This window comes from Schistocerca piceifrons, chromosome X, assembly GCF_021461385.2.
Source record: "Schistocerca piceifrons isolate TAMUIC-IGC-003096 chromosome X, iqSchPice1.1, whole genome shotgun sequence".
NCBI classification, from domain to species: domain Eukaryota; kingdom Metazoa; phylum Arthropoda; class Insecta; order Orthoptera; family Acrididae; genus Schistocerca; species Schistocerca piceifrons.
The window spans coordinates 418968665-419040753 of record NC_060149.1 but is presented as its reverse complement, the minus strand read 5'-3'; the positions used below and the strand labels follow the sequence as shown (position 1 = coordinate 419040753).

General features: G+C 41.2%; 1 protein-coding gene across 1 annotated transcript; it reads right to left on the bottom strand.

Annotated features, from left to right (window-relative positions):
- Window positions 1–12609: 12609 nt before the first annotated feature.
- LOC124722393 lies at window positions 12610–42261 on the bottom strand. Its single transcript, XM_047247564.1, has 3 exons — window positions 42249–42261; window positions 13129–13401; window positions 12610–12980 (listed from the first exon to the last, which is right to left on the bottom strand). Exons 1-3 carry the CDS (start codon window positions 42259–42261, stop codon window positions 12610–12612), a joined length of 657 nt encoding a protein of 218 aa, XP_047103520.1.
- Window positions 42262–72089: the final 29828 nt, after the last annotated feature.

Genomic DNA, 72089 nt, shown 5'->3' with positions numbered 1-72089 from the left:
GTTCATTCTTCTTTCAAAACAAGCTCCAGGAACAGCTGAAGACACAAATGAACACTAAAGCACAATAAACAGCGGAAGACACTGTTAAGCAACTGTGGAAAGTCACTCCATTATGATGAAGACACATGCACTAACTGCTTCAGTTGTGGGCTGTGGCCTTTCATTTTGGGTCAGTTTCTGTATTTCCATCAAAGTCTGACTCACATTTGAGGTGGTTCTACCACCAGTGCAAATGTGCCTATTACTAGTGACATTTCTCCTTCCCCCCTGCTGAAGGAACACCAATAAGCTTACTCACGAAGATTCAGAAGAGCAACTGAGCCTCACCAATGCCTGAACAATGCTTTGGCATGTATGCATGCTATCTGAACAACTTAACAGTTTTTTTTAAATGGTAGAAATACTCTGAATATGAAGATAAAAGATAAAATGATCTGATATGAGAAAGAAAAGAAGAATGAGTTTTTATACATATACATTCAACAAATATTATTAGGACCTTTTTCCTGTATGGATTATGTTTCTAGTGTATGGTGTTGTGCAATGAACAATGTGAAATAATATAAGTATGAAGTATGAAACGATTACAATTCTCCTCCCAGTTGTGTACAAGAACATGTGGATCACTCACATGACAGTTCTGTGTTATGCTCCTCAGATCTTACGGACTTCTTTATGGAAGATGAGCTAAACAGACTAATACAAACAGGTATTCGGCCTGCATCAGATTTTCGTACAAGTACATCATAGTGACCAGTAGGCAAGAACTTAAAATCCAAGACAAGTGTCTCAGTGTTCTTAGAGATGATTAAGTTATTAAATGTCTGCTATTTCCTTTTAACAAAATATTCATTAACATAAATTTAATGATCAGTTGTCCTATTAGATTACACCACAAATTTAAAAATTTATAGTTCAAGAGAGATTTGTGGCCAATGTATCAATCAACTTTGTATACAATAATGATTGTATTTAGAATTCTTCCTAATTTTTGAGTATCCATACACAATTTATTAGTGGCAGGAGTGGAATATAAAATGATATGCTTAGAGCAATCAGTGAATGTCATAGTAACAGGATATTTAAGCCATAATTTTTATTTGAAAGCACAAAACATAAATTTTAGAAAAGACAGTGATGCGGCATCACTAAGGAAATGTTCACTTTACTGAAAGGTACAAGATAATGAACAAACAGCCCCATGCTTCACATAATTTTACAAACTGAAATCATGATGACAGCACTGCCAGCCAAAATGTTGCATGATTTCATTAGTTAAATTGATTTACAAACTGAATTACAAAGATTTTTTTGTATTCAAAGGTTTTTAACCTATGTTTGTTGACAGTTTTACTAGCAGTTGGTTCTGTCAATTTAATTTCTATTAGAGTCCTCTGTGCAATGCTAAGCTCTTGAACTTTTAACAACAGTTACCTGAGGGAGGGCTGCTTCATTACCCTTTCGCATTTCAGAACAACCAGGGTGTCCCACAGTGAAGACTGGGGTAAGCCACTCGCAAGCTGTCATATACACTGCATAAGATTATTCTAGATGATCCTCTCAAACTTGCATATGTGGAAAAAATGGTTTAACTTACAATTCCAACAATATGACACACCTAGAAAATATTCACAGTTGTGAGTGACAACATGAGACATAAATATAACAGTTATTACAATAGTGTTGGAACAATTAAGGGGGGGGGGAGGAGGGAGGTCAACGAAACATAAACCACCTGCTTCATCTAAGTGTGTCATATCCCTCATGTATTTATAAGACTCCACAAAAATAAAATATTTCAATATTTTTGTTACATTTAGGTTTATCAACTAGTTAAAGCCTGGGACAATGGCTGGTATAAATGAATAGATAATTAGAGTGTGAATATGTAAACTTTATGCATCTGGAAGAAGTAGACCAAATAAAAGTACAATTTTTTCTTGTATATAACCTTTATGAATCATTAGAATTTTGAATTTCATACTCTTAAGTACTTGAAAGGCAAATTTAGAAACTTCTCATAACCTTTTTTCTCATACAACTGAAAATTGGAAAGAAGATAAAAGAGTAATGGGAATGAGAACAAATAAAAAACACACTAATTTCTGAACATTTTCACTGTATCAACTTTTCATCACTAACATTTCCAATAATTTTCAGTATATAATTTACGTCAACTGGTTCCCTCTGTGAAATCAAGTCATCCACTCTATGTTAGTTCCAGTTTCCATATGAACTTTTAATCATCCATATTTCACAAATAGTTCAATATTTACGTATTTCTGTGAAGTCATTAGCACTTAAGCTTTCCAATACTTGCCATGAAGCATTGGGAATCCTAGATTTCAATTCCTGGACAGGGTAAATGGTTTGCATTTGCTTTATACTTTTTTTATTTATGATAGGAATGTATTTACAGTTTAGTTAAGTTTCCATGCTCTTATGTATGTTATACAAAGAAAATAAGAGAGAGTATGAAATTTGATGTCAGTTTATGACTTGTTACTTTCAAATATCAAAAATGGAGGGCTGTGAAGCTTGTTGTGCCTATCCAACAATAATGTCACATGGCCTCCCTCCATGACTTTCTGATGCAATGCTTGTAATCAATAATTCTACCCTCAATAAGATTTAACCAGTTAGCACTCCACTAGCATATGTTAATGTATGGATTTTGGGGCTGGGAACCCTCAAAGTGTTTATAAAGTGTGAAACATGTTTGGTTTAACACACATGAAATTATTGACAAATATTTGATTTTTGTTAATAATGTCACAACAGCACCTCAAACACACACCATGTGGGGTAGCCATATGGTCTGAGGTGCCTTGTCACGGTTCATGCGGCTCCCCCCAGTCAGAGGTTCGAGTCCTCACTCGGGCATGGATGTGTGCGTTCTTTGTGTAAGTTAGCTTAAGTTATGTTAAGTAGCGTGTAAGTAGGGACCAATGACCTCAGCAGTTTGGTCCCATAGTCCTTACCACAAATTTCCTCAAACATTTGGTTAGTGCTGTGTGAAAATATATAACAAAGATCACCATGTTCAGAACACATTAAATCAACGTACAGAAAGAAAAACTGTGCACTTCCAATATATTAGGAAGTAAAACTTCCTGGCAGATTAAAACTTTGTGCCAGAGTGAGACTCAAACTTGGGACCTTTGCCTTTCGTGCACACAACTCATGACCCATCCTCACATCTTTACTTCTGCCAGTACTTCATCTCCTTCCTTCTAAACTTCACAGAAACTCTCCTGCAAAACTCGCAAGACTAGCATTTGTGCAAGTTTGACAGGAGAGTTGCTGTGAAGTTTGCAAGGTAGGAGAAAAGATACTGACAGAAGTGAAGCTGCAAGGAAGGGTCTGCATCATGCTGGGGTAGCTCACTCAGTAGAGCAATCACCCACAAAAGGCAAAAGTCCTGAGCCTGAGTCTTAGGCCTGTATACAGCTTTAATCAGCCCGGAAGTTTCATATCAACACTTGCTCCAATGCAGAGGGAGAATTTCGTTCTGCAGAGATCCCTCAGGCTGTGGCTAAGACATGTCTCCACAGTATCCTTTCTTCCATGAGTGCTAGTCTTACGAGTTTCCCAGGAGACATTCTGTGAAGTTTGGAAGTAAAGCTGTGAGGACAGGTTGTAAGTCATGCTTGGGTAGCTCACTTGGTAGAGCACTTGCCTGCAATAGGCAAAGGTGCCGAGTTCAAGTCTCGGTCTGACACACAGTTTTAATCTTCCAGAAAGTTTAATTTCATTTCAGTTCACATTCCACTACAGAGAATATTTCATTTTATTAGGAAGTATATACTATGCACAGTTGCAATATGTGTCAAAGAATAGTGAAGCAATTCAAGCAATAACTGAGGAAGAATGGTAACACATCATCAGGAATAGAAGTGGGCCCACCGTCTACAATGAGTGGCAGATCAAACTACTCAGTTGTTGATTTTCTATTTGCTGTATGGCTGCCATTTAATTTTCCACCGACGCCTCCCTCAATGCCCTTTTCCCAGTTATATCCATCAAAGAGCTTCACCACATCATCATATTGGACAATAGGCCCCAATCCATAGCGATGGCTTCAAACAGTTGTGCACCATCAGTGGTATCAAGTACCTGTTTAGTCTGTCATTTCACCAGTCATCCCATGATGAAGTGGAGCATATGGAGTGAATGTTTAAGGAACAAATACTAAACGCAGTGAGCATGCCCACCACCACTGCTGCACTCACAATGTCTCTGAGCACCTACTCAACCACTCCTGTCAATGACCATAGCCTTGCAGAGATCTCCATGGCAGCATCTGTGTACTCTCCTCGATCTCCTGACCCCATAGCCCAAGGAGGCCCAGACCCAGCATGCTGGGTGCTGCCTGTCAGAATCAGCTGTATGAGCACACTTGTATGGGGCAAAACCCTCATGGATGCTGGTTACAGTGGTTACCACCCATGGGCAACACCTTATGATGGTTGACACTCCAAGGGTCTTAGATTATCGTTCTAACAATCAACTTCATCTCCACTTGGCAACAGGAACATCATCAGTGACTCCTCACTGCAACCTCCTCCCCCGTAGCCATTGTTGCCTTTGCTGTCATGCTCCAGTGTGTTGGCAGACACCCAGGATTCTTCACTTCCAGCTAGTGGGCTTCAGTGCCAGGTTTCCTCCCGTGCCACCAATTCACCTTCCCAAGTACCATTCTAGGCACGTATGACCCTATGTGCCCATTTCGTGGTGAAGGGATCTGGTATTCCAGACCAGCAAGTTTGAAAGCGTGATGGAAGCTATGGACCTTGATGGCGGCCACTAGATGACACTGCTGAATCTGCGAGTGCTGCTGTCACCACTGCAGAGCTGACTATGGAGACATGCCCAATGTGCTTGCCTATCAATGCCTCCAGCTGCCCTTTAAAGCCAGCAGTGCAGCAGATCTGCATTCCTTTCACGATTTCTCTGCACTACTGTACTGATCTCTCTACACATTGTTGTCTTGGTTCTGAATTCTCTACGTCTCGATCTCAGTTTACTTGCTGGACATTTTATCCTGCAATGCTGTCTCTAATGTTTGTCATTCTCTCGTTATTATTGTCCATTTGTTTTCTCTCAGGCGACTTGCTGTGATGCCCTTGGCCGGTCAGCATGTCCTACTGGTTCTCGAGTTATTCCCAATCTTCTCCAATTCCGGTCACTATACCGAGGACTACGAAGTTGGATAGTGTGAATCTCGAATGCCTGCCACTTTATAAGTGCGCTACATGGTCAGCGTGGTTAGCATACAGCAGTATTACAACTCTTATGTTAGATGTAAACATTCCACCTCACAATTCGTCGTCGCCGGCGATTGCTTGTTTACAAAACACTTGTAAATGTGGACGGCACTCTTGGTGCTTCGACATCTTCCGCGAAGGGTAAAAAGAACGAAGTAAGGGGAGTAGGTAAAACTGCTCAATTTGTTCTTATAACATTACAACTGCACTGGCGCAAAGATTAAAGACAGCGTTTGTGTCACCTTTTTTGGAGCTAAAACTAAGTGTTAGATGTAGAAACATCTTCACACATTTTCATGCCCTTCTTGGAAGAATGGTTCCATAAATATTCTGATTTTGACAAATTATAGTAAATAATAAACGTTACAAAATTTCTATAATGTCATAAAGATATACCAGAATACAGAGCATTTAATTATACTAGAATTGGTTTCGCTTAAATCGCAATTTTAAATTAGTTGTAATTTACTTACACAATGATATATTACCATAAAACAATTGGTTTTAGTTTACTTATATATTAACATTGCACATTTGGATAGTATCCTCACATTGTTGAGCATAGGATGTAACGACGTGTTACAAAAAATTAGTCAACTGTAAGGCTGTACGGGTTGCACGCAGCTGTGCGGTACGTTAACAAGCGCTCGCCAGCCGACCTGTCTGGAATGTTGACGATTCACTTGGTCAGTAGACGCTTGTCCGGCCGCACTGCGACGGGGAGTTAAACCGACATCCCGGGGGTGTCGGTTAAACGCGACTGGCCGCTGTCCGCAGCGGACAGTATTAACTAGCGCGGCCTCGGGCGCGAGTATGTCTCTCTTTCTTAGCTCACCAAGGAGCCTTTCGATACGACCGTAATTAGCCAGTGTTAGGATGTCAGACACAATGATGATGGGTGCGCGTAGCGTGCGTATTTTATAACCCGACATTGTTAATAAAACTGTTTAAACTTACTTCTCGTGTTCGCGTATTGCCGTACCTCAAGAACCCACCGTTCACAAATCCTGACAGAATGTTTGTGTAATCATCACCCGGCGCAACAACACAGACTAACCCCCTTCAAGAAGTGGTGTCAGCATGGGGATAATTGTGGAAAATCTAGTCCTGAAGAGGCGCAGTACAACGTGAACTTCGAGCAGCAGCAGAAGCAGCGTGAATATCTTCCGACTATGCGGGGACATCCAACGCCGGAATCCAGGTTGGTCTACTCCAATTTGGCAAGAATAAGAAAGGCAGTGATGGATTTTTATTTTACATTTGAGTGACACATTGGCGTTAAATTAGATGAAATGTCGCGATCCAGTCAGAGTAACGTTGTCCATCTACAAATTGTAATTAATGAATTGCAAGAAGAGGTTCGGCAGTTAAAAGCAGAAAGAAGCGAGCGTAGCATTCCGAGAGACTTGTCAAATGATAGTTCATGCAGTACAACTACAATAAATAATTTTTCATTATTGCCATCAGTACCAGTGTTTATCGGAAAACCCGAAGATGATGTGAAAGTGTTTTTTCGTAAACTTGAAGATGCCGCCCTCTTAGGATCATGGACAGATTCCGATAAGCTAGTGGTCGCCAAATTAAGAATTCAGGGACCAGCACAAGATTTCGTTAGCGCGGAGCCTATTTGAGTGAAAACAGAAGATTACAATGAGTTTAGAACGAGTGTTGTTCAGAGATTTAAACGTAAAAACGCGATCAGATTTTACAAAGAGCAGCTTCACAGTTTGGGAATGCGACGAGACGAATCTATCGATCAGTTTGCCGACAGAATTCGAAACATCAACGCTCAAACGTACGAGCTAGTAGAAGATGAAAATCGAATTCAGTTGTTCGAAGCCGACCAGAGAGCCTTGGACACATTCATTCATGGGTTGCACGGAGAGAAACTAAGCAAAGCTATTAGATTGGCGCGATGTAAAACGTTTCAGGAAGCAGTAGAATCAGCTGTTGGTTTCGTTGAAGCACTAAGACGACCGAATGGGATGCAGAAACAAGAACGCAGTTTTCAACACTACATTACAATGCTACAGATGCAATAAGCTGGGTCACAAGCGTAAGGACTGTAAAGAGAATCGAATCTGCTATCATTGCAGGATGCAGGGTCATGTTTCGAGAGATTGTCGCAACAAGAAGAAAGGTAATGCGAACAACAGGCAATCTGCCAGATCTTTAAACGAGTACGGGGACATACGGGTCACCACTCCGTCCGCCCCCTGCCAGAGACAGTGATTCCTGTTAGTTCCAGCGAAAATCAGACCGAAAATGACTTCGTGATAGGTGCTGTTCCTCGTGGGAGAAACATCAAGCTACTTATTGACAACGGAGCACAGACCTCATTATTGTGGTGTTGCATAGATAAACGGGATAAATTGAAACCGCCACTATTAAAAGTGCGAGGGTTAAAAGGAGGAAAGCTACGTAACTATGGAGAAGTTGACGTAGAATTAATTCTTGGCCAAGGCCAAGATGAAGGTGAAAATAAAGATAAATACACAGCAAGAGTGCAAGTAGTTTCGAATAACGAAACACGTTATGACAGTGTACTTGGATTTGATTTCTTGTCCAATAATGAGGCAGAGATATTTGTCGCAGAAAGAAAGATCATACTAGGCCGTAGTAACTAAAACCTAGGAAATCGTTCTTCAGATCGTACTCAAAGGAGCAGCAGTACTGATCTCGTGGGAATGGACCGCCCAAACGATGCATCAGTTCAAACCGTCCGAGTCGATGTTCAAATTGACCAGCCTCAGCAAATTCCCAAGGGAGCAGGAAAGACAATCTACGTTGAAGTTAAGTCACCCTGATGCAAGGAGGGAACTTTGTTATTAATTGAGCGATGCGAGAAAAGTGAATTATTGGATACAATGCATTGTTATGTTGCTAGAAGTGTAGGTGTCGCTACAATGGTGAGACAGAATATCGCAAAAGTCCCGGTTACAATAATGAATATGTTTTGCCACGAGGAACGAAAGTTCCTGAAGTGTCGAGCGTAAGTAAAAGTGACGTAATACAGATTCCAGATGAGGTAACAAACGCTGCAGTTATAAACACAGATTTTTGTAACAGTACCACAAAATTGCAAAGAGGAGACGAAGTTAATAATGAACTGAAGCGCAAGATTTGGAAGAAGATAGAACATTTGACAGCTGATGAACAGAAGATTTTAGCGTCTGTTTTGTTGGAGTATGCAGATTTATTCCGAGGACGTGTAAATTTACCTGTCACTCATTTAGTTCAGCATCGTATTCATACAGGGAATGAAGCCCCAATTACACAGAAACCTTACCGAATACCATTTAGTCAAAGAGAGTTGGTAGAAGACATGGTTAAAGAACAATTACAAGCCGGAATTATACAACCACGAGATCCTTCAGACCCACCGTGGTGTTCGCCTGTTGTGATTGTAAAGAAGAAATCAATTTCAGGAGAACCACAGTTCCGTTTTTGTGTTGATTACCGAATCTTTGAATGCTGTGACCACACCCGACATTTACCCCTTACCAAGTTTAGTGGAAACCTTGGATTATTTGGGCAGATGTCGAATTTTTTCAGTATGTGATTTAACAAGTGGTTATCATCAGTTAACAGTGCATCCAGATGATCAAGCAAAATCTTCATTTGTAACAGCAACAGGAGTATACAAGTATCTTCGTATGCCGTTTGGACTTCATATTGTTCCAGCTATATTTCAACGCCTGTTGGATTCAGTTTTACAAGGGCTCACCCCAATACGAGCACTTGTTTACCTTGATGATGTAATAATTTTTCGTGAAAACATGAAGCAGGATACTGAGAGACTACAAGCTGCTTTTGAGTGTATAAGAAGTGCAAACATGTCTTTATCAATAGATAAATGTCATTTTGCACGAAGTAAAGTTAACTACATTGGTCATGTTATAACCAGTGAAGGTGTTAGACCTGATCCAAAATTAATTGAAGATGTAAAGAATTTTCCTTAGCCACAGAATTTGAAAGAACTACAATAATTCTTGGGATTGTCAAATTTCTACAGACGATTTATAGTCGGTTATGCGAATATAGAACGTCCAATGACACAGCTACTGAAGAAAGGAGACACATTTAATCGGTCAACAGAATGCAAAAAGGCAATGGAAGAGCTTAAAACTGCTCTAACCACAGCCCCAGTGTTAGCCTATCTGGATTTCAGTAAACCTTTTATTCTTTCAGCCGATGCATCCAATTTTTCCATAGGTGCAATCTTGTTTCAAGAAGTTGATGGTCATGAACATCCAATCTCATTTGCTTCCAGACAATTAAACAAAGCAGAATGTAGTTATACTACTACTGAGAAGGAGCTTTGTGCTTTGGTTTTTTGTATAACACGTAACAGATGTTTCTTAACAGGAAGAGAATTTACAGTTATTACAGATCATGCCGCACTTAAATGGTTATTGAGCTTAAAAGGATCCAACTTCCAGATTAACAAGATGGGCATTAAGACTGAGTGATTACTAATTTAAGGTTATTCACCGACCTGGTGAACAACATGTGAATGCTGATGCAATGAGTCGAAAAGTCAATGTTTGTGTTACAATAAGTCGAGAGAAAGAGTTAAAGGCAGCTCAAGAGGAAGATCCACAATGCAAATTATGGAAAAACGATCAACATTTTGTCGAAATACATGGATTATTGTGCAAAATCACTAGTAATGGAAACCGCCTAGTTATTCCAGGAAGCATGAAAGAGCAAATCATGAGAGAGCAACACGATTCTTTATTATCAGGACATTGTGGTAAAAAAGCAACAAACATTAAAATAGCTCAAATATTTTGGTGGCCGAGTCGCAAAGGTGACGTTTTCGAGTTTGTTTCACAATGTGATTCCTGTAACAGACAGAACAATGTAGGAGAAAGTAGAGCGCCATTGCAAGAATTGACAGAAACAACTGAACGATTTGAACGAGTAGGACTAGATGTCGTAGGACCATTGCCTAAGACTAAAGAGGGAAACAAATACATATTGACAATGTTAGATGATTTCTCTAGACACCTTCTCATGATACCAATACCTGATCAGAGCACTGAGACTATAGCTAAAGTTTTTGTAAAAGAATGGATTCTTAAGTTTGGATCACCATTAAGAATAATTAGTGAACAAGGAACGAATTTTATGAGAGAATTACTTAAACAGACTTATAAGCTCATGCAAATAACTCAGTTAAGGACTACACCAGCACACCCTGAAGCAAATGGTAAAGTTGAGCGAGTCCACAGAACAATTATTAAAATGGATAGCCATTATGTGAGCAGCAAACACAGCAATAGGGATGTCTGTTTACCATACGTGGTAAGTTGTTACAATGCCAATATGCACAGCTCAACTGGCCTAAGTCCATATGAGATCGTCTATGGAAGAAGAAAGCATTCACCCTTGGACTTTGCACGATCGACTACCGGAATCAGCAATGAACACGTAAGGGATCTAGCTCACAAGCTAAAGGAAGCATGGAGGGGAGTGAAACAGTGGAATCATCAATCCTTTCTTCAGCAAGCAAGATAGCATGACCGCCAAGCAGCAGTGTCACAGTATCGAGTTGGAGATCTTGTGTATCTGAGCAACGTGGTGTTAAAGAAGAGTCAATTCAAAAAGTTTAAGAAGTTTTGGAATGGACCATATCCAATCTTGGAGGTGTTGTCGCCAATCACTCTTAAGCTCCAACTGCCCTTTCGTTCGATTGTCTTTCATGTCAATCGTGTAAAGCCATTTCTGGTTAGATTTCCTGTAGTATCGCAAGACAACGAGGACCGACCGAGAGGCAGACCTGCTGTCCTCAAAGCTAGGAAGCAAGAATCGCGAGGTCGCAGTCCAGACTTCGAGGCTGAGGCAGCGTCACGTTCCAAGTGATCCTGTTCCAGACTCCCATACAATCTGCATAAACGGTTGTAGTGCATGAGAGTGTAATGCGTGTGTTTATTTCAGCCATGTGCTTATGTGAATGTGTTGTGAAAATTTAGTATTGAAGCTATTGCACTAGTGCACAAGTGAAACTAAATCTTTTATTCCACAGGTTACCCCAAGAAACTCATTAATTTTATGTTCATTGTTAACTCTACTATTTAGAACTAATTAACCATGTTCATTTTTATTCTAATGCTTGCTATGATAGCGTATTCTACTAATGCTGTAATAATAGTACTGAAGCGGGAATGTGTGGTATCTCCGTTTACAGTCACTCATGTGCAGTTAACCGGCTTTATCGCCGCGCCCACACACTATGCTCAAGGGAGAGGCTTGGTGACAAAAAACGACTAAAGCAGTTTCGGGACAGGACACATTTATTCTTCCTACCGTTACAATAAATGACAAATACCATTCGTCGCTAATGTCCGTCCATACAGGTGCGTTGCACTGGCGGCACGGCTCGATCACCGATCCCGGAGGGTATACACTCCGCTGATGAGACATGGCACGACCGGGTGGACCGAGCGAGACAAAAGTCCATGTCACTAAATGTTCCGCTCCTGGCGCAACCGGGGGCGCCATAACGTCCGCAAAGGAGTGAAGGACACTTTAACAGTACGGTGCATGCTGCAGAATGGCGACTGCGTTTACGACCGAGAGTATGCATTTACGGCGAAGTCACATTGACTCAACACACGTGGTCCGCGGCGGGAGAACTGAGAGACGTGTGTCGTGTCGCGTCGACTAGCTCGCACTGTCTGCCTGCTTTTGTCCCTGTGCGGTCCAGCGTGCCGAGCACCGTTGCCGAAATTCGGCGTAACGGTACAGCTGCCCCTACTTGTGTCGGCAGTGCCGTAGTTCAGCCCTTGATGCGTTGGACAGTGCTGCCGCCATACAGATCCCCTCCTGGAGAGCGGAGCTCCATAGCTGCAAAAACGCAGTGATCGTTCGGTGGCACGCGTGTGTTTAAAGTTGGCGCGCTGCGTGATGGCAGCGTTGGTGGGGGTCGGTCTGCATTGGAAGGGCGGCGGCCCGTGACGTCAGCACGCCGGAGCGGCGAGCGTGTGGTGGGCGTGTCCTCGTGCTGTCAGCTAGTGACAGCAGCAGCAGGCACTGGCTGCAACTGTCCGTAGGAATGCGCGTGAAGGCACGTGTTGCAGGTTACTGGTGGTGACATCTCGAAGGCACTTGTGTGAGTGCAGTACCGTCAGAACTCGAATGCAGGTCCAGGAGCTGCTACGGACAAGCCGGGCGGTGTGGAGCGCAATGTCCGGAGCTCGACGGCGAAGCGAATGCGGTAAACTGGCGTGGATGCCGATCTGGCCTGAACGCCCGACGCGGCGGAGGCAAAGTGATGCGAACGTGGGTCCAGGACCTGTGACGAACGCAGGAGACGGTGTCCGGGGCTCGACTGGAGTCACCGGCCGAAGGCACTTGCAGCTGGAGGCCGGGTCTCTACAGCAGACGGCGGCTCGTGGGCGCCGGATTCTGACGGCGTTCGGCGGCTCGGGCACGTGATTGCCGGTTTGAGTGTCATGGTGCGCTGGCAATGCAGCACGGCCATTTGAATCAGATGCGGCGGCTGGCGCGCATGACGTAGTCCGCTGGTGGCTGCAGTGGGGGTGACCGGTGCGCCTGTGGTGGTGGTGGGACATGCACATGGCGGCGCGATGACACCAGGCTGCAGCTGTGCGTCACCGGCGGCTCCGGGTGCGGGTTCCGTCTGACCGCTGGCAGAGGGAGTGTCGTCCGTGATCAGATCTTCTGCCGGGTCGAAGAAATGCGTGGCTGATGGAGTGGGCAAGACATAGGCTGGTTTGAAGCGGTCGACTGACACTGTCGACCGCTTCCCGTTGTACTCAATGACCAGCGTTTTGTCTCCTCGGGCGATCACGCGGTGCGGTCCACTGTAGGGCAGTCAGAGAGGTGGCTGTACTGCGTCGGTGCGTGCAGCGCTGCAGGTCGGTGTGGACGAAAATTTTCCCAGTGCCGTGGCACATCGGTGCGTGCGCTTGGAGGCTGGCCATGTGAGTGCGCAGACGTTCTGCCAGAGTGGGTGCCACGGTGTCACGTGGGAGTCTTACATCTTCGACAAAATCGCCCAGGATTGTCAGAGATTGCCCGTAAACGAGGTCGGCAGGTGACGCGCCGATCTCCTCCTTCGGCGTGACTCGCAGGCCGAGCAGCACCAGTGGAAGCACCTCTGGCCCTGAGGTGTTGTGGCAGGTTAGAGCGGCTTTGAGAGTCCTGTGGAACCATTTGACCATGCCATTCGACGCCGGATGGTAGCTGGTTGTCCTGTGTAACCGGGTGCCACACAGTGTGGCGACGTGCGTAAGCAATGCACAGTCAAACTGGCGGCCGCGGTCAGCTGTCACGTGACTGGGACATCCAAAGTGTGCCACCCAGGTGTTGACAAATGCGGTGGCGACGGTCTCGGCTGTGATGTCCGCGACGGGCGTTGCTTCCAGCCAGTGAGTGAAGCAGTCCACCATAGCTAGGAGGTACCGCTTGCCTTGTGAGAGAGGAAGCGGGCCGACAAGGTCCACGTGAACGTGCGCAAATCGGCGTGTCGCGTCCGGGAAGGTGCCCACGGGTGCATGGGTGTGCCGCCCGACTTTGGCGTGCTGACATGCGGTGCATGTGTGCGCCCATTCGCGACAGTCCTTCTGAAGCCCGGGCCAGACGAAACGCGCAGCCACAAGTGTCGCAGTGGCGTTGGTGCCGGGGAGTGACAGTCCGTGGACACGGTCGAAGGCAGTGCGCCGGAATTTCTCCGGGAGGAACGGTCGGTGCATGCCGGTTGAGATGTCACACCAAATCTTCCGTGCGGAGCTGGGGACAGGCACCAGCTCCAGTTGCAGGCCGCTGGAAGTGTTGTGACGGAAGCGGTGCAGTTCTTCGTCACTCTCCTGTACTTGGGCCACCTCCTCAAAGTTCACAGGGGGTGAAATAAAGGCACACGCTTGGGACAAACAATCGGCGACGATATTGTCTATCCCCAAAATGTGTCAGATGTCTGTCGTGAATTGTGACACGTACTCTTACTGCTGGAGTTGGCGCGGTGAACACTTAGTGTGGTTATACTCGAACACGTGGGTAATGGGTTTGTGGTCGGTGAAAATGACGAGTTGTCGGGCTTCTATGGACGGTCAGCAGTATTTCACCGCTGCGTACACCACAAGCAACTCTCGGTCATAAGCGCTCCAAGCACATTGCGAATCGGAAAGCTTTTTAGAGAAAAAACCGAGAGGCTGCCAACTCCCGCCAATGCACTGTTGTAACGCCGCACCGATGGCGGCCTGGCTGGCGTCCATGAATACAGCTAAGCCCACATCATGTACCAGGTGCACAAGCAGTGTAGCTTCCACGAGATTCCTTTTTGAGTCCGTGAAGCTCTGCTCCATTGCGTCTGTCCAATTCATGAAGGTCTTTCCTTTTGATGTAGGACCTTGTAATGCCTTAGTCAGTGGCTCTTGCACAGCTGCGGCGTTGGGCAGGTGTCGACGATAAAAGTTCAACATGCCGAGGTAACGTCGTAATTCTTTGTGCGTCTGCGGACGCGGCATGTTCAGTATTGCTTTCACATTCTCCGGTAGCGGTGTCGATCTGGTGGGCGTAATTAAATGGCCAAGGAACTCGATTTCCGTCACACCAAACTCGCATTTAGCGTGGTTAATAACAATGTCGGCTTCACTCAGGCGCTGAAAGACGGTCGTTAAGTGGCGGAGGTGGAGTTCGGGCGACTTGGAATACATCAGGATGTCGTCGTGGTACGCGAAACAAAATGGCAAGCCTCGCAAGACGCCGTCCGGGAACTGCTGCCATGTCTGGGCAGCATTCCAAAGACCGAAAGTCATAAACAGGCTTTCGAAAAGCCCAAAGGGCGTTACGATGGCTGTTTTTTCAATTTCTTTGGGCGCCACCTGAATTTGGGTGTACGCCTTTGTGCAGTCTATCTTGCTGAACACCGCGCAGCCCACCAAGACGTAGCTGAAGTCTTGAAGGTGTGGGACTGGGTTTTGGTCCAGCACTGTTCGCGAATTAAGGGCGCGATAGTCCCCACATGGGTGCCACGAATTGTCATTTTTGGGCACTAAATGCAACGCTGATGACCATGGGCTGCTCGATGGTCGCACGATGCCTTGCCACAGCGTGGCCTCGAACTCTGCATTTGCTGCTGCAAGTCTGTCAGGCGCAAGTCGACGTGGGCGACATGATGTGGGGGGTCCAGATGTGGTTATTATGTGGTGCACCGTCGAATGTTTGATGTCTCCCGGTGCACCGGCTGGGCGGGGGAGGTCGGGGAATTGTTCAAGGATGTCAGCATATGGTTCGGGGCACTTCACGGGTTTAACCCTGTAGTATGCAGCCTGCCGGCGCTGTCCCGCTATCTTTAAATTCGTTGTCGCATCGATGAGCTGGCCGTTTGCGATGTCGGCTAGCAGCCCGTAGTGGCCGAGAAAGTCTGTGCCCAGAATCGGCTCATTGACATCGGCCTCAATAAAAGTCCACGAGAACGTGTGATGTAGGCCTAGTTTTTGCGGCTGTGTGTGCTGTATGTTTTAATAGCGGAATTGTTTGCCGTTGTAAGGCAGAGTGCCTCGGCCCGCCAGTGGTCTCGTAACACAGAACGGGGGAATATCGAGAGGTCCGAACCCGTGTCGACGAGATACCTCACACCTGCCCCCCGTTCCGCAACAAACAGATGCTTCGATATCACGCTGCAGCCGGGTGCGCCTAGGTCCGGTCGCAGCTGGCGTTTGGGTGCGAGCAAGGAGCGCGGCACCTGGTTGCTTCGTTGCCGAAGAGGGCGTGGTACCAGCAGTAGCCGCTTTGTGCGTGCTCTGGAGCAGCTGTTGCTGCGTTGCCGGCTGCGTGAGCCGTGCCACCTGTCGCCCGGTCTGCTGCCGCTGCGGTGCGTGCTGCCCTCTTGCTGCGAGCGTGCTAACCAGTCGACTTGCGTGGAGAGAGCTGCCACCTGTGCGGTCAAGTTTTGCACTAGCTGGTGCAGGTCGTGATCCGATGCGGGTGCGGGAGGTGCGTGCCGCCATGGAGATGGGGGGATGGAGTCGTAAGCTGCCGCAGCTACGGTGCTAGGCGCCGTTGTCAGCGCATCGTGCACCTTGTCGGCCAAGTTAGCGACGGCGTCCAGCTGCATCTCCGTCTGTGCAGCTATCACGGCCTGCACCTGAGCTCGGAGGCTGCACACCCAGATAGTGCGTAACAGTGAATCTGGCACCATATTGGACTGCGCGAGGCTCCACAAGTGGCGCAGGAACTGCGAGGGCCTCCGATCGCCGCATTCCTCTTGCCGTGGTAGTTGGTGCACTCGTTGTTCCTCGGAAGACGAAATCCGCCGGATCAGCTCTTCCTTGAGCCGTTTGTAGCTTGACTGCGTCGGCGGGGCGGTGAGTATATCCTGCACTTCGGCCGCATAGTTCTGGTCCAGCTGGCTCACTATGTTCCCAAATTTCGCCAGGTCGCAGGTCACGTGGTTGCTCATAAATACCGCCTCAACTTGGCTGAACCACATTACAGGGTCTCGCAGCCAAAACGGAGGCAGCCTGATCAATGCCCGTCCAGCGCTTGTCGGCGTTCCAGCGGCCGTAAGAGGCGTCGGTGTGGCGGGGAGTTACGCGCCAACATTTTCTTGAGCTGTATGTGGCTGCGCGGCGTCCGTGCATGTAGTCCGTGCTTGTAGCTCACTCTCTAGCCTCGTGTTGTGTGCGAGCAGTTCTTCAATGGTCTTTTGCAACTCCTCTAATGTCGCCATCTTAGTTCAGAATCGAATCCTCATACAAGAGGAAAGTACACAGTGAAAATAACACGACAAGGGAAACACACGAAAAAAAGAATAACACTAAGCAGTCCACGATCAAAACATACGTGCACAAAAACAATACAAAAAAAGAGTTAGTTAAAAAAAATTTTTACTGCGGAGCACTGTTCGGCGCGGGCGTATACGCGCAAGCCTACTCGCGGTTCCACGTCTCTCGTACCGACGAACGTTCGTCACCACGTGTTTTTTTTTAGCCTCAGGTCACGTCGGGGTCACCAGTGAAGCGGGAACGTGTGGTATCTCCGCTTACAGTCACTCACGTGCAGTGAACCGGCTTTATCGCCGCGCCCACGCACTATGCTCAAGGGAGAGGCTTGATGACAAAAAACGACTAAAGCAGTTTCGGGACAGGACACATTTATTCTTCCTACCGTTACAATAAACGACAAATACCATTCGTCGCTAATGTCTGTCCATACAGGTGCGTTGCACTGGCGGCACGGCTCGATCACCGAGCCCGGAGGGTATACACTCCAGTGATGAGCCGTGGCGCGACCGCGTGGACCGAGCGAGACAAAAGGCCGCGTCACTGAATGTTCTGCTCCTGGCGCGACCGGGGCCGCCGTAACGGCCGCGAAGGAGCGAAGGACACTGTAACAGTACGGTGCACGCTGCGGAACGGCGACTGCGTTTACGACCGCGCGTACGCATTTACGGCGGAGTCACGTTGACTCGACACACGTGGTCCGCGGGGGGAGAACTGAGAGACGTGTGTCGCGTCGCGTCGACTAGCTCGCACTGTCCGCCTGCTTTTGTCCCCGTGCGGTCCGGCGTGCCACGCACCGTTGCCGAAATTCGGCGTAACGGTACAGCTGCCCCTACTTGTGTCGGCAGTGCCGTAGTTCAGCCCTTCGTGCGTTGGACGGTGCTGCCGCCACAGTACCACAGAGTACAGGTGTTTTGTTTGAACCACGATCAGACACGGTAGTTTCAACAAGTTCAAAAAATGGTTCAAATGGCTCTGAGCACTATGGGACTCAACTGCTGAGGTCATTAGTCCCCTAGAACTTAGAACTAGGTAAACCTAACTAACCTAAGGACATCACAAACATCCATGCCCGAGGCAGGATTCGAACCTGCGACCGTAGCGGTCTTGCGTTTCCAGACTGCAGCGCCTTTAACCGCACGGCCACTTCGGCTGGCTTTTCAACAAGTGTTCTCAAGTACAATCTGAGTGAAATCCAGTAGCGGTTCAATTCTGTAAAGAAGCAAATTGACCTAATTCGTTCTGTTAAGGGTAATGATACAATTTTGGAAATGGGTACATCTTGGTATAATAACTGGATCACAGCCAAAATGCAGGTACAGTCTACATTTGCTAATTATGAACAAGAGATTTACTGTTTTTAAAGCTTTTGCCACATAAAAATTTCATTAGGCATAAACGAGCCTGGTATGATTTTGGAGGGAGTATCCTTCGTACTGTATTTGGTACTTTAATGTATAAGATTTATACTTGCCCTGTGAAATGGAGACAGGCAGGCATTCATGTAAAGTATGTACTGAATGATTATCTACTGATAAACAAGGATCGAAGATATTTTGTGCCGTAAATGAAAATGATTTGCATATGTCTATACGTAGTCATAAGTTAATTTGTCCTGAATCGGCAGTATTCTTAGACAGTAGAGTGTACAGCTGTGAGAAAGAACTGTTTATGAATCATCCCCCAAGAGATGATTGCCCTAGAATTTTAAGGCATCTTTATCATCCATTTCTTAAACGATGTTCTGATAGTATAATTTTCTCATTTAACTCCACCCTTGATGTCGTATTTACATGTACAAACTATGATACACTGAGCTACCCTTTACACTAAAATTGAACAATAGTGGATTAATCTTGAATGCCACACATTGTGATTTATCATGTGAACCACTTGATATGCCTAGTCTGTTGCCAACTACATTTCATGCAACTGGACATTTGCCATTAACTAGAATGTTATCTGTTTGTTACAATGATTCATATATGTTAACATATGGAAAGCATTCCTTATCACGTTTTTATGAAGACAATAATTTAATTAAGGTCATCCATGAACATGTAATCTCTTCAAATAATGAGTTTAACTTCAGAGAAGCAGCAAATAGAATTAAGTCCTTCGATTCCTCCAGTAATGTTAATGCTTACTTGATTGTCAGTATTGTGTTTTTATTGCTTTTATTAATTTGTCTTTTGTCAACAGCATTTGTCATGTATGAAACTGTCATCTTGAAGGTACGCTTCTCTGTACCGAACGTTACTGTGTCTGCAAATGAAATACATGTTGCAATGCCTTCTGATGCCACAAATGGCGAAATAGATTCATAAAGCCCTGGAGGTTGTTTTGTGCCACCTATGGTTGCTCTTTTGCTCTGGGGAGAGTGATGTAAGGGTCTACGGGTTGCACGCAGCTGTGCGGTACGTTAACAAGCGCTCGCCAACCGACCTGTCTGGAATGTTGACGATTCACTTGATCAGTGGACGCGCGTCCGGCCGCACTGCGATGGGGAGTACGCGACTGGCCGCCGTCCGCAGCGGACAGTATTAACTAGCGCGGCAACGGGCGCAAATATGTCTGTTTTCTTAGCTCACCGTGGAGCCTTTCGATACGACAGTAATTAGCCAGTGTTAGGATGTCAGACACAGTGATGATGGGTGCGCGTAGCGTGCGTGTTTTATAATTCGACTTTGTTAATAAAAGTGTTTAAACTTACTTCTCGTGTTCGCGTATTGCCGTACCTCAAGGACTCACCGCTTACAAATCCTGACAAAATATTCGTGTACTCATCATCCGGGGCAACAACACAGACTAATCCCCTTATACAACCCTTATGATACATCACCATAACGCCATGTAACACCACCTATAGCTTTGATAATGGCCTCAATTCGATGAGAAAACGAGTCCATAAGTTTCTTCAGGTATGCTGAAGTCACTCATTCATAATTAGATCGCTTAAAGCTACTAAATTGCGCACATGTTCATTGCTAGAATCACCCATTTTTAGAAAGAGCCCCTCACATTTTCCAGGAGATTAAGAGTGTGTCGTTTACCTAGCCAGTTGAGATGCAATAGCTTACCTGAGTTTTTGCCAAATCAAGAAAGTATGTGATGCAAGATGCATCCCTACAGATGCAGTGCTGTCATCTTGGAAAACATGAGTGTCCCCAACACGTCCACGAAGAAAATGTAGAAGAAAGAACAACACTTGGCCATGACGAGTGCTTAAATAAACATTCTGGACAATATTCACTATAACCTGAATGAATTGGTCCAAGTCATGGTAGCAAAAAATTCCAAAAATATCACAGAATCACGTCTGGCCTCCACTAATCCACCCACAAACAGCGCAGGTTAAAACCGTCTTTGTGCCAGTAGTACACTCGAAGCATTATCTCATTTGAAAAGACGCAAAACAACGACTAGTCAGACCACACTGCATTTTTGTGTTATTTGGCTCATGGAAATGAACAATGATCTCTTGCAGTGTGGTCGACTCAAAATGTCCACTGCATGCACAGAGCAACATTTGGGATCGATAGACCTCTTGGCTGACCCTATGGTGTGGGCTCAGCAAGAAGAATGTTTATGATAAGTAATCCACAGACACAGCACTTCAGAGCAATTTTCGAATCAAAAGCCTGTAATTGAGCATTTAAGTTTTATTATTTAATTGTGTAGCATTTTACGATACAATTTAGGATTCAGTGAATGGAGGAGTTAAAAACATGAATAGAATCAAAACCATGCAGGCAGTCAACATAATTTTTTAACATCGCGAGGAACATCTGGAGTACGAGGGACTAAAAATGCACATTTTTGGTTCTACTAAATTTTTTTAACTTACTGCAATATTACATCAATTGCGCATGCAACACCTAGTTCGACATGTTGGGCACACTGTGTAAATGTCTCGTTGTCACCCAGCTATTATTAGAATAGTAAGAAAAGTTTTCCTAAAACATAATTTTGTATACTCTTACCCAGTGCTGTGGAATAAGAGTACTCCACCTGAAGAAAACGAAAAGAATTACAAGTAAATATGCTGCATGTAAAAACAAATTGGTACTTCTTTATTTTTGAAAAGTAACAGCGTTTTATGTATTGCAGTTATATGAACTACACGTAGTTGACTAGCAAGGGCTAATGGGTCTAACTTTGAATATTGATACAACTAATAAGGACAGTAAAACAAAATAAAACTTACCCTAATACAGGGCTTCACAACATACGCGCTCGCGGAGCAAGCTGTGAGTAGCAAGGCGGTAGCACGGAGCAGCGCGAGCACGCTACCCCCACTGCTGCACTAGAGCGGAGAGTGGGGAGAGTCACGTGGGGCACACAACGGCTGCCGCCAGTCAATGTAAATCCACGGCCACCTGCAGGGATATCACTCACGAATTATTACTGCGACAAATGAAACAAATAAAGGAGAATGTACACGTGCCACATAATTTTATTAGCTTAGTGTATGCCTCTACATTCGTATTAATTTGTGAACTGTTACACAATAAAATGTGTCACTGAAGTGTGGGATTCTCGGTTATCTTGTACTTTTTGCCCTTTACAATTGCGTATATGTTCGAAGTAATGTTCTTGCGCATTGTAGGCGCAGTGTGCAGTTTAAATTTCGATCTGACAATGCGTTTCTCAGGTGCGTCTTGTTACATTTTATTGCAGAGAACAGTTGTTCACAAACATACGTGGAACCAAACATTGATATTATTGTAGCCCCCAGTTTGTGCAAACGAGGAAATCTATCCTGAGGGAAATGTGTCTGTAGAATTCCAAAATGTTTTTCTTGTTCTGAAATTTGTCTCTGTATTCTCTGTCACACTGCAGGTCAATAATTTCTAGTTGCAGCTCAGGACGAATCTCTTCAATATTCGCTGAATATGGAGAGGAGAACAGATCAAAATCACGGTCTAGTGCTGTCAGATCTTGAAAGCGTTGATCAAATTCTTCCTTATAGGCAACTAAACTATGTGAATAACGTTCATAGTAATTGTGAACATGATGATAATTTAGGAAAATGAGCTAGATTTCCTGTTTCCAGCTGACTCACACAAAGTGTGAATTTCATTTTAAAAGCTCGTATTCGATCTATGAAATGAGTAATTAGCAGATCTTTTCCTTGTAGTGAAATGTTCAAAGCATTCAGATGGCTAGTTAAATCTGCTAAGGACGCGAGATCACAGTTCCATGAAGGCTCTTTCAATTCAGGAACACACATGTTATTTATTTCCATGAACATATTTATCTCACCTATTAGGGAAAAAATCGATTTAATAATTCGCCATGACTAACTCAGCGGACCTCGCTGTAATAAGGCAGGCTACCATAGTGGCTTTCTAGATCCTCAAGAAAGCTTTTAAATTGCCTGTGTTGTAGCCCATGCTTCCTTATATAATTGGTTGCACGAACAACAACACTCATCATTTTTTAGAGTGATACTCTTTGCACATACGTTTTCCTGGTGGATCACACACTGAACGCCCATTATTTTATTCGGCATGGTCAGTTTTTGCATTTTCTCCTTCAACAGCGCAACGAAACCTGATTTGTTCCCTGTCATCGTTGGTGCACCGTCTGTAGACACTGAAACTAAAGAATTCCACGACAATCCTATATTTTCAACACTTTCTTCAACACTACTTAAAATATCACCTCCAGTTTCATGGCTACTACATCGAGGAGCTCCTACCTCACCTGAAGATCTCTATTAACACCTCTAATAAATATGGCAAGCTTTCGTCCAGAGCTAGAGAATACGCCATAAAATCTTAACAGATATTTGCAAGCTGGCTCTGGACGTCATCTGCCATGTCCTGTATGCGACGCATAATGGTCATGTTAGATAATGGCACAATCCGAAACTGTTCAACATGAGATGGACACAAATGTTCCGCTGCAACTACCAAACATTCTTTTACTAAATCGCCATCAGTGAAGGGGCGCAGGGATTTTGCTAAAAGCAAAGCAATTTTGTAACTCACTCTGAGAGCTGCCTCAGTTGATTTTTCTTCGTCGTCTAGATCTTCTTCGGATAGCTTCCTTTTAAGTTTAATAACTTCCTGTGCATGATCTGGTCCATCATATTTTCCTCTTCCATAGTCTTTCGCATGGTACGACATATAATGTCACTGCAAATTAAATTTCCTTAAAGAATTCAGCGTTTTGTGACATACTAAACATTTTGCAACACCATCTTTTTCTGTAAACAGATACAATTCCTCCCAGTGGGGGTTCAACTGCGAAACCATGTTGGTGTTACACAACGGCGACTTGACATGATTCTTAACCAGCTAAGTGACTGTTAGAGCTGATCGTAGTACTTTAAACGTTACACAGTCGGCGCGAATTCAATAGGCAGCTGCGGTCCTATTCAAAAGTGCGCGCGCATTTCCCCTCCCTCCCCTCCCTCCCTACTCTGCGACCTTGCACCTGCTCGCGAGCACGGGCCTGAGAAGACGCGAGTACTCGCGCTCAAAACCGGCCAGTTGTTAAGCCCTGCCCTAATAGAACAATGGAAATGAACAGAAAAGAACCATTTTGAAATTAAGTAACTTGAACACCATTAAATAAAAATGGGGAAGATGGAAAGAACAGAGGTTACCTATCCAAACATACGTTTTAACGATAGTTATAGTAAATTGGTAAGCTGGACAAATATTCTGAGAATCTAATACACTGAAGAGCCAAACAAACTGGTACACCTGCCTAATATCGTATATGACCCTCGCAAGCATGCAGAAGTGCTGCAACACAACGTGGCATGCACTCAACTAATGTCTGAAGTAGTGCTGGAGGGAACTGAAACCATGAATCCTGCAGGGTTGTCCATAAACCCATAAGAGTAAGAAGGGGTGGAGATCTCTTCTGAACAGCACATTGCAAGGCATCCCACATATACTCAATAATGTTCATGTCTGGGGAGTTTGGTGGCCAGCAGAAGTGTTTAAACAAAGACGAGTGTTCCTGGAGCCACTCTGTAGCAATTATGGATGTGTGGGGTGTCACATTATCCTGCTGGATTGGCCCAAGTCCGTCAGAGTGCACAATGAACATGAATGGGTGCAGGTGACCAGACAGGATACTTATGTACATGTCACCTGTCAGAGTCATATCAAGACGAATCAGGAATCCCATATCACTCCAACTGCACATGACCCATACCACTGCAGAGCCACCACCAGTTTGAACAGTCCCCTGCTAACATGCAGGGTCCATGGATTCATGAGGTTGTCTCCAGACCTGTACAAGTCAATCCGCTCAATACAATTTGAAACGAGACTCGTCCAACCAGGCAACATGTTTCCAATCATCAACAGTCCAATGTCAGTGTTGAAGGGTCCAAGCGAGGGAGGCGTAAAGCTTCATGTTGTGCAGTCATCAAGGGTCCACGAGTGGGCCTTTGGTTACAAAAGCCCATACCAATGATGTTTCATTGAAGAGTTGACACGCTGCCACTTGTTGCTGGCCCAGCACTGAAATCTACAGCAACTTGCACAAGGATTGCACTTCGGTCACTTTCAAGGATTCTCTTCAGTCCTCGTTGGTCCCGTTTTTGCAGGCCGCAGCGATGTTAGAGATTTGATGTTTTACCAGATTCCTGATATTCACGGTACACTCATGAAATGGTCATATGGGGAAATCCCCACTTCATTGCTACCTTGGAGATGCTGTGCCCCATCAATCGTGCGCTGACTATAACACCATGTCCAATCTCACTTAAATCTTGATAACCTGTCATTGTAGCAGCAGTAACCGATTTAACAACTGCTCCAGACACTTGTTTTCTTATATAGGCATTGCCAACCGCAGCTCCGTATTCTGCCTGGTTACGTATCTCTGCATTTGAATATGCTTGCCTATACCAGTTTCTTTGGCGCTTGTATAGTACTGACAAACCTTTCAGAGGATCTGTAAATTTATTTTGATAATTTTTTAACAAATGTCTTTATTTTAGATGTAACCGTCCTCATTTTTCCTGAAATTTTGAAGTTTCTGGGAGATGCTTGTAAAAGTCTTCATCTTAGCCTAGATAGAACGAATGAACCACTTCAAATAGGTAAAAGCAAAGTTTTTCGGTGGACTTTCACAACTGTGGATTCACTTGTCCTTACGACAGAGCTATTTTAGTGTATCAGCTTCGATCCCTGAAAGAGCTACTGTTTCACAGAGTCATCCTAGTCAAACAAAATGGTTCAAATGACTTTAAGCACTATGCGACTTATCATCTGAGGTCATCAGTCCCCTAGACTTAGAACTACTTAAACCTAACACCTAAGGACATGACACACATCCACGCCTGAGGTAGGATTCGTACCTGGGACCGTAGCAGCAGTGCGGTTATGAACTGAAGCGCCTAGAGCCGCTCGGCCACGGCGGCCGGCCATCTTAGATTCCAATTCTAATAAAGGCGAGGAAAAAGTTATTTTCTTTGAAGCTTTTTTAACAACAGGAAATTTCAACTCCTTTTCTATTATGTCTGGCAAGGGATTTCTTTTCCTTCTCCTTATCTAATGTCTTCATTTCCACAGATTCCGCATCCCGCATTGCCTTATGAGGGGTCGAAGTTCGTAAATAGTTCCTTTATGGAGTAAATGTACGCAATGCGAACTTCTACCCCATTACACCTGAGCATTTTTATACCATCTCGCTGTTTTATTTATCGGCAATCTATAGATAATACACGCAATTAAATTAATGGAGATCAGGGAGAATATTGGAAGCTTAAAGCCATCAGTTCCGCTACCTAGTTTATTCTTTTTCTATAAACAGCCTTAGGTTCATCTAGCAATTAATGAAAACTTTACAAATTGTTCATCAAAATCGTACAAAAATGACTTAACGCATTTATTCCAGCTGTAAGTCTCCGACTGTTGCAAGGTTTCAGAAGAGAACTGAGGAGATGAAGGCTTATGTGCTTCCTGCAGTGAGAGTGGTTAATTCTTGCTTTAGGGACCTGAAAGCTTGATGTCTATTTATGTTCCATATGTACTTTTACCTCAACTTACACTACATTTTTTAGCAAAAAGAACAAAAAATTGAGATTCGTGTACATGAAAAATAAGCCAGTGTTTCATTTTTAAAAATAACGTATTGTAACTACAAGAAAACATGTTTCTTTGGAAAATGCAGATAACAAAAGAACTATATGATCAAAGCAAATCTTGCCAGTATTTAATTCAAATACAATACTCTCCAAAATAAACAGCCTTCAAATGAAAGATCTAAGTAATCTTATTAGTTAATTGGTTTGCACCTACCCTCAATAGCAATGGAGCTACATACAACATCTTCATTGTGCTGGTCAGCAGCACAAGGTCGACACTATAAAGTCAGTTCATAGTAAAAGTATTTATATTACTGATAAATCAGACATATGTACATTATTTAACAATCGCTTTCTGAGCATTGCTGGCGAATTAAATAAAAATTTAGTTTCTACAGGGAATCACATAACTCTCTTGGCAAATGCCTTTCCGAGATTATCTGAAATACTACTCTGTGATGCAAACAAGGGGGAGGCTTAGTCAATAATTAAATCACTCAAGACTAAGGACTTTCATGGGTATGGTGTGCCTAGCAGAATATTAAAGTACTGTGCTGTACACGTTAGCCCTGTATTAAGCCATAGTTGTAATTTTTCACTTAGGAATGGTCAGTGTCCTGAATGATTAAAGTACTCCATAGTAAAGTTGCTTTATAGAAAGGGAGACAGGGATAATGTAGATAATTTTAGGCATATTTCTATGCTATCAGTGTTTGCTAAAGCTATTGAAAAGACTGTGTATGTAAGGATAATTGACCATTTTACATCACACGATTTGCTATCAAATGTACAGTTTGGCTTTAGAAGTCATTTAACTGCTGAAAATGCTATATTTTTTCCCCCTGTGAGGTAATGGATGGGTTAAACAAAAGGTTTCGAACGGTAGGCATATTTTTTGATTTAACCAAGGCGTTTAATTGTGTTTATCACAAAATATTGCTCCAGAAGTTGGACCACTACAGAATACCGGAAGTAGCTCACAATTGGTTCACTTCTTACTTTACAACAGACAGCAAAAGGTCATTATTCACAGTGTTGAGAATGGCTGTGATGTGAGGTCTGAGTGGGGTACAGTCAAGTGGGATCAGGGATCAGTGTTGGGGCCACTACTGTTCCTTATTTATATAAATGATATGCATTCTAGTATTACAGGTAACCCTAAAATATTTCTGTTTGCTGATGACACTAGCTTGATAGTAAAGAATGTTGTATGCAAAATTGGCTCGGTTTCAAGTAGAGCAGTTCATGACATAAATTCATGGCTTGTAGGAAATAAACTAACGCTACATCACAGTAAGTCTCAGTTCTTACAGTTTCTAACACACAATTCAACGAAACCTCGCTAAATCACAGTAACACTCAGTTTTTACAGTTTCTGACTCACAATTCAACAAAACCTAACTTTTAATTTCACAGAATTGGCATATGATTAGTGAAACGGAACAGTTCAAATTTCTAGGTATTCAGATACACAGTGAATTATCGTGGAAAGCCCATGTTCAGGATCTTGTTCAAAGACTTAATGCTGCCATTTTTACTATTCGAACAGTATCTGAAGTCAGTGATCGTTCGACACGAAAATTAGTCTACTTTGCTAATTATCATTCGTATGGTATTATATTTTGTAGTAACTCTTCCCATTCTAAAAGGATATTTTTAGCTCAGAAATGGGCGGTTCGGACAGTAAGTGGTGTAAGTTCACGAACCTCTAGTTGACCCCTGTTCACGAGTCTGGGTATTTTGACATTGACCTCTAAATATAATTATATTCCTTAATGTCATTTCTTGTTAACAATATTAGCTTATTCCCAAGAATAAGCAGCTTTCACTCAGTTAATACGTGGCAGAAATCAAACCAGCATTTGGATCATACTTCCTTAACTCTTGTGCAGAAAGGTGTGCAGTACACTGTTGCATCCATTTTCAATAAACTACCACTAGAATTCAAAAATCTTAGCAATAATCCACGTGCTTTCAAATCGAAACTGAAGAGTTGCCTCATGGGTCATTCCTTCTCTTCTGTCGAGGAGTTCCTTGGAGAATTAAGCTGATTCTTGTTGTATTGTTGACTGCGTTTACTTAAACTTATGGCTTGCCTTTTTTCGTGTTCATAACCATTTTATTTTTATCTTTTATTACTTTTATGTTGTAATTTTATCTACTGACACGTTCCATGACCTTGGAGATTCGCTCCCCAATTTGGTCCTATTGAACCTTACGTGTAAATAAAAAAAAAAAAACATAGCTGTCTTAAAGCATCACTTTCGATATTGAGTGAAGGCGAAATATTCAGCTTTTTTCCTAATAATAATATTTAGAACCTGTTTTTGATCAACTTTAATGTTGTAAATGACTTTTTTCCACTGCTGTTTGTGATCATAAGGATAGCCACAGTCATAGAGCGATTTAGATATGTTGAATGTTTAAGTTTGCGGCTTTGTTGAAGTTAGGAATGGAGGAAATCTACTTTTCGTGAAATCCAACACAATTCGGCTACCCTATGCATGCAGTTACCTCAGAAATTGCTTGTGATGGATCAGCATTCATTGATAGTTGTAATTTATGTCGGATTTGAAACCGATTACCATTGACAAAGCGTGACACTCATCTCTGGTCCTCATAGTTTAGGGTATTTTTACGACCACCCTTCTAATACCATTTTACATGGCTGTGATTGGTACTTCCTGTAGACACATTGGACAGTCTGCAGTGATGCACCAATAAATTTGGCAACTTGTGTCAGTAAGTGATCATAGGCACGCCCATAAACGAATGTTTCTTTCTGCCATTCTGTCACATTTAAATGTAGATCCATCTTAATGCGCTAATTCCATACAACCGTCTGGCACATACGTACCTTTCACTGACATGAGTTATGGCAGCAGTTGATGGTCAAATGACCGCTTGCTATCAGCACTACAATGGTGCAAAACGACTAGTGTGCTCTTTTAAAGAGATGACTAAGGTTTTGTTCAGTGAGCTTATGTACACTGTGTTAAGAATGATAATAACAGATATAAAATTACTTTCTGTAGTATATATGTACGTAACAAGTCAAAAGTTGTCATGAAATAAACAAGTAAAAGCACCCACTAGTGAAATTTCTAAATATTGCAATACATTACTACGTTGTACTGCCTATATCTTGTAATTTCTGGTTAGACCATATCTGATGAAACTCTTTCTTTCAGAACTTGTAATAAACATGGAATACTCGCATATGCTGCAAATTTTCTTGATTTTTCTATTGTTACTGACTATTTATTTACTCATACAGAAGTTAACTGTCAAATCATATGTCGGTAGTATTGTCACAACAGAGACATCTGCTCATGTGCTTCACATAGGAATTATTTTTACTTTTTACTTTAATTTGCTAGAATTATTTCCTCCATCACTTATATTGCATTTGATGCATTTATCGATGGTGTGTCTCAGTTCTTTAGCACTTCACATTGAGACGTTCCAGGTTACGTAATTCCTGTCACTTGCAATGCCACTTGCGTTTGCGTCATAATACTGGGTAATTTTCTTGCGTGATTTGCTGATAATATTAACATTAAATTTCCACTGCATCATCATATTGGGTATTATCATGCTATCATGTGTAATAACGTACACTATGTGGTCTAAAGTATACAGACACCCCAAAAAACATACGTTTTTCGTATTAGGTGCATTGTACTGCCAACCACTGCCAGGTACTCCATATCAGCGACGTCAGTAGTCATTAGACATCGTGAGGGAGCAAAATGGGGCGCTCCACAGAACTCACGGACTTTGAACATCATCAGGTGATTGGGTGTCACTCGTGTCATACGTCTGTATGCGAGATTTCTACACTCCTGAATATCCCTAGTTCCATTGTTTCCGATGTGATACTGGAGTGAAGGGACATGTGCAGCACAAAAGCGTATAGGCCGATCTCGTCTGTTGACTGACAGACACCACTGACAGTTGAAGAGGGTGAAAGGGTACAGTACCGCCCGACATTGAAAATAGGTACAACATTCTTCGTTATTCTTGTCAGAACAACATATTTTTTCTAATAATAACTCAATTTCAATTAATACAGCAAAGCCTGATACCAGTGTGGGAAAGAATGACAATTTATTTATTTAATTAATCACATGTGCACTCCCAGAAAATAAATCCTTACATCCAGTTTGGTGATATCAGTGAAATGAATGAATGTATGGTTGTCTGCTAACCGCAGATAGTGAATGTGAATATATAATCATCTTTGAGACGGTACTTGGGTCACCTTTGGTGGGACCAAAGAGATGAAATTTACCTGAGCTTTGAGCACCTGAAATGTGGCTGACCAATACGGTAGCAAGGTGCTCCCCCACTTCGGCAGAGGTGCGAGAGAACCTGAAGAACGGCCATGTTTCAGCACTCTGCCACTGGATCTAGTGTTGGTAAGACCTGTCTTAGGCGTGCTCCGTAAGGACAAAAGAGTGGAGACATGGTATGCATGTGAAATACTTAAGAGTAGTTTAGAATAATAATTTCTCTATTTCAGGAGCTTTTGTGGGGAGAATTAAATGTCAGGCAGGTAATATTAATGGGATCGTAGTAATCTTCGGAAGTGACCAACGGTCACAATGAAACCACGTGTAGCAATAAGTTGAAATACTTCCGAGTGCTTAAGTTAAGCTGAATTACTAGCGTGTGTACTATAAGTTGGAAATATTTAAGAAATGGAGTGTGCAGGACTTGAAATTAGAGACGAGTACTTCCACGTGGTGAGTACTGTGTGAGTCTCAATCTGTGTATGAGACAAAGGATAAAGAGAAGTACTCGTCCATGGTATCAGTTGAGGACTCACGTGTGTGATGAATATGTTCCTAATATTACTTTGCGTGTTATGTTTCCGCGTGACGCTTGATTCAAACTATAATACTCTGAGAGAGAAGCAAGGTGAGTCAGCCGTCTATCCAGCAACGCCACTTGGCTTGCATTGCACAGGAAGACGTGCATATAACGTCCAGAGTTCGTAGTAGGAAAGAAAAGTTACGAAGTGGGGCAGTGTCGTGTGAAACTGGGATGAATACTAATTGAAGTGGGAAAGCTGAAAGTGATGTGATTATAATGTTGTGACTATTCCTTATGTTGTATTCCATGTTGCAGTGTGGTGTATGTCATGTAATTTAAGTATGTGTGGTTTGCATGGGAGAGTAGCAAGGTAGTTTCAGAGGTAGTGGGTTATGCATGTTCCTTTTGTACCGCTCGGTCTGGAGGAAAGTTTCGTGATGATAGTGGTGAGAGTCGAAGTGTGAGATATAGCAAAAGATCCACCATCCTATCCAGAAAGTGCACTGTAGCGTTAAAGAATTACGAGACCATAAGATAGAGAATCACCAATGTAAAACCATGCCCTCTGGGCGGAATTTCTCATGTGTTATTGTTGTAGGTTATAGAATTTGTGTGTTTAGGTTATAGAATTTATCGGAATAAATAAGATAGTGAAAAGAAAAAGATTGGTGGCCTTTTCCTTCGAATTGTATGTTGCCATGATATCCAGAATTTATAATGTGTGCGCCATTCATATTCAGTGCGATGGCCACGTGTTGGTCAAAGCCGTTAAATAGAAAAGAAAATGTGGTGTTGCCAGTGCGTAGTGAACAGTCAGACTTGTGTAAATTACTAATAGTCAGAGGTGAGTTTCCGTTGCGTAATATCCAAGCAGGAGAATAACTTTTAACTTAATTGTGATTACTAGAGTTCATGTTACTTGATAAATAAAAATGAATCCACTCGCTTGGCAGACCACTCATCTTGCAGGCCTGACTGCTTGATACCACTGTATGAGCAAGGCATGTGGGTGCCTCTCAAGGGTTGTAATGTATAATAGGCAGACGTCTATCCAGACCATCACACAGGAATTCCAAACTGCATCAGGATCCACTGAAAGTACTGTCAGTTCGGTGAGATGTGAAAAAAACTTGGATTTCTTGGTCGAGCAGCTGCTCATAAGCAACACATCACGCCAGAAAATGCCAAACTACGCCTCTCTTGGTGTAAGGAGCGTAAACATTGGACGCTTGAACAATGGAAAAACGTTGTGTGGAGTGACGAATCACGGTACACAATGTGGCGATCCGATGGCAGGGTGTGGGTATGGCGAATGCCCGATGAACGTCATCTGCCAGTGTGTGTAGTGCCAACAGTAAAATTCGAAGGTGGAGGTGTTATGGTGCGGTCGTGTTTTTCATGCATGAGGCTGGCACCTCTTGTTGTTTTGCGTGGCACTATTACACCACACGACTACATTGGTGTTTTAAGCATGTTCTTGCTTCCCACTGTTGAAGAGCAATTCGGGGATGGCGACTGCATCTTTCAACGCGATCGAGCAGCTGTTCATAATGCACGGCCTGTGGCGGAGTGGTTACACGACAATAACATCCCTGTAATGGACTGGCCTCCACAGAGTCCTGATCTGAATCCTAAGAACACTTTTGGGATGTTTCGGAACGCCGACTTCGAGCCAGGCCTCACAGACCGTCATCGATACCTCTCCTCAGTTCAGCACTCCGTGAAGAATGGGCTGCCATTTCCCAATAAACCTTCCAGCACGTGATTGAAAGTATACCTGCGAGGGTGGAAGCTGTCATTAAAGCTAAGGGTGGGTGAACACCAATTGAATTCCAGCATTACCGATGGAGGGCGCCACGAACTTGTAAGTCATTTTCAGCCAGGTGTCAGGATACTTTTGATCACATAGTGTACATCAGAAACGAGATACCGACTTCTGCATGTCACCCATTATGGTACAGGGGTTGTCACTCGCCTTTGCGTATTATTTTATATAGTACCTTTCTCTTAGCACGCTGCTTGTCGTTATTCATCACACATGCTGCTTTAAGGATATTTTACTCATCTGTTTATTTCTTAGTGAGGAATTCATTTGGACTTAACTGTCGAAAAACTTTATAGGCGATTTGGGTTGCTGTTATTAATCCTATTCGTAAAAGAAATCATGATCTAAGACAATTATTTTTTTTATTACAGTGTTGCCATATTGTTTAACACTTGCGGTTGATGTAACATTGCGGTGCTTGCGGGAAATGGGAATGTACGGCGGACGTAATATGACGTCACGCCAGTTATGATGATTACCTGCGATGTCAAACTTATATTTACGGCTGCCGCAAACATGTATTAGATCTGTAGACTTCCTAGGCATTGCTTGATGGTAGTAGTGGTATTACTGGAACAATTCGTGGTTTTTGAAACCTTTGTTATCGTCTCCTGTTTCGCAGGCGTTAGCTGACGTTCATGTTCTCTCTGTTTCGTGCGTTTTGTGTGCTTTTGTGCTGAGTTTCTGTTCAGAATGTGCAGTGAAGAGGAGAAACGTCTGAAGCAAATGATGTACAATGTCCTTCACGAGTCTGCAGATGATGGTAGCGAAATATTTGACGACGGTTCAGATTATACGTTTATCTTGTTATCTTTTCAGATTTTGTTGTTATGAAGGCTTTTCTTGTAGGTAAATCAGGAAACCAATCGTAGCATACACTTCCAATGAGTATAATATTGGACACTGTATCTCTCCATGGTTCGATTTTTATCACTCTGTACTCCACTATAAACGCCAGATTTTTCTTTGTTCTTGTGTTTTCTTGTGTTTTGTGTCTTCCTTTAGGTTTATATTAACTGTAAAAGAAATTTAAACAGAAAAATCACTCATTTGCTTGCCTGGGTATGTTTTGAATACCAGAAATACTTTTCAATTTTTTCTGCGGCCCAGTTAAAAGTAGTTGATGCACAGGAAAAGTTCTCTGGATTTATGTTAAAATGTGGATACCGCTGAGATTTGACTTTCTGGTTGACCTGCTAAATCAGAATGATGTTCTTGATAGGCTACAAGTTATTGTCAAAAGGAGTATAAGAAAACTGGAAGTACTAGGGAAGAAATTTCATATACCAGTACATGTTGATACTTTTTGTCAAAGAGATTCATAGATTCCACATGGAACTATACTTGCTAGTGGTGAGGAATTAATGGAAGCAAAAGTTCATTGTAACAACAGTTTAAATGTAACAAAAAGAAACGGATGCCAGTAAAAAAAGGTTCGCACCATTGCACCCTTACTAAGAGATCAGTTGTATGAGAAATTAGCGTGCTTCCCCGAGTCAGAACAAATTATTTTGTACCAAGTTCTTGAGTAATATGAATTGTTATTTGCGGAAAAGCAATATTTTTCAGCAATTGACCTCGTACACAACAAAATTTCCATGAGACATGCTACCCCGATTGCTCAGAAACCATACCGACTACCATTCCATCTGTAATCCGTTGTTGAGGATACTATTCCGTAACAGTTGTTTACAGGGATAAATAAACCTTTGGCAAGCCCATGGTCATCACCAAATATGGTGACTAAGAAGTCAATCCACTGGTAGAAAACCTATCGTCTATGTGCTAATATGCAAATGTTAAATGAGGTCACAACACTTGATACCCTCTACCCCAGAATGACGAAACAGTGCACAGACTAGGGAACTGTAGGTCTTTTACCATCCTTCACATGCCCTCTGGTTATCGCCAATTTCCGATTGCGCCATAAGATAGGCCAAAGACAGCTTTTGTGGTTCCTTCGAGATTGTATGAGTTTTTTTTTACACATGTCTTTTGGTCTAAGGAAAGCAGCTACAACTTTCCAACGATTCCCCGACCTGCAGTTCAAAGATTTGAAATCCACTCTGTGTTTTGTATATCTAGATGATTTCATAATTCATGATCTTTGACATGGGCTCTAGTTATCACCAAATTCTGATTGCGCCAAAAGATCAGCCAAACACAGCTTTTGTGGTTCCTTCCAAATTGTATGAGTTTTTATGCATGCCTTTTGGTCTAAGGAACGTGTCTACCTTTTTCCATAGATTCCCTGACCTGCAGTTCAAAGATTTGAAACCCACTTTTTATATTTAGATGATACCATAATTTTTTCAAGAACAACTGAGGAACATGCGGAGAGATTAAGAAGGGTGTTGTCAAGGTTGTTGAGTGGAAATTTCATACAGAAATGTTCTTTTGCAAAATCACATATCCAATACCTGAGACAGATTATTAGTGGAAATGGAATTAAGCAAGGTCCAAGACTAACAGAGGCAGCTGGGAATTTCCCAGTTCCTACTAATGTTAAAGAGTTGCAACCTTTTCTTGGTCTTGCTAATTATCACCATTATTTTGTGAAGGATTAAGCCACAGTAGCAAAACTGTTAACAGATTTGTTGAAGAAAGGCGCTGAGTTTGAGTGGACAGAGGAGTGCAAGGCAGCCTTGAGAAAAATTAAGGGTCTTTTGAAAAATTCACCTTTGCTGATCTGTCTAGATTTTGAGAAACCTATTATTCTTTCCACAGATGCCTCAGATTATGCTACCAGACCTGTCATTTGTCAGGAATATAATGATGAAGAAAGACCTATAGGTTATGCTTCCAGGCAGATGATCCCAGCAGAGACAATTACAGTACTACTAATAAGAGCTGTTAGTCCTTGCTTTTGGAGTAAACTATTTCAGGTGCTGTTTGTATGGACGAAAATCCACTGTGGTGAATGACCACACTGCCCTTGTGTGGATGTTGAGCTTAAAGGGCCCCAGTAGTCACTTAACTCGATAGGCATTGAAATTATCAGAATATGACTATAATGTACACCACAAAATGGGCTGTTTACCCAGAACACTAAGGCACTAAACTGTAATTCACGGTTGATCAGACAGATGATGTTTCACTAGACGAACTAAATGAAGCACAGGAGAGAGATGTAACATGTCCCAGACTTTGTTGCAGAAGATGGTATCTTATACCATGAGACCCACCATAATGGGTGCCATGCCACAAATGCTAGGGAAACTTCCTGCTTCTGATGGACAGATAGGCATACTGATGTTCAGAAATATATACAGAATTGTCTGAATTGTGCTGAAAAGGGCACCCCTCACCAGTGACCAAAATTTCGTAGCAAACCCACCTGGAAGCTACTAGACCGTTTCAAAATATCACTTTCGATATTGTTAGTCCCTTCCCACAAAGAGCACAAAACAATAACACATCCTATCCATCACTGATCACTTTCCCAGGTACCTAATTCTAGTACCACTTGCAGTCATGACTGCAAAGTTGGTTGTGTGTGCCTTTGTTAATCATTTAATTCTGTCATACAGAAGTCTTGCCGCTGTCTTGACTGATCAAGGAACTAATTTGATGACTGCCCTGTTCATACAAGTACGCAAATTGTAGCAATGATCATCTTGAACATGTCCACGAGCCAACTGTTCGAATAATATCCTACTAGATTAACAATTCAGACTAACAATGAGACTGTCATTGCTTACACAGCTTCACTGTACAATAGTCATATACACAATTGCACTGGGTATATGCCCTACAAGGCAGTTTACAGAAGACCTACTAACTCTCCATTGAAACTCGCTAAGTTACCTCTTTGTGTTGAGATGACTGATGTGAAGGGACTATCTGGAAAAGAGTTAAACAAAATAATTCCAAAGCTACTCAGAAACGACTATGACATAGCAACAAAAGAGCTACACTTCCCCAGTACAAGCCCAGAGACCTTGTTCTGCTTTGAAAAGCTGTGGTCAAGAAAGGACAAGCTAAGAATTTCATTCCTCAGTGTGAGGGCCCATATCCTGTTATACGAGTAACTTCTCCTGTGAAGGCAGAGGTCCAATTGTCTGATCATACTATGGTAGTACATATCGAACGATTAAAGCTGTACCATGACCCAGCTGTGCTGCTCTCTACAGTATCGCCAAGTCCTCCTCCAAATGGTTCTTAGTAAAGACAGTGATGTAAAGAAGACGCGGAAGAGAAAAGACAAGTTATTGCCAGCACACCATGAGCATGTTTTAAGGAACAAGCATCCTTGCGCCCTGAGGCCAAGAGGTTAATTTTGTTTTGTGTACAGGGTAGATATTTACATGTCACAATTATGGAGATATTAAGAAATGATTTATTTTTAGGTACGATAAGTAATGTTAAAGTTGCTGTATTTGTACATCAGTTAGTCACTTTTGTTGGGTCTTGCCCACTCGTCTCATATAGGGTGCCTAAGGGATGCTGCACTCTCGGAATGCTGTACAACAGTTCAAGCAAATAAAATTAGTAGTTTTATTTCTATAAAGCAGATTGACAACACTTAACTTCGGATTTAGAACAAGTGTCGCAAGTGATGAGCAACAGGCAATATAATACAGAGTCTTGTTACATATGCAATGTGCAGTTTGGGGATCACTACAAACTGTTTTCTTAGCACTCTCTGCTAGGTCGTGCTAATACGCAACGAATACTTTCCACTAATGTCTGTATACTGAGCAAATCTGAGTAGCCGAGGATGACAGGAGCGGCGCTTGTATTCACTTCGGCTTAAGGGCGCTCCTGTCGTTGGGCGGTCCTAATCAGCACACCACTGGCCAACTCCATTCCACCGCCTTCTCTGATCTTGCATCTTCTTCTTCATTCCGGCGCTTGTGGTTACGCCAGAACAACTTTCTTTTCTGCATTCTGTACACACAGTGAAAATTTGTTTGTTTTATGGAGTCAGTTTCAACTGAAGTTAACTGCTGTTTCATTTTTTGACCTCGCTTGTTAGTAAGTCACTTGTGCTGCCTTCTAGTATGTAAGTGCGCAGTGCTGTATTATAACTCATAGTGTTACGCACCAGTAACCAAAGCAGTAGTAACTGATAAAGTAAATGTTTAAATTTGGAGTAGAACTAATTGTTTAAGCCATGCACAGCCAAGTGATAAGTGTTATTTCAGTTGTATTACACCAATATCTATCATTTAACACTACAATAATGAAGCCATAGTCACAGTACATAACATTTTTTCTTTAGAATAAGGGGTTACATTACCGGTTTCAACAAACTATGTCTTTTTTAAAGAAAAAATTTTATATACTTTGGCTGTGGCTTCACTACTGTAGTGTCAAATAAACATTTCAGTTATATTATGGTCACACTCCTTATGACAATTTTGTCAGAATATAGAATAATATCGTTCAGCTGAGGAAAAGATGTGATGTTGTTACCAGACTACTGTAATATGAGTTTGAAATTAAGCAGTTCAAACATAAAAGCGTCAAAATGAGGAACACACTGAGGTAATACACTAGGTGATGAACAGTTCCAGTTACACTCAGTAAACATTTCCATATTATGCAAGGTAGGTTTTCAAAGACTCATTTACACTACTGCGACTGAGTGCAATGAGTATATGACTACTGTGAGATACAGAACATAACATTGGTATAGGAGAATAGTTACTGTGCCAGTTTATTGAAAAACCTTAAGAAATGATAGTTGTCCGAAAATGTAGAAAAATGTCTCTCAGGTACTTTCCAAAGATCAGTTTTGCCCAGGGGAATGTAAATTTTGTTAAGATGGTACATATGTGTTTACACACACGTGAAAACTAAGAGTCAGTTATTTACCCAAGTGTTTTACTGAATTTATCTACAAGGTTTACAAGAGAGAAACAAACAGAAGATCTTCTGTTTTCTTCTGTGTGATAGACTACTGAAGTACTCGTTAAACACAGAGTTTCTCTAAAGGATTAGATAACTTAATTTTCCGGTCTTTTACTCCCTTTCATACAGTGTACCTGAAGTCATTTTACACTGCAGTTCAGCCGTGGCCAGCTCGCGTTGATGCTGTTTGTTCTTTGGCAATTTGTCGCAATCGAGTGGCGTCTGATTTCTCCCTGAGTTACTACCATAACGAGTTGCTGACTTGCCTCCATCAGTGGCAGCAGCAGCGATAATCGATGGATAGTAGCAACATATGGTATGTTGGACTCGGCGAAATTTTGCAGCTGTCTTCGTGTGTGATCTTTAACTATTAAACTGGATGTTACTTATCAGTGAAGTGCACCAGTGGTATTTTCTGCCTTGTGGTTGTTAACGCCCCAGTTACCTGCCCTGGTCATTAGTGTAGTTTCTGGCAGTGCATTTTTCCTCGCCATGTTGATGCTGTCTGGCATGGCGTGCAGTTCGACAGCCTTTTAGTTGTTTGTTCATATTATGTTCTTAAGAGTGGTTATTGTGCCTTGGCTGTTTTTAGACGCCAATTTTGAAGACATAGTGTGGCTGGTACCTTCGTCCTCCGCTGATATTTTCCATTGTTGTGCCGTTGGTCGTGTGGAAGGGAATTGATTAGGTTGTTGGTTGGTCCTTCAAATTTCCCTGGGTCAGGTTGCCATCTGATTATTTAACCTTACTCTTAGCTGACCCTTACAACACTTCCGAGCACCACTGTTCTGTTGGTTTTAGATTGTGATTTTCATTTTCGTCTGATGTACTGTCCAAGGCCTTCACCCGTCTATTAATTTAGTTTGCTTTAATTTTAAGATGAGGCCTTCAGTTGACTTAAGATTGATTTGTTTAATAACTAAAATTTTGAAAGTTTGTTCTATCTGAAATTCTTGTTATCCAGGCCCTAAACCCTGAGTTGTTCAGTGTACCGTGTGTGGCCTTCAGTCGAGCCTTTACGTGAAATATTTTTAAGATAAGGCCTTCAACCGTCTTAAATTAAAATTATGAAAATTGACTTGTTCAAAACTAATTTTTTTTAAAATTTTGCTCTATCTGAGATTCTTGTTATCCAGGCCCTAAGCCCTGAGTTGTTCAATATCTTGTGTGTGGCCTTCAGCCGAGTATTTACACGAAACTTTTTTTTTTCAACTAAGGCCTTCAGCTGCGTGTATTCTTTAAAGCAGTTTTTATAACTTGTGTTCAGGCCTTCATTCTTGTTTTTGGTGTGGTTTTGGGGCTTCAGCCCAAGAGATATTGCAAGTTTTCTTAACTAGGCCTACAGCGGTATGGTTTTAATTTGATCCTTTTAAGGCAATGTGTAATTAAGTGGTTCTTAGGAAAATCAAGTTTGTGTGTTTTGTGCAACTAACAGTAACTGATTATGACCCCCTCCACAGCCATAACCTGATCCGCCATGTCCTTCAAAATCAGATTTCAGAAGTTATATTGTCTGTTCTCATAAAATTAATTACACAGTAGAAAGTAGACTTTCCTTTTCAACAATATGGTATTCTTTGGTAGATTTTTACTGGTAATGTTGTTTGTTCCATTTGCCACTAGAGGAGACAGGCACATTCATTGATGTTGACAAAAGAGTAATGAAAGAGTTATTTGAAATTTGCCACCATCATGCAAAGAGATTGCAGTAGGCTGCAATTGCTTGAACTAATTAGGAAACGTGTTATAAAGTGTTATTTTAAAATTATGTTGACCTCTTACAAGTAATAAACAATCAATGCTACAACCATCTAGTAATGGTCAGGCTCTTACACAAAAAATAAGCAACATTTATTACTGTTTGGCAACAAGTCTGTTGCGGAGTGATACCTGTTTTTATGACTTAAGAATCAACCATGATAAGTTTTGTCTTCACTAGTGATGAGGAGTACAGTGTTTAATGAAAATAAACTTGGTGAGACACGCCACACAGTAGAGACACCTGCAGTATACCTTGTGGAACTATTTGATACTGTTGTGTCATAAAACAAGAGGGAAATTACAGTCTGAGAGCGCAGATTACATCAAACATATATGACGGCTTGGACCACATGGACTTCGACCAGGTGGTCGCCGCCATTATTTTTAAGGTGTGATCACCAGTCACAGTCCCAACAGCCAGATCATGCTAGATAGTGTGCGCCATTATCCGGCCCCTCTATGCACTGGATGCACACGACCTGATACACTGTAAGGAAACCTTTGCATAACACCATTAGTTTAATTTGTGTTCAACTTCTTTAACATTGATCCATTTGGGAGACGAATACCTTTAGATCTCGTTAATATCTGCAACAAATATTACCAAAGTGAGGGACACGTTATAAGGATAGGAAGTTTCGAAGGAAACACTAACGCTCTTCTTAGATATTGGCCATTGTCCACCTAATGTTTGATGCTACTACCTGCTTGCTAATTAAATCACTTTGACGCCCATCCTCGGAGTGTTCAAGATGGCTGTGGCCCAAGCTTTATGCTGTTCCCCAAAATTTACTTAAATGGTTATAGCTGCTATTTGCATTACATTTGATTTTTGGTGAAAATTTTTTAATGGCATGACAACCTTATTAGACCCCTTGTTAAAAACTGTTCTTAGGAGCCCAACCAAGGACAAAAATGTCATAAGTAATTGATGTTTTCACAAAGTACGGTTTTATTAGATTGATTTCTTCAATGAGAGATGAATTCATTTGGTTATGCCTGTGGCTTCGTAGAATATTGTCCCTACACTCTCATTGCAACATGATCACTTTGTGAATCCCTGCTACAACACTATGCTGGACAATCCTGCAGGTTTTGAATGTTTTATCTATGAACCAGGAGTTTAATAGAGGTTCATATATTAGTAAAGCTTATGTACTTTTGCGTTTCCACCTGTTATGCATGAAGAAAGGCTAATCTCTGTACCTTCCAAACAAATGTCGACGCCACATTTATACTTTAGATAAAATTTATCGTTGTATTTGAATCCTTACTGTATTTCCACTTTGTATGGAATCTGATACAGTACTTGCAACTGAATATCATCTCATAAATTTTCAGTTCATATTATAGTTTCAAAGACAAATTTGCCATACCAAAATCATATGTCTATCCATCATTCCTACATTAAACACTCAGAACTTTGATTGAAATATTTCCAATAGGCGATCAACACACATTTAAGCTATCCAACTCCGATATCACCTCAGTGAGCCCTAAACATCCAGAGGGACATCTTTGTAAGCCCTACCATGACACAGTTACCATTAAGAATCAAGTTTTTTGAATAATGATTTTGTACTTTTATGCGTAATTGTGCTCGAGTATGTGGTTACCAATTTCCGTATGTTACTACAAGCAATGTGGTTCTTGAAGACCAAGATCAATTGTAATATTCTCCAACATTTATGTGATCATATAAGTTTTTCTTGTGGTTGAGCAATGTAGTACCAGTGGACCACCGCTACAAACCATTTGACATGGGTGCATTGTGACACTCTGCTGAGCTGCACATACCTCATACTGTATGCTGCTATAACGCTGAACGATTCATTTAAGAATTTTAACTGCTAAAATCTGTATGCAACTCACTAGATGATCGTTGCTGTATTCCTTACTAATAAGCATACCCTCCAGTGGCATCCTCTGGGTTTATCAGAAGTGTTTCGCAACTTTGAAGTTTGGGCCATGCTATGACTCAGCACTCTTCCTTGGTCGACTCACTCCCCAGAGAGGACCATATGTTGTCTATTAAAATACAGCTTTGTAACACATAGCAGCCAGGGCCCTTCTAAATGAAAAGAACACCACTATGTCTTTCTGCTGCTTAACATCCGTGTCCAGCCCTCAGGCTCCTGGCAGGCCTACCTCAAGACCAAAAGAAGGTACAGAAGCAATTATCATGCAAGGATAATGCAACTACCCACTGTACCCCATATTATTGCTAGAAAAATCAAACAATGCTAGGAAGCACTTCATTACCTATTGGCAAAATAGTAATGGCAAAACTGAGGGTGTAACTACATGTCACTATGTAGTAGATACAATATGTTCACACCCAAGTGTCCTTTCCTTCTACACAGTGCAGGATAGTGTCTAACAACCTACACAGCTAAAGTAGAATAACAGTCAATCCACGAGTGTGCATGCTACGACCCATGCAGCAGGCATGTGGCGGCACTGGGGAGTGATTTCAGTCGGCTAACACAGCAGGAAGGTAGCTGTTTCTTTGTTATGGGTGCCTATGAGCGCCACTTATTCGAACACAGACACATACTTTCATGAGGAAACAAATTTCATGTCAGATATTGAAACAAAAATAGGAAACCAATACAAATTATGACAAAATTTACAAAATACCATTCTGAGGGAAATACTAGAGTTTTACAGTTACATAGTTATTGGCTACTGCACTACAACCGAAACAATGAGCATCAAAGATAAGCTCATCACTGAAGATGCTACCATTGCTGCTAGTAGATACAAAGTACCTGACCTAGCTCACTTGGCTCAGTCCTGCCTCACGCCAGGACCTACCTAAGTTACCTATGACCAGTACCTTGTATCTACTATAGATCCAATTTTAGGTCAAAATTCACTTATTTTCATTTAAAAACGCCTATTTTAACATAAATTACACAGAAAAGTAATAAAAATGAATATTTTTCTTATCACATTCACTTACTATGAATCAATTATTTTTTCATACAAAAGGTGAATGTAAGAAAATAAATTTAATATTTTTTTATAAAAGAAGCACCTAAGAAAATAAATTCAATATATTCTGAAAAAAGCTGAATGTAAGAAACACGATTATTATAAGTTCTGTTCTTTACCTATGGTATTTTTAATTAATTCTTCTTGAGCAGCCATAAGATTTTTATGAACTGTCAATTGTAAATGTTTTTGGAGGGAAGGTTTATTTGCAGATTTATCACATTAATTTATTTTCATGTATTTATTTTTACATTCTTTATAAATCCTACAATATCCATCTCTTTGATATTTACCTTTATAAAATCCATTCACATTGTTTCTCTCTAAACATTCACCACACTGCTTTAGCTATTTGATATTTCTATTTAAGGATTATAAAATTTAATATGAGAAAAAACTATTTCAAATTTTCACAGAGTTAATTTCAGATCATGAAACTCATTATTTCTATTTTTAAGTTTCATCATTCCTTTATATTTCATTTTCATCTGTTCTTTTTCAATTAATTGAAAATACCATCAGTAATTAATTTAGAGTATCTATCTGGTAACATAACCTTAAACTCTTTATTAAGCTCCAAACAATTTTTTTCTCCATATCTAGAATTTAATTAGTCACATCCATTAATATTCTCTCTAACTCACTTGGTTTCATAATCACTTTTAAGACACTTGCTTTGTTGAACTTCTTGAGTAGAGTCTCCATATATAAAGAAAAAATTTATTAGATTTTCTTATAATTTGTAATGCCTTTATGATAATGTATCTATTTTGTTTTCCAAAATAGATCTTTTGCCATCATGAAGACTCAATGCTTTCTTGTTTACTCAGCTGTGAATATTTTGTGTTTTCCACTGTGAATCATTTTAATTTTTCTGTATTGTTCTCTATAGTTAGACAAAAAATCTTTATAATCTTCTTACTCTATTTTTAACAATACATCTCTTAACTCCTTTAGAATTTTTCTCTATATTATCATCAAATTTATAAGCATACGTTTTTGCTCTTAAACCAAAAAATTCTTCTATTATTTTTCCATTGGATTTGTCTTTCTTCATTCTGTAAACTTTTTTATTTACTTGTGGAATACCATAAATGTTATCTGTTGGATAATCACTTGTGTCAAAGTAATCAATCATCCTTATAAAAATCTTTACTTTTAATATTGTAAATGTGATTGTCTGATAACACAACTCAAGATTTTCTCCATATTTTGGTTTCATTATATTATAGTGACAATTACACATCAGTTGTTCAGATAAATCAAGTATACTCATACCAACATAGATGGGTTTATTAAATGAGATTTTAGTTTTATTTGTATGAATAGTAGAAAGATTCTCATTAAATATATTTCTTGCTTTGAAGTTTGGTTTTGCTATATGTTCATCACCTTTATTTCCATCTGACATTAATTTTATATCCATTCTGTTTCTTATTTCTTCCATTGCCTTACCAAATACTGATTTATTCATTAGCTTGTAGAAATCTTTTCCAGAATCATTCATCACTTTCATCCTCATTTTTGTGTTAAAGAATATATATTTCTTCAACTAATCAGACTGTTTAAATTTTAAATCTCTGTGTATTTTTGTTATTTTTATTCCTAGAGACATATTCTGTTTAAGATTTCTATAGTGAACTAGTTAATACTTTTTATCATTCAGAGTGGTCAATAAGTTACTTTCCTTCATTCCAGTCACTATTTTATTTTCAGGAGTTAATGGTAAATCTTTATGCAAATCATGTAATTCTTTTGGATATTTTAGATCTACTTCAAATATGTACCCAACTGGAGAAAAGTCTGACATTAGGTTTATTTTTGTAGAATCAAAATAATCTGGATTGCACCATTCAAATCCACCATATGCTAAATATTGACTTATAGAATAAGAATATAAATTATTCACATCTAATTATGCTAGATAATTTGATATCTTTTAGCCATCAAAATCCTTCAAATATTTATTGTTTGCTTTACCATTTGTTTTACAGCACTTCCTCCACTTATTCCCTTTTCAACCATTAAAATCATATCATAATCATATAATAAATCAAGTGGTTGTTTAGTCATTTCCAACACTGAATCTCAAGATAAACCAGGTGCTGTGAAATACCAAAATGGATCAAGATCACATGCTTTTATACAAAATTTTCTAAAATATTCAAACGTATCAGCCAATAACAGTACATCAGTTTTAAGATACAGATCATGATATTCGACTAGATTTTTGGTATTACATTTTGCCAAACTAATATTGCATGTTTATAATCTTGAACACTTATTTCACAGTCATTCAGTTTACTGCAAAATTTTTCCTTTGCTGGTTATTGTGTCTCTTCAAATTTTTTCCAAGAACCCATGTAATAATATGGATATACACCTTTTCTGTTCACTAGCTTGAATAACTCTTCTGAGAAAAAGTTTTTAATATTTTTCATTTGATATTTTTCAAATTTTTGAAAGTTCATCAAGTGATAAATTCATAAATTTAAATGTATGAATGAACCTCATTTTCAAACTTTCTGTACTCTTACCAAAAATAATATATCTGTCTTCATTATTTGGTAATAAATCTATTTCTCTCTTGGTTGGTTGGTTGGGGGATTAAAGGGACCAGATTTCTCTCTTATCATATCATATCATTTACAGATGTGAATCATATCCAGATAAATTACAGAAATAAAGTGGTACAAAACTATTATGTTTTAACTGTAAATTATAATTATTGCATAATGGATTTATAAACCTCCAGTTAAATGATCATGATGACTAATCTTTTTATTTTTCTTTGAATAATGATGTTTACACAATGTAAATTTTTTCGATATTGTATGTCTTGTTTGTTGGTTGATGGTTGGTTTGTGGGGGGTTAAAGGGACCAGACTGCAATGGTCATCAGTCCCTCTTGTTTGTTCTTCAGGAGTTAGTGGTCTCATGTCTTCAGTTTCAGAATAAATTCTTGCAATTTCTTCTACTTACTGTTTTATACAGTCAATAAATTTCTCATGACAATTTGGCCCTCTATAAACAATAGGATATTTATAATGTCCATTTACATATTTAATATATTAACAAAATCCACTTGTTTCATGTTTTGATATTTCATTGCATATGAATTTTCTGGATTGCCCTGACAATTGTCCATCTTTAGTAACAAACATTCAAAATCAGCACAAATAACAAATGGAACCTTTTGTGAATGTTGATAATTTTTAAAACAAACACATGAAGCTTCATTTGACATTTCTACATTTAATGGCTTGTTAATTAAACAGGGTGAAGTATGATTATCTGGTTTTTCTTTACTAGTGAAATGGAGTAAACATAAATCACAAATAAATTTTGTTTTTTCGCCTTTAGTAATTTGACTCAAAACAAGCTTACATAATTTTTTTATATAGCAGTAACGTGAATTACTTCCATCCTTGAAATAAAGGAGATTTACACGATTCTCTCTCATACATTCCGAAATTTTTAATGGATTCACCTGATGGTTTTCATCAAATGAATGAACATTAATGGATACATTAATTCTACTTTCAGTTTTTGCAATATGATCAACTACTTGAGAAAATTCAAATTTTTCGTTTCTGATCAAGATCAAGACCAACACTTTTATATTTTGCAACTTTTTCTTAATTTTTATCCGCAGGATATAATTGAGATTTTATAGCCCACAGAAAACATTTTTGGTCTTTATTTTGTACATTAATAAATGCTTTTTTATTTTTTTTTTCATCTCATAATTCAATGTAAGATGATCCTCTCAATGGAACATATCTATTAATTCCTAACTGTAATCCAATTATTCTTTTCAATGTCAATCCTGATCCATGTGCTTGGAAATCATCCATTCTTGATCAAGTATTCTGTTGATCAATCTTAAATTTTTAACTAACAATCTTTCATTTGTGATCCTATAGTTTTGTGTCTGGAAATTCCATAATTTTTCTGTTTGTCTGCAATAGGTACTCACAAAATAGTTTAAAAGTTATTTTCAATCCATGGTGTATTCTTAGATTTTATTTTTACACTGTTCATAATTTTCGGTTTTACTGCAATCAAGAAACAGTTAGATTCAATTGAGTTTATATTATTTTCAAAATTTATAGTTTGTACTCTGCTTGCAATTGTGTTATTAACTAGATAATCTCCAACTGTTCTTCTGTCTCTTGGTTTCTCAAACAAATCAGTGTGAAAAAGAAATAATTTTTCATCATTAGTTCCAGTTTTTTGTTTCGCAAACACATCAGCAGTAAATGGAAATATTTCTTTCAATGGTTTAGTTCCATTACTGTGAAGAATTTCAGCATCGCTTCCAATTCTATAATAAGGTAATTGTTTCCAAATACTCCCACGTCACATTACATGATATCTACTAATAAACCTAACTAGATCAACTTTATTTAATTTACTATAATTTATTATACCCCCTCCCCCACTATGACCCATGGACCTTTCCGCTGGTGGGGAGGCTTGCGTACCTCAGTGATACAGATAGCCGTACCGTAAGTGCAATCACAACGGAGGGGTATCCGTTGAGTGGCCAGACAAACGTGTGGTTCCTGAAGAGGTGCAGCAGCCTTTTCAGTAGTTGTAGGGGCAACAGTCTGGATGATTGACCGATCTGGCCTTGTAACATCAACCAAAACGGCCTTGCTGTGCTAGTACTGCGAATGGCTGAAAGCAAGGGGAAACTACAACCGTAACTTTTCCTGAGAGCAAGCGGCTTTACTGTATGGTTAAATGACGATAGCATCTTCGGTAAAATATTCCAGAGGTAAAATTTTCTAAGTAATTTATACTAAAATAGGCGTTTTTTAAATGAAAATAAGTGAATTTTGATCTAAAATTGGGAGTATACTAGATACAAAGTACCAGTCCTGGATAACTCGGGTTGGTCCTTGCATGAGCCAGGAGTGAGCCAAGTGAGCTATGACTGGTATTTTGTATCTAATGCTGCTGCACATTGAAATAACAAATCCAGCACAACGAAACAATAGGGCATGAGAGTTAGGTCAGAAAAATATAAGCAGAAAACTATGCAGTGGAGGATTGAGATACAATATGTCAACTACTCGCCAGTGAGAGAAGCTCGACATTAATTCGGTAACATCAGTGACTTTATCGATTATTATGAGGGGGTACCTGAGAGAGTTACTAAAAACGTGTGAGTAATTAAAAACAGTTTCGTGGTAGCGATATGTAACAGGCAACATTGAATTTCGCATCCTTCTAAGTGAGGTAGAGGCCCCAACCATCTCATACATGAAAAAACGCTCGCAATACCTTCACTCTGATAGAAATGCAATGAAAGCTGATCTGGAACTAATAATGTTAAGCTAACCGCTCCTACTACTGCTGTGATTACTGACAAGGCATGTTATGTCTTGTGTAAGACTGCTGAGCTCTGTGTTGCTATTTTTGCATTTTGATATACTGTATTCCATGTATATTGATCCTGAGGGTTTGACAGCCCCTCTCCCCTGAAGTTATGCTTAAAATACTCTAAGGTAATCACATCATTCCTAATTGCTTTTTATGTCTCTTGCTGCGGATTATTTAATGATGGCTGTTTTAGATCTATGAGGAAAAGTACGTACTGTTTGTACTACAGTGGCATATGTTATCTCCTTTCGGTACCAAAAAACGTGTGCACTCTGACATGTGACGACGCACTATTTCCCTAACTATAGGTGCAGTCATCTGCCAGCCATTCAGATGCGTAATTGCGTTAGAAAGAAGTTGTTGTCACGAGATCTGACAGTAGTAACTTATAGTATAAAGGCTTTACGTTTGAGTGACCATGGTACTGATGCTGAGCTTTACACAATAGTTATGAATACAGATGCAGGATGTACAGGATAAGCGGATTTATTATTGGACCATCTGATAACAATGGTGCTAGACACAGAGGATCGTGTTGACCCTTAGTAACATGGTTATTTGCTGACAGACTTTCTAGGAATGTACGTTTTTACCTGTGGCGGGCAAGGTGGATAGGGATACACTCTCAATGGCGTAGATTCTTATGCTCAAGATACGGCACTATGTATGGGTGCCCGTACTACCGGTGAGACCCCGGAGGGTGTTCGTAGTTGCATGTAGTTCCAGATAATTTTTGAAACCTCCTCTATTATCCCTTACATACTGCCATGTCATTGAAATCTATTCTGTTATTCTTCTGTCGAAAAAAGATTAGTCTTGAGCTGACCTAGGCTACATCACTCCAACAGTACCAGTTCTATCTTACTGTACCAGCCAATAATTACTGAAATATCCTTAAAATACTTTAAGGGAATATCGTTCCTCCCTTGTCACAGTATCCGCTATCTGTTTTCTGAAGATACATCATGAGGTGTGAACTACATCCCATGGGGATAATCAAGCAAAAAACCAGTGTTAAATGAATCGTTATTTCAATAATCAACCAACAGTCCTTACGCAATGACTGGAAGTGTGCACTCGTGTATGATTACAGTTGTGCACATTCCTATACAGGCAGTTCTGCTGAGCCTCATGTGGTTCTACCATCTTTAACTCTTGAGTCCTGATTCTTTGTTGGATATGTGTAAGTATGCGGACAACAGCCACACGCTCATTTCATTTTGTACCATGGTGGACTTATCATATTTAACATCTAAAATTTTTTGTACTGATTATCTGACACGCTATGCCATTAGAAAAGCCGAAAAACAGCCGAAGCATCCGAGGTAGCCAAATTCATCATGGAAGACATTGTATTAAAACACGGTGCCCCAAGGTCGTTAATTATGGATCGAGGGAAAGTTTTTAATCGAATCTTGTGACAGAGATAAATGGTCGGTGCAACATTACTCATCACATGACGACTGCCTACCATCCGCAAACTAACGGGCTTACTGAACGCCATAATAAGACCTTGGCCGACATGCTATCAGTGTTCGTCAGTGCTGAGCAGAGCAACTGTGATGAGGTGCTACCTTTCTACAACACCGCCAAACAAGACACCATAGGATTTATGCCACTTTTCCTGGTGCATGGGGGTGAGGCGACTACGACGATGGACACTGTGTTTCCATTACATCCTGATGACGTGGACGACGACTACATCGGCCAAGTGTTAACCAGCTCGGCAGTTAGCTCGACTCTGCACGCTGCAGGCTCAAGAAAACGATCGCCGAAGATATGGGGCGAGCCACCTCCCTGTTGCCTACCAGCCTGGTGACCTCGTCTGGATTTTCACTCCTGTTCAGAAGGTTGGTCTCTCTGAGAAGCTCCTCAGGCGCTACTTTGGACTTTATAAGATTGTAAGACAGTTGTCTGACGTTACTTATGAAGTTGTAGATTTAGACCCCGACACAAGACGACGAAAGCTCAGAGATATGGTACACGTCCTTCGAATGAAGCCCTATAAGGATCCTGCAACTCAGGGCAAATTCGAAGCTCCAGCGACAGGCAACAGGCAGAAAGGTGACGAAGAGCGTAGCGGCTGGTAGACAACAGGTCAGTGGCTCGCGTCATACCTTCGGCGATCGTTTTCTTGAGCCTGCAGCGAGCAGAGTCGAGCTAACTGCCGAGCTTCCTCAGCTCTGGTTAACACCTGGCCGATGTAGTCTAACAATATCAATTCCAGGGCGAGAATCAGTCATCATGAGTATTGGAACAACATGCATTCTATTCCAAAGTACCGTTATCCAAGATGGCGGCGATGACGTCATCCAAGATGGCGGCGATGATGTCATTCAAGATGACTGCTATGACGTCATCCAAGATGGCGGATTTTTGCGGGAAGTTTGAATTTTGGCGGGAAAGTGCCACGCCCTTCTCCCAGAAAAATGGTGCGAAGTTCAAATTCCAACATGATAATGCTTCTCACCAAGAAAAATGGCAGGAAAAAGGACTTGTCTTTATTATTTAACCAATTTCAAGCATGTGTGTTCTCCACTGGGTCTGGACTCCATCTGGCTTAGTTCATATCGGTGCCACCAGAGGGTGCTCTCCTGACGTCAGCTGAAGAGGCAAGTACCGTTATTCAACATGGCACCCAGTGTATCCACCACATGGTGTAAGATTGGACACTTGGCCTACCTCCACTAACCTAACCCCCTCCCCAACAAAAATCTCGTTGTTGTGGTCTTCAGTCCTGAGACTGGTTTGATGCAGCTCTCCATGCTACTCTATCCTGTGCAAGCTTTTTCATCTCCCAGTACCTACTGCAACCTACATCCTTCTGAATCTGCTTAGTGTATTCATCTCTTGGTCTCCCTCTACGATTTTTACCCTCCACGCTGCCCTCCAATACTAAATTGGTGATCCCTTGATACCTCAGAACATGTCCTACCAACTGATCCCTTCTTCTGGTCAAGTTGTGCCACAAACTTCTCTTCTCCCCAATCCTATTCAATACTTCCTCATTAGTTATGTGATCTACCCATCTAATCTTCAGCATTCTTCTGTAGCACCACATTTCGAAAGCTTCTATTCTCTTCTAGTCCAAACTATTTATCGTCCATGTTATGATGGCTACACTCCATACGAATACTTTCAGAAATGACTTCCTGACACTTAAACCAATACTGGATGTTAACAAATTTCTCTTCTTCAGAAACGCTTTCCTTGCCATTGCCAGCCTACATTTTATATCCTCTACTTCGGCCATCATCAGTTATTTTGCTCCCCAAATAGCAAAACTCCTTTACTACTTTAAGTGCCTCATTTCCTAATCTAATTCCCTCAGCATCGCCCGACTTAATTTGACTACATTCCATTATCCTTGTTTTGCTTTTGTTGATGTTCATCTTATATCCTCCTTTCAAGACACTGTCCATTCCATTCAACTGCTCTTCCAAGTCCTTTGCTGTCTCTGACAGAATTACAATGTCATCGGCGAACCTCAAAGTTTTTATTTCTTCTCCATGAATTTTAATACCTACTCCGAATTTTTCTTTTGTTTCCTTTACTGCTTGCTCAATATACACATTGAACAACATCAGGGAGAGGCTACAACCCTGTCTTACTCCCTTCCCAACCACTGCTTCCCTTTCATGTCCCTCGACTCTTATAACTGCCATCTGCTTTCTGTACAAATTGTAAATAGCCTTTCGCTCCCTGTATTTTACCCCTGCCACCTTTAGAATTTGAAAGAGAGTATTCCAGTCAACATTGTCAAAAGCTTTCTCTAAGTCTACAAATGCTAGAAACGTAGGTTTGCCTTTCCTTAATCTTTCTTCTAAGATAAGTCGTAAGGTCAGTATTGCCTCTCGTGTTCCAGTGTTTCTACGGAATCCAAACTGATCTTCCCCGAGTTTGGCTTCTACTAGTTTTTTCATTCGTCTGTAAAGAATTCGTGTTAGTATTTTGCAGCTGTGACTTATTAAGCTGATAGTTCGGTAATTTTCACATCTGTCAACACCTGCTTTCTTTGGGATTGGAATTATTATATTCTTCTTGAAGTCTGAGGGTATTTCGCCTGTTTCATACATCTTGCTCACCAGATGGTAGAGTTTTGTCAGGACTGGCTCTCCCACAGCCGTCAGTAGTTCCAATGGAATATTGTCTACTCCGGGGGCCTTGTTTCGACTCAGGTCTTTCAGTGCTCTGTCAAACTCTTCACGCAGTATCATATCTCCCATTTCATCTTCATCTACATCCTCTTCCATTTCCATAATATTGTCCTCAAGTACATCGCCCTTGTATAGACCCTCTATATACTCCTTCCACCTTTCTGCTTTCCCTTCTTTGCTTAGAACTGGGTTTCCATCTGAGCTCTTGATATTCATACAAGTCGTTCTCTTATCTCCAAAGGTCTCTTTAATTTTCCTGTAGGCGGTATCTATCTTACCCCTAGTGAGATAGGCCTCTACATCCTTACATTTGTCCTCTAGCCATCCCTGCTTAGCCAATTTGCACTTCCTGTCGATCTCATTTTTGAGACGCTTGTATTCCTTTTTGCCTGTTTCACTTACTGCATTTTTATATTTTCTCCTTTCATCAATTAAATTCAATATTTCTTCTGTTACCCAAGGATTTCTACTAGCCCTCGTCTTTTTACCTACTTGATCCTCTGCTGCCTTCACTACTTCATCCCTCAAAGCTACCCATTCTTCTTCTACTGTATTTATTTCCCCCATTCCTGTCAATTGCTCCCTTATGCTCTCCCTGAATCTCTGTACAATCTCCGGTTCTTTCAGTTTATCCAGGTCCCATCTCCTTAAAGTCCCACCTTTTTGCAGTTTCTTCAGTTTTAATCTACAGGTCATAACCAATAGATTGTGGTCAGAGTCCACATCTGCCCCTGGAAATGTCTTACAATTTAAAACCTGGTTCCTAAATCTCTGTCTTACCATTATATAATCTATCTGATACCTTTTAGTATCTCCAGGGTTCTTCCATGTATACAACCTTCTTTCATGATTCTTAAACCAAGTGTTAGTTATGATTATGTTGAGCTCTGCGCAAAATTCTACCAGGCGGCTTCCTCTTTCATTTCTGTCCCCCAATCCATATTCACCTACTATGTTTCCTTCTCTCCCTTTTCCTACACTCGAATTCCAGTCATCCATGACTATTAAATTTTCGTCTCCCTTCACAATCTGAATAATTTCTTTTATTTCATCATACATTTCTTCAATTTCTTCGTCATCTGCAGAGATAGTTGGCATATAAACTTGTACTACTGTAGTAGGTGTGGGCTTCGTATCTATCTTGGCCACAATAATGCGTTCACTATGCTGTTTGTAGTAGCTTACCCGCATTCCTATTTTCCTATTCATTATTAAACCTACTCCTGCATTACCCCTATTTGATTTTGTGTTTATAACCCTGTAGTCACCTGACCAGAAGTCTTGTTCCTCCTGCCACCGAACTTCACTAATTCCCACTATATCTAACTTCAACCTATCCATTTCCGTTTTTAAATTTTCTAACCTACCTGCCCGATTAAGGGATCTGACATTCCACGCTCCGATCCGTAGGACGCCAGTTTTCTTTCTCCTGATAACGACATCCTCTTGAGTAGTCCCCGCCCGGAGATCCGAATGGGGGACTATTTTACCTCCAGAATATTTTACCCAAGAGGACGCCATTATCATGTAATCATACAGTAAAGCAGCATGCCCTCGGGAAAAATTACGGCTGTAGTTTCCCCTTGCTTTCAGTCGTTCGCAGTACCAGCACAGCAAGGCCGTTTTGGTTATTGTTACAAGGCCAGATCAGTCAATCATCCAGACTGTTGCCCTTGCAGCTACTGAAAAGGCTGCTGCCCCTCTTCAGGAACCACATGTTTGTCTGGCCTCTCAACAGATACCCCTCCGTTGTGGTTGCACCTACGGTACGGCTATCTGTATCGCTGAGGCACGCAAGCCTCCCCACCAACGGCAAGGTCCATGGTTCATGGGGGGGACAAAAATCTCATGAAGTTCAAATTCCAACATGATAATGTGGTACACCTACGATACTGGCGGGAAAAACGGACTTGTCTTTATTATTTAATCAGTTTCAAGCAGATGTGTTCGCCACTCACTCTGGACTGCAACTGGCTTAGTTCATATTGTCGCCGCCAGAGAGCGCCACTGTGTCGTTAGATCATGACACAAGTACCATTAGTCAAGATGGCTGCACCCAGTGTGTTCACCGCTGGCTCCAGACCTCAACTGGCCTAGTTCATATTGGTGCCACCAGACGGCGCTCTCCTGATGTCAGATCATGACTCAAGTACCAGTATTCAAGATGACAGAACCGGCTGTGTTCACCGTGAGCTTCATAGCCCAACTGACTTGGTTCATATCGTGCCTACCAGAAGGCGCTACTGTGAAGTCACGTGATGACACAAGATCATCTGTTCTCTCTCTCATATGTGCGTTATAACTGGTCACACGCCACGCCACCGGCCCACAGACGTCCGACCGCTTACGCCACACACCCTCGGCCATTCAATAACTGAATTTACAATTTCAATATTCAATAATCAAATGAGAAGTTCCACATTTTCCCACTATCAGCGCGGTATTCATTCATGACCTTGCACCCCCCACCCATAAATGCTGCACTCTAATTGGCCACGTGATTCGACTTCATATAGGTATGAAAAGGTGTTCACTATATTTTCAACTATCTAGTTTCAACTACATTTCAAGGTCCAGACCGCCACCTCTTCCACCGAGTTTGAATTCTGGCAGTAAAGAAGGTCATTTGCGCTTTCGCCACCGACCTAATAAAATTGTGGGAAAGAAAGGACACATGTACTAACCTCAGCCACCTGACCACCATTTCCTCCTAGAAACCGCTGCCAAGTTTGAATTCTGCCAGTAAAGAAAGCTTTCTTGCGTTTTCGCTACCAACGTAAGAAAATTGCTGCAAACGAAGCTCATCACTACCATTAATCTAAGTCGCCAGACCGCCACCTCCTCCTTGGGGCGTGTTGTAAAAGGACTCAGCCAGCACTAGGCTGATGGAGAGAGGAAGGAATGTACTTCATTTATTTGGGAGCAATTTATTTGTTCACAGAACACACGCTCTGACATGCCCCACATCATACAGACCTCCAAACTACTCCTACATAACTCGTGTATAAGGCTCTACACACACTCTTGCTTAGTGTAAACCGTCAAAAATAACAGACTGCACAACCTATAGACATGCGAACCACTCATATAGGTAAAAAAAGGGTTTCGCTACGCTTTCAACCACCTAGTTTCAACTACTTTTCAAGGAGCAGACCGCCACCTCTTCCTGGGAACCGGCGCCGAGTTTGAATTCTGGCACTTAAGAAAGGTCACTGGCGCTTTCGCTACCAACCTAACTAAATTGTTGCAAACCAAGCTCGCCACCACTAACCTAAGCCTCCAGGACGCAGCCTCTTCCTAGGGGCTGCTGGTGAAAGGACTCAGCCAGTACGGGGCTGATGGAGAGAGGTAGGAATGTACATTATTTATTTGGGAGCATTTTATTTAGGAATGGAGTATATGTATCACAGAACACACGCACTCACATCTCCCACAGCATACAGACCTGCAAACCACTCCTACATAACTCATTTATAATGCTCTACACACATGTTTGCTAATTGTAAACCGTCAAAAATTACGCATTGCACAGCCTACAGACATGCGAACCACTCGTAAATAACGATATACATTTACGTCCAGATAGCCAAAAAAACCACTCCGTCTACAGGCCAAAAGTGGCCCATCGGGACCATCCAACCGCTGCGCCACCGCAGAGGAGGACGTGGAAAGGAGGGGCGTGGGGTCAGCACACCGCACTCCCGGCCATTACGATGGTATTCTTGACCGAAGCCGCTAATATTCGGTCGAGTAGCTCCTCGATTGGCATCACGAGGCTGAGTGCACCCCGAAAAATGGCAACAGCACATGGCGGCGTGGATGGTGACCCATCCCAGTGCCGGCCATGCCTGACAGCACTTAACTTCGGTGATCTTGCGGGAACCGGTGTATCCACTGGGGCAAGGCTGTTGCCCCAGATAGCCAAACAACTCGTAAATTCTCAAAATACTAATCCATGTAAAAGACTCTACCTGCTAATCGTCAACTGTCGAAATCATACACCAGCCTTTAATTAAACAATTAGAGGCAGCACCACCACCCATTGTATTCGCCACTGAGTCCAGTGCCCAGCTCACTTAGTTCATATCGATGCCACTAGAGGACGCTGTAGTGACGTCAGGTGATGACGCAAGTACTGTAATCTAAGATGGCGCCACCTAATGGGTTCACCACGAGCTCGAGACCCCAACTGTTTTTGTACATTTCGTCACCGCCAGAGGACGCCTCCATGACACCAGCTGATGACACAAGTACAGTTATCCATTTTGGTGGCAAAAGGTGTGTTCTCCACGGGGTCTAGTGCTCAGTACCACCAGCGGAGGACGCTCTCGTCCATTTCGTGACGTAAACCAAGATGGTGAGGGAAAATGGAGGGAAAACGACTCAGCCTGCGCTGGGCTGCTGGAGGGAAGGGGGGGGAGTAAAGAACAAGTGCACCCTATTTAGTTTGAAACATTTTATTTAGGGATCGAATATATTTATCACACTGACGCAAAACACTCACCATGTTATGCTTGGGATCACAATACACAGTCTGCGGACACGCAAACAACTGTTAATTTACACAAATAATTTAAGTACAGACATTCAGGCTTCCCCTAAATAATGCAGCACAGTGATGTGTAGACACGCTCAGTACAAGTAAACTGCCGAAATAACGCATAGCACAGCCTCCAGACCTGCTCGTAAAATAATGCAATCAACGCGAGCAAGCACCCTCCGCCACACCGTGTACACAGGACCGCGAAGTGACGCGTTCGTTAGCTGTCAAACCACACACAGGCTCCCGCTCGGGTCCCGCGGGCATGAGGCGACCACATCCCTTTCATACATCATTTCTGAGAAATTCCTATCCAAATACGTGTTCACCTAGACCAGGGCTTAACAACTAGCCGGTTCTGAGCGCGAGAACTCGCGTCTGCTCAGGCATGTGCTCGCGAGCAGGTGCAAGGTCGCGGAGTAGGGAGGGAGGGGAGGGAGGGGAAATGCGCGCGCACGTTTGAATAGGGCCGCAACGTGCCTATTGAATTCGCGCTATGTAACGTTTAAAATACTACGATCAGCTCTAACAGTCACTTCGCTGGTTAAGAATTATGTCAAGTCGCCGTTGTGTAACTCCAACCATGCTTTCGCAGTTCAACCCCCATTGGGAGGAATTGTATCTGTTTACAGAAAAAGTTGGTGTTGCAAAATGTTTAGTATGTCACTAAACGCTGAATTCTTTTAGGAAATTTAATTTGCAGTGACATTATATGTCGTACCACGCGAAAGACTACGGAAGTGGAAAATGTGATGGACCAGATTGTGCACAGGAAGTTATTAAACTTAAAAGGAAGCTATTCGAAGAAGATCTGGATGACGAAGAAAAATCAACTGAGGCAGCTCTCAGAGGGAGTTACAAAATTGCTTTGCTTTTAGCAAAATCCCTGCGCCCCTTCACTGATGGCGATTTAATAAAAGAATGTTTGGTAGTTGCAGCGGAACCTTTGTGTCCATCTCAAGTTGAACAGCTTCGGATTGTGCCATTATCTAACATGACCATTATGTGTTGCATACAGGACATGGCAGACGACGTCCAGAGCCAGCTTGCAAACATCTGTAAAGATTTTATGGCGTATTATCTAGCTCTGGACGAAAGTGTTGATATCACTGGAACAGCGCAGCTTGCCATATTTATTAGAGGTGTTAATAGAGAGCTTCAGGTGAGAGAGGAACTCCTCGATGTAGTTGCCATGAAGAACACTACAACTGGAGGTGATATTTTATGTAGTGTTGAAGAAAGTGTTGAAAATATAGGATTGTCGTGGAATTCTTTAGTTTCAGTGTCTACAGACGGCGCACCAGCGATGACAGGGAACAAATCAGGTTTAGTTGCGCTGTTGAAGGATAAAATGCAAAAACTGACCGTGCCGAATGAAATAAGGGGCGTTCACTGTGTGATCCACCAGGAAAACTTATGGGTAAAGAGTATAACTCTAAAAAATGTGATGACTGTTGTTGTTCGTACAACCAATTATATAAGGAAGCATGGGCTACAACACAGGCAATTTAAAAGCTTTCTTGAGGATGTAGAAAGCCTGTATGGTAGCCTGCCTTATTACAGCGAGGTCCGCTGGCTTAGTTGTGGCGAATTATTAAATCGATTTTTTTGCCTAATAGATGAGATACATATGTTCATGGAAATAAATAACATGTGTGTTCCTGAATTGAAAGAGCCTTCATGGAAATGTGATCTCGCGTTCTTAGCAGATTTAACTAGCCATCTGAATGCTTTGAACATTTCACTACTGCTTATTACTCATTTCATAGATCGAATACGAGCTTTTAAAATGAAATTGACACTTTGTGTGAGTCAGCTGGAAACAGGAAATCTAGCTCATTTTCCTAAATTATCATCATGTTCACAATTACTATGAACGTTATTGACATAGTTTAGTTGCCCTTAAGGAGGAATTTGATCAACGCTTTCAAGATCTGACAACACTAGACAGTGATTTTGATCTGTTCTCCTCTCCATATTCAGCGAATATTGAAGAGATTCGTCCTGAGCTGCAACTAGAAATTATTGACCTGCAGTATGACAGAGAATACAGAGACAAATTTCAGAACAAGAAAAACATTTTGGATTCTACAGACACTTCCCTTGGGATAGATTTCCTCGTTTGCACAAACTGGCGGCTACAATAATATCAATGTTCGGTTCCACGTATGTTTGTGAACAACTGTTCTCTGCAATGAAATGTAACAAGACGCACCTGAGAAACGCATTGTCAGATCGAAATTTAAACTGCACGCTGCACCTACAATGCACAAGAATAATTACTCCGAACATAGACGCAATTGTAAAGGGCAAAAAGTACAAGATAACCGAGAGTCCCACACTTCAGTGACACCTTTTATTGTGTAACAGTTCACAAATTAATACGAATGTAGAGGCATACACTAAGCTAATAAAATTATGTGGCACGTGTACATTCTCCTTTATTTGTTTCATTTGTCGCAGCAATAATTCGTGAGTGATATCCCTGCAGGTGGCTGCGGATTTACATTGACTGGCGGCAGCCGTTGTGTGCCCCACGTGACTCTCCCCACTCTCCGCTCTAGTGCAGTAGTGGGGGTAGCGTGCTCGCGCTGCTCCGTGCTCGCGCCTTGCTGCTCACGGCTTGTTCCGCGAGCACGTATGTTGTGAAGCCCTGACCTAGACACAGCTCCTGGCGTGACCAGCGAGGGACGCGCGCTCTGTCACACCCGCCAGCTGCCGCCACCGAACACCGGTGAAAGTTGCATCCCTCCATACAGTCACCGTTATGCTGCGATACCATTCAGAAGCACGTTCAAGCCAGTCTCATATTCGAGGCATTCCAGGCGCCACTTGTCTTTACCATTGAAGGCAGAATAGCATAGAGTGTGTTGACACACGCGTCCAATCACACGTACCCGCCCCAGCACATAATTACAAACTCATCTAACAACGTTCCCAATCTTATTCTTATGTCACATCGCTTTGTGAAAAAATAAGAGCCAAGTCGACCTCTCGGGAATTGTTTAGTGTCCCAGAAATAGTTAATGCTCATTTTCTTGATGCCTCAGCTTGTATGCACGGAAATTATTACCCTAACAGAACCCGTTTACGAAAACGACGCCGAATGCAGTCTCCCCAGCGCTCCTAACGTCTTACCCTTCCAGATTTCAACATATGCGAATGTTCCCTCCGCTATATAGAGACTCCTATACCACAGCACAAACGATGTCAATGAATCGAGCATTCTGATTGGCTCTTACCGATTTTACACGCCGAATTACTTATGCTGCCTGTATCGAAACACCATCCACCTATTCTTTCTCGGACTTCCAGCGGTTATTTTACACAGATCGCTAAACTGCATTGACAGTTAAACCCGCAAAATTGTCTCCACCTTATCAAATATTTACGAGACTGACAAGATATTCGAAGCCCGGAATATATTTACCAATGTAGCTACAATTGAATATCACCATTGCTACTACAGTCTGACACCAATCATTGTACACGTAATCTCTCCTCTTGACGACGATGCTTCAGTATCTATAGCGCTTATAATTTTCCACCTAAAAACTCTATCTCATACTGTAGTCTTTATCGATGTGCTCAATTTATACGTCCCTCACCATAGGACACACAGTCATCCTCTCTAGTCATGCCATAACATAAACGATATTAACTTTAAAATTCAATATATACACATTTTAAACAATGTAAGCCACACTAACTTTACAATACAATATATACACATTTTACAGCAACAGTGCAGTTACCTTTTATACCAGTATAGCACCAGAAAAAATTATATATTTCGTGAATAAGTGTTTGCTTACGATACGAAATAATACTGACCCACCATGTCATAGACGTAATGGACCAGATGTTAAAGCAAAACACTCTATCCCATCAGCTACTGCATGTTACTGTCACAAGCGGTCTTCGTTCTACAGGTGCACACAAGTATCCATGTTAAATGCTATACCTGCTTTACAAATCGAGGTACGACATTACCTCTGAAGGAGGTGGTGCTTTCCAGGCAAATACCATGACAGTGATCGTACGAATACGTATTGTCAGCCAACGATGCAAACTCGTGATAAAATCAATGAACTTTGGAAGTGATTTGGCTAAGGAACGTGGTCAGGTCACCCAGGCACCGATGTGGGTGCAGTTATGTATAGCTGCGATGGGCCTCCAGCGAGGAGAAAGAAATTTCACAATACTTCCCCAGAATAGCGTAGCGTGCAGCCATCCAAACATTCCTAACGGTGTACCCAGATACATCAAACTACTACAGCTACTGCTGCTGTCTGTATGACACGATCGTATTAAATATAGAGGGACCCCAGAGACCACTTTAAACTTTGTTCACCTATACTCTAGACGAATGATTGTATGAGACGCTCCCTCTGGTCCTGTTCAGCTGTTTCAAACAGTTTTTTTCTAACACACCTTTGTACAACACCAAACATTTCCTTTTTTCTGCCGCGACTTTGATGCCTGTGTCACGTTCTAAACTGATATTAGGACGCCATGATCGACGGCCTCTCACAGAAACTAGACATCGCACAGTGTAAATAATTTTGTTACTGTAACTACGATAATACGCGACACACGGTGGATGATTTTAAATAAAAGACATTTACAGCATAAGGAATGTAGAAGACTTTGGCTGCATTGCGGAGAGTTTCCAAACTGATATCCGAAAGCTATTGACGACCACTATATTTAAACTCTTCTGTCACAATGATGGAATAGATGATGGCTCTCCATTCCATTTCGAGTGATTCCTCATTTTGCACTATTGTATGCGATCACTATTTTCACTGCTAGCAACAACCAGAAGCTGTCACCCATCCACAAAACTCATTCCCCAGCTCAAACAAGACTTGTCAATCAATCATTATATGGTAACCAACAGCGCACCAATGCACGGGTGGGATGGAAAAGACACTGTACTGTAATATTAAGCAACAGAGTTGATAGCGCGAACAATTTTAGCAATTTTACACTAAATCCATCACCGGCCAATCGTGGGACAGCATGTATCCCTAATTTCAATATCATAGCTAAACAAACACTTCACTACTTTGCGAGGATAATTGCGTACATGGATAGATCACTGCTCAGTACACCCATTAACTCTTAATCCTAGAACACATAAATCATCAAAGTATATGAGACAGCACTCTACATATTTCTATCACCCTGAGCATAGTGTTTAATTTATAATCTATCTCTCAGTGTATGGGAGTCACAGAGCACTCGCCCCATCTTAGGGTAAAAGACCAACTTCACACAGTCATTGACCAACCCACCCTGAAGCACCGATAGAGAATTAATCTCCAAGCGATCAGAAGAAGAGCGCTACACACCACGTCTCGTGAATGAATATAGCTTTTCAAGTCCCAACCTATACAAGTGCACGAGATTTATCGAGATGTGGCCATGTTGGGGAGCTTAGCACTCCTTATCGATGTATAATAACAGATTTCAAAGTGCCGTAATGTAATAGCATACAGTTAAGAAGAACAAGAAAAAACTTATTTTTATATGCGATGGAGTTCGAGACGATCTGAGTTGGACACATTTATACCCTAAATCAACGAAGCTATCAACTTTAAATTATTGTTCTAGGGTCTAGGATCTGTACCTGGAAGGTGTTGGTAAGATAGAGAACATAAACACACACACTCCTAAGACTACAACGTTCTGCACTTAAGAACGGGATATAATGTCAAATCGAATACCTTTCCGGCCTACCAGACATATATCCTTCTTCACAGTTTCTCTACGCTGAACTATCTTATCGAATGGCAAAACATTTGCTTTGCATGATACGAGCGCAATAAAGCTTTGCGGAGACGTATAGTGTCCACTGTTCACATCCGATCACGGTTCAGGAATTATGCTATGCCTGCATAAGGCCTACATAAAATGGTAGTTAGTAGCGGGGGATACATCCTACAAGGAAGCAGATAAACGCATAGCAGCAGCGTCCGACATGTGAAAATTACAAGTCATTCCGTCACTAACTCTGTAAACAGCGCATCAGTCGGGCAGATGTGTACACAGGGATTGCAGCGCATCACAAGCTCTTACCGCTAAGTTAGTTATGACCCTGAAGTCTCGATTTTACATCCAAGATCCGATAGGGGCGATCGCATAAATCAAAGCTCCCTTAGAGGAGTTTGTGAAATGTCTTCACACATGACATGGAAGTCCTCTGATAACCGACAGGTTTACTGTTAACGATCGCAAGTAGACAGTGCGTTAAAACACATAAGGAACACGTAGCTGTATATGAGTACAACGCAGGCTGACACGTGACTGCTGCATCCGGAATCACTGGTACCTCAATAGACATACAGTATAATGCAGCCTCAGTGGGAAAATATTGACTGCCTCCGTTATTCCCTTCATTTCGATGTCAATGTTTTCCAGGATTCCTCCCGTTGCAGCATACTTGGTCCCATATACAAATTGTTCGGCGCGAACCAGAAGATACCAAAGTATTTCCTCAATTTCACTGCGTTACGCTCTATATTCGGTCAATTTATACCTATTCCCTCGTCACTTTTCGCAATTCTATCGATGTGAGGTCAGATCTATATATGCGATCAAGACATAACATCTCGTTATGTGTTCTAAAATTGACTGTAAACGTAGCACAGCTGCCACCACCTAGCCCAAATGCATTGATCGGGACGTGTAATATAGCACTGCACTCGACTGTATCTGGTCACCTCCACATTCAGAGAGCAGTTGCTCTGCTTTCTGTAACTGATAGGTTAGATGTGCGATGTGGGTGTTAGCGTACTTACAGAAGAGTATGTCTGGCATGTGTATGGAGGTGGCGGCCGAAGGTGTGTGACTAAGCGGTCGGACGCCCGCGGGCTGGTGGCGTGGCGCGTGTCTGGTTATAATGCGCACGCGAGAGAGAGAGCAGACAATCTTGAGTCATCACGCGACTTCACGGTAGCGCCCTCTGGTGGACATGATATGAACTAAGTCAGTTGGGCTATGGAGCTCACGGTTAAAACAGCGGGTGCCGTCATCTTGAATACCGGTACTTGCGTCATGATCTGATATCAGGAGAGTGCCCTCTGGTGGCACCGATATGAACTAAACCAGTTGGGGCCTGGAGCCCGTGGTGAACACACTGGATGCAGCCATCTTGAATAACGGTACTTGCGTCATCAGCTGACGTCAGGAGAGCGCCCTCTGGTGGCGTTGATATGAACTAAGCCAGTTGGAGTGCAGACCCAGTGGAGAACACACATGCTTGAAATTGGTTAAATAATAAAGACAAGTCCTTTTCCCTGCCATTTTTCTTGGTGTGACGCATTATCAGGTTGGGATTTGAACTTTGTGCCATTTTTCTGGGCGAGGAGGGCGTGGCACTTTCCCGCCAAAATTCAAACTTCCCGTCAAAACCCACAATCTTGGATGACGTCATCGCAGCCATCTTGGATGCCGTCATCGCCGCCATCTTGGATATTGCTACTTTGGAATAGAACGCCTGTTGTTCCAATACTATCATCAGTTGGAGTATGCATGACCGACGACTCGTTCCCTGACTCCGACGACCTAACACCGTGACGCTGTTCTCTTAAGGAGGGAGCAATGTCACAGAAGAAGCTGATTAGCTCTGTGGTGTAGTGTTTATGATGCTAAACTGTTGCTTGGAGGTTCGTAAGTTCAAAACTCACATGGACTGTGCAATTTTAATTTCCATATTAGGTTTGAGTACATTTGAGAAGTATCCACAAATGTTATCTGTATATATACTGTATGTGTTCTGGCGGAGGCAGTTTGCTCCGCGCTCTTGTATGTGCAAGTGCTGAATAAACCTTCGTTAAGTGAAGTTAGTGTTCGTCATTCATCTAATTACACCTTCTTCTACGTGACAATATGATCAAAATAATTGTTACTAACTCCATTCTTTGTGATCATACGTGGTTACAATCGCCTAAGAACTCTCTTATACATCTTAGTGTATATAAATTTACATGTTTGTGTCAATTTTTTTGTAAGTTCTTAAATTAAATTATGTTTAAGATTTTTGACTTATTACACATCCATTAGGACGGATGTACTTAGGATTTGTGGAAGGGGCGTTAGCATACCTCTTGATTTTATAAATATGTATTATGTATTTATGTTTATTTACAACATGTTCTACATTCTGGAGTATATCCTCACTATAGATCTATGGAACAAAATGTATATTTAAATCGAAAGAAAAACTCATTCAAGTACTTGTCATTAAATCCTATCCTCAGACGTAGATCGACGATAAGGGCCTCTAACAAAAGGCACACGAAGACTTGACTGACGATCATGATCCCTTGTTGGAAGTAACTGTATTTAAACGTGGCACTAACCACAATGACACGATCATGAAGACACGACCAGAGTGCGTGGATGGGTCAGTACTGCCATACGAAGGACCACAGCCTATAATATAGGATAGGTGCACAATGAATGCTTACTGCCCCGACCTCAAATACATTCCATTCCGAAGTTATTTACTCCATTTCGCAGTCAGCCAGTGACGTCCGAGATTAAAGCGACCTCACACCATCAATAATATTGACAAATCTATCAGTTGGCAACGCGATTTCACGATCCGGCTAAGATAAAGATGTCGAACGCCCAGAAGAAAACGTTGGCTGCAGTTATGTTAGTTGTAGCTTGCAAGCAACAGAAAACGGCGAAAAAGAGGAAATAGGTCCGAGATTGGTTGAAAAAAGGAGTCATTGGTCACATATTAATTTACAGTACTGACTGAAAATAGAATTACGGACCCAAAAGATTTTATATATTATTCACCGATGAGTTCTGGGTCATTTTACAAGTAATTAGGGTTGATACGAGATTAATTTCAAAAAGGAAAATACTTTAATGAGAGAGGCAAACGCATTCGACAAGAGATTAGCAGTATCTTAGAGATATCTGGCGACACACAGGTCATTCTAATGCTCGAAGTTTACTTCTGTAATATCAGCATGTACAATTAATGAAATTCTATGGAAAGATTATGTTGGTTCACGTGGTTTAAATACGGATCAAATGTGTAGCGTTCTGCAGTGTTTGGGAGAAGATTTTTGTCCACAGTTATGACTTAGGGAACAGACATATATGCATTTGCCACGGCAGTAGCAAGGCACAGGAAAAACATATTCGATTTGTGATGGCTCTCAAAACACATGAAAACACACAGACGGAGGACTGGTAAGAAAAAATGTTCAGTATAATATGATGTACTGTAATGTTGTGCGTCTATCTATGACAGTAATGTATTAGTTTCTTTAAGAACATGCTTAACATGTATCCCATTCTTTTGTTAATAATGTATTAGTTACTTTGCTTTGTGACAATGCTTACAGCATAGCCCATTTGTTTTTAAAATGTCGCTCACAGAATATGAAGCATACACGCGCTTGGAATGGTAGGAATTGACGATCTCATTTGGATAAAACTGAAGTTTGTCTAGGCCTGTGGTAGGGGGGTTGGGTTGTTGTGGGGGAAGAGACCAAACTGCAAGGTCATCGGTCTCATCGGATTAGGGAAGGATGGGGAAGGAAGTCGGCCGTGCCCTTTCAAAGGAACCATCCCGGCATTTGCCTGGAGCGATTAAGGGAAATCACGAAAAACTTCAATCAGGATGGCCAGATGCGGGATTGAACCGTCGTCCTCCCGAATGCGAGTCCAGTGTGCTAAGCACTGCGCCACCTCACTCGGTGCCTGTGGTAGGTAAGTAAACATATTTACAGTGTGTTTTGTTGTATTCATAATGACTTGTACTGTTGTGGTAGGAAACTACGACATCGAGCTATCCCATAAATCAATATTTTACTTATATCACCTTCAGACTCGTAAACAGATTGCCACATATCAACCTAACTTAGATTACAGGTTACACTACAGAAAATTTGTCACCTCAGCCAGTATTCTCTGGAATGGTGGTGAGCACTATCACACAATACCCATATTTTGTAGAATAAAAGAAAGGCAAGAACAGTATTTGTAGATATCAATAATTGTTTGTACCTTGCATGTAGCTTATTTCATTATGGTACTTACAATCTTTGGTGTTGTAAAATTTTTCCCCCTTTTGTGAGTCAGTGTGATATTAACAGCGCGTCCCCCCCCCCTCCAAACAAAAATAATAGAGAAAGAAATCTTGATTCAGGAATAGTTGCTAAGCTAAAGAATCAAACTCATGTTCTGATTATGGTGTAAAGTTTTTGCCCAGTTATGAGATACGATTATGTTGATTTTGGTTCAGGATTAAATGTGTTTATTTAAGAAAATCAATTCTACAGAACTGTTAAGTGATCATTAATTTATCATAACTGATGCTTATATATTTAGAGTTTCAAGAAGAACTCTGGACATTACAAAAGACAGGATATGTCTCTTGTGATCATCATGGATGGAAATACACGCTCTGCAATGTGCTCCCATGCTGCCCACAAGTTTGGTATGTAGTTCTTGTGGTAGGGCTTTCCATTCACCAGCACAGTTGATAACTGCAGGATGATTGTTGGTGCATTTGGATGTGATGCAGTATGTCTCCCCAAACACCCACCTGTGCTAGATGGGAATTAAGGCAGTGGAATGGGCAGGCTAGCCAATTTGCCAAATATCTTTAGATTAGATTAATTATTCATTCGATAAACCCATAAAAGAGGGAATCCTCCTGGATGTGGAACATGTCAGGTAAACACATTACAAAAACGTAATTAGAAAAACTTGAGTTTCATTAATTTTAATGATCCTCAATCAATAAACAATAAAATTATGTACATGAATTAAATTTAAACTTCTAATATTTACAGGTTTAATACTTACATCTGCTTTCATTAATTCGATCATTCAGACATTTGCTAGTTTCTTGGCTATTACAACCAAGTATTGTCAAAAATTAAAGTAAATTATTCATTTCAGTGATCCTCAGTTAAGAACAGTCAGATTATGTACAAGATTTAAAATTAAACTTCCACTATTTACAGACTTAAAACTTACATCTGCTTTCCATACATCCATCATTCACACAGTGGGTAGTTACTTGGCTGTTACAACCAAGTATTGTCAAAAATTAAAGTATAATAAATTTTCATTAAAATGGTCTACTGCACTTGTTGAGAAACTCACGGATGGAATAGAAGGAGTGGGCCACCAAAAATTCTTTTAAATTATGTTTAAATTGTTCCTTGTCTGAAACTAAACTCTTAATGGTTGCTGGTAACTTATTGAAAATATGCGTTGCTGAATACTGGACTCGTTTCTGGGCAAGAGTAAGTGATTTTAAATCTTTATGTATATTGTACTTATTCCTAATATTGATACTGTGCACTAAGCAGTTAGTTGGAAAAATATATGTATTGTTTACAACAAACTTCATTAAGGAATAATTATAGTGAGAAGCTGTGGTTAATATGCCCAATTCTTTGATTAGGTTTGAACATGATGTTCTTGGATTTACACTACTCATTACTCTTATTATACGCTTCTGTATTCTAAAAATTTTTTCTCTGTTTGTGGAGTTACCCCAAATGACATAATGGAGTGAAAATAAGCAAAATATACCAGTTTTTTTATATTTATATCCACTATGTCTGACATCATTCACATTGCAAACACAGACTTGTTTAGGCGCTTTAGCAGTTTGTTAGTATGTTGCTCTCAACTGAATTTATTATCAAGTTGTAATCACAAGAATTTTACACTCTCAACTTCTCCTGTTTCCATGTCATCATATTTTATACACACACTAGACGGAAATCTCTTGGAAGTTCTGAACTGCATATAGTGGGTCTTTTCAAAGGTTAATGGCAGTGAACTGGCTATGAACCACTTATTAATGCCAATAAAAATTTGATTAGCTGCCCTTTCTAAATTTATATTTGATTTACTATTTATTGCAATGTTTGTATCATCTGCAAATAAGACAAACTTGGCATCTGGTAATGTAACAGATGACAGGTCATTAATATACACAAGAAACAGACGTGGACCTAGTATGGAACCATGGGGAACACCGAACACCACATGTAATTTCTTCCCAGTCAGATGATGTCTGATTTCCTACTGCTGAAGTGTTACGTAATGACATCCTTTGTTTTTTATTAGCAAGATATGACTGAAACCACTTTGCAGCACTACCAGTGATGCCATAATATTTTAATTTACTTAAAAGAATGCTGTGATTCACACAGTCAAATGCCTTTGACAGGTCACAGAATATGCCAGTTGCCTTTAATTTTTGTCCAATGAAAAGAGGACATTTTCGCTGTAAGTGTAAAGAGGTTTCTCAATATCAGAACCCTTAGGAAACTCAAATTGTGACTTTGACAGTATGTTATTTTCACTAAGGTGCTTAAGTAGACGCTTGAACATAACCTTTTCAAATATTTTTGAAAAAGCTCGCAAAAGTGAGATTGGTCGGTAATTTGATGGCATTTCTTTGTCCCCTTTCTTGTGGAGAGGTATAACTTCAGCATATTTAAGCCAGTCTGGGAATGTTCCTGTGACATGTGATTGATTACACAAATAACTTAAGATATGACTAAGCTCACATAAACACTCTTTTATTAACTTTGTTGATATGTTATCATAACCACTAGAATGCTTTGATTTCAAGGACTTTATGATGGATCCTATTTCTTTGGGTGAAGTAAGTGTCAATTCCATTTTACTGAGATTGCTTATGAGCATTGGTCTCAGATATTCCATTGCATTATTTACTGAACCTGACAACCCCATGCTATCAGTAACAGAGACAAAATACTTGTTTAAATGGTTTGCAACACAACATGCGTTTGTTACCAGGGTTTCATTTATTTTTAGAGCTATTTGTTCCTCCTCATTTCTGGTCCTACCTGTCTCTGACTTAACTATATCCCATATTGTTTTATTTTATTGCTGGATCTATTTATCTTCTTCTCATAATGCAGGTGTTTAGATTTCTGGATAACCTTCTTCAGTATTTTGCAGTAATTTTTGTAATGAGCTATAATACTAGTATCAAAGGTGTCCCTACATATCAGATAGAGTTTCCTTTTTGTCTCACATGATATCTTTATCCCTTGTGTGATCCATGGTTTCTTATTAGACTTCTGCTTAATCTGAGTTACCTTCAAGGGAAAACAATTTTCAAATAAGGTGCTAACTTTATTAATGAATGTTTCGTATTTTCCATTTGTGTCTTGGACGCTGTAAAAGTCTATCCAATTTATTTCTTTGAGCAGTCTCCTAAATTTCTCAGTTTTTGACTGTTTTATTGGCCTTCTGTACTCAGTTCTGATAGATGTTTTACCCTGACAATTTTCAAAATTTAATGTTAGGTGTTGCATAGCCCATTTACTACTGGTTTTGTAATGTGGCTTGGTTGCCAAGAATTGTCTATAAATATATTATCAAAGGCAGTCTTAGAACATTTGTATACCCCAGTTGGGAAATTTACAGTAGAAATTAAATTTAATGACAATGTAACTGTTTTCAGTAACTGTTCACTGACAGTGTTTTTTCAGGACATCTATATTAAAATCACCAGCAACCACTAGTTCTTTGTTTTTTAATTTTAAATGAGATAATAAATCTTCAAGGCCATTTATAAACAGGTTGAAATTTCCTGAACGTGCTTTGTATGTGGCTACTATTATAAAGGACCTATTATGAAATTCTATCTCTGTTGCACATGCTTCTAAGTGCTGCTCTAAGCAAAAGTTATTAATGTCAATATTCATAAATTTAAAACTGTTTTTAACAAATGTGGCAACTCCTCCTTTCCCCATCTTTTGTCTACAGAATTAAGAGGCTAACATAAATTCTGTAAGGTTTAACATATCTATACCAGTGGTCACATGATGTTCAGAGAGGCAGATTATATCAACTGGGTTCGATGACTCTAATTCATCAATGCACATAAGTAGTTCATTAATTTTACTTCTAAGCCCCTGAATATTTTTACGCACTAAAGATAGTTGGCATTTCACATTTACCGAGATGAAATCGGGTGGAAATTAAATTTCTGCTGATTCCTGTAAATTTTTAACCAACAACTGTGTTCGCTGATCCAATGTGCCAGGATTATGCTGTTTGATTTCTTTATCAAACTGAAGGTTTGTTTCAATCTTTACATCTCTCAGAACTTGACTTTGTTCTGTCATACCTATCCTAAAAAACGGTGCTGCTCCCACGTCTATAACCACTGGTATATTACCACTCATGGCAGTGCCTCGCCCCTTAGATTTCCTGCTGTTAGCCCAGCCAATTTACCCTTCCCTTTCCTGTTGAGGTGTACGCCATGTCTAGTATAATCCCACCTACTGAGAGAATCAACAGGAACCAAACCAATATGTGACCCCACACCCAACCCCGCACCTGCACCCAACTCCAAATTAACTCTCCTGACAGAAGAGTTTAAATGAGGTCGGTCATGGTGTCTCAGAACAGACACAAACTCAACACTGGTATGTCTTGTTGCTGATGCAATCTTTGCTAGGTCACACTTTATATTGTACCCAGGATCTCTGTCAATGCTATTGCCCAGCCCACCCAGAATAACCATAGTGTCTTCCTTGGTAAAATCTTTACAGAGTGAACCTAAATCCTCTGTCAACTGACCCAGACCAGCAATTCGTTTAAAAAAAATTGTGACCTGGTATTCTGAT

Excerpts from the sequence above, each read along its gene's own strand:
- LOC124722393 (XM_047247564.1), bottom strand. Across the intron at positions 12,981-13,128 it reads GCGCTGCACGCACCGACGCA|CCACGCATTTCTTCGACCCG; the intron begins GTACAGCCACCT and ends CCACTCCATCAG.